Here is a 72089-nt window from a genome sequence, read left to right on the forward strand (position 1 = left end):
ATTACATTTCAGGAAACAAGACTAAGTAACTAAAAATCAAGAAAAAAGGCAATAGAGACATAGCTATCAATGATGTAGTTATTTGGAGTTATCTAACATGGACTTAAAAAAATAGATATGACTTATATGTTCAAGAATATAGATGAAAAAGTGAAGAAATTGACTTGGAATGTATAAAAAAATCATTGAATAAACATTTGAGAGCTGAAAAATACAGCCACTGAAATTAACTCAATGCATGGTTTTGCAACATATTAACTATTAACTAGAAGCAAAAAAGAGGGATTGTAAATTAGAAGTCAAATCTGTAGAATATGTAGAATGAATCACACACTGAAAAAAGAGATGAAAATGGAAATGAATGACACGGTGTAAGAGATATATGGGCAGTTTGGAAAAGTTCTAGTATAAAGGAATTTATAGTTTCAGAAGGAGAGGAAATAGAATTTGAAAAAAAGCAATATTTGAGTAATACTAGATGAGAATTTTCCAGAACTAAAGAAAGCTATAACCCACAGATTCAAGAGGCTCTATGACTCACAATTAAGACACATTTAACCACCACCCCACTCCCACACACACACCCTCTAAGGCACTCGGAGTAAACATGCACACTGACTTCTCATCAGAAGCAAAGCACACTAGAAAACAGAGAAACAACACCTTCAAGGTGCTAAAAGGAAAAGCTGGCAACCTAGAATTCTATATCTAGACAAAATATCTTTCAAAAAATAAGCACGGAATGAAAACATTCTCCAATAAGCAAAATCTTAGAGAATTCATCACCAGCAGACCTGCACTACAAGGAATGTTAAAGAAAGTTCTTGAGAATGAAGAAAAATGACACCAGATGGAAAATCATATCTACATAAAGTAATGAGGAGTGCTGGAAATAGTAGATACATAGGCAAATATAAGACTTTTTTCATTTAATTCCTTTAAGAGATAATTGACTGTTCAAAGCAAAACATTATATATTGTGGAATAATAATGTAGAAATAAAATGTATGACAACAACAGGACAAAAGGTGGGGGTAAGCTGAAGAATACTCTTGTAGGTTAGTTTTCTGTATATGAAGTGATATATTTACTCATGGTAGGAAACATATTATAATCTCTAGTGCTACTGCTACAGAATTATAATAAAACAAAGAGTTATAGCTATAAAAACAGAATAGATAAGCTGGATTTTTTTCTTTTATTGACTCTAGAAAGAGAGGAAGAGAAAGAGAAAGAGACAGAGAGAAACATTGATTTAAAAGAGAAACATTAATTAGTTGCCTCTTGCACACTCCCTCACGGGGGACCAAACCTGCAACCTAAGCATGTGTCCTGACCCGGAATTGAACCCATGACCTTTCAGTTTGCAGGACAACACCCCACCAAATGAGCCACACCAGCCAGGGCTAAGTAGTGAAAAAAAATTTTTTAATCTTCAATTAGTACAAAAAGTATGACAAAATAAAAGAGAAAAGTTGGTCAAAAACAAATGTAATAAATAGAAAAATAAAATCAGATGATAGATATAAATGCAAAATGACATTAATGGCCCAATTAAAAGGCAGAGATTGGCAGATTGGATATAAAATCAATATAATCAATATGCACATTTTAAAATATAAAAACAGATACCTTAGAAGCAAAAAATTGAAAATGATGTATCATGCAAACATTAATCACAAGAAGGTGAAGTGGCTATATTAATATCAAAGATGACATTAAGACAAGTTATTATCAGAGATAAAAAGGAATATTTCATAATGATAAAACTGCCAATCCACCAAGAAATCATAATAATCCTGGGTGAGCATGCATGTAATAATAGGTACAAAATTCATAAAACACAATCTAGTAGAACTTAAAGGAGAAATTTAAAATTCCATAAGACAGTTGGAAATTTTAACTTTCCTCCAACAGTGACTAATTGAATAAGTAGACAAAAAATAGTAAGAATATACATTTTAAAAAACACTACCAATAAAACTATTTAAATTAATATTTATATAATACCATACTCAACAGCTGTAGAAGACTTTTTTTTCAAGTGTACATAGTATAGTCACGAAGGTATGTTATGTACCGGACCATGAATAAAATCTAATATATATATATATATATTTAAAACAGGAAAATATTCTCTCTGGAATGATGAAAATACTTTATATATTGATAGGGATATATGCTAAACATGTATATTAGTTTGTTAAAACTCATTGTAGTGCTTTGTACCTTATATCATTTATACTTCAAAAAGGAAGAGAGAATAAAAGCTATAGCTACTGTAATATCAAACAAGGACATTTTTAAGGCAAATATACTTGAAAAACATATATAATTCATAAGGACAAATGCCAAATTCCCTCATGAAGATATAAACTTTCTAAGTCTATATGTACCTAATATTAAAGCTTCAAAATTTATGAAAGAAAACAATATTGATCTAATTCTTTTAATCAGATAAAAAGTACCTGTGAAAAAATATGCAACAATTAGCCTGAGAAAGATTTCAGAAAAATACAATTTATGAAAAGGGATCAAATTGAAATTATAAAATCAAGAACAATATAGTAACTAAAATTAAGAATTCAGTCGAGTTTAACAGTAGGATTAGCTAGTCATCATTGAGTTGGAGAAATAAGATTAGAAACTTAGATAACATTTAGTAGAGTTAGAAAACAACATGTAATGTACCTTTAAAATTATGCCAGGGAAAATATAGTGAAAGAGAAGGTGATCTAAAGGAAATAGCAAGGAAGGACCAAATATATTAAACAGAACAAGAATAAATGATCAGACCAATTATAATAGGAAATACTAATAATTTAAACTATCCAGTTAAAAACAGATGTTTTCCTCAGTAATATTTATAATGCAAAAATACTAAAAAATACATGCCCAACCATAAGAAAATGTTATATGGTGATATCTGAACCCCTCAATGGAATATGATGCCATAATTTAAATTTATGTTAACAAAAACTCTTTAAAACATGGAAAATGTATATGTTAAACTATTAAGCAAAAAGTATTTCCAATTCTTATACAGTATTATGACAGTAATTTGATAAATACAAAGTAAAATAAAAATACCAAACATAGATATATAGATGACAGTAGTAATCTATAGGTAAGGGAGTTATATTCTGTTCTGCTTGTTGTTTATCCTTCCTATAAATATACAAGATTGCTCCAATGGTAATGTGTTGCTTTTATTTATTTATTGTTTTTATTACAAAGCTATACATGAACAAAAATGATGTAAAAGATATAGATATTGATAAAAGTCCCACTATATATTCTGACCCGCTCTCTTCCTATTCCCACCTTAGGCCCTCTATAGTAGTAACCACAGTTATTTTTCCTACTTTCTTTCAGATCATTAATATGTATTACTTTGATAATCAGAAGTGGTGAATAATAAACATGGAAACAAAATCTTTCCAGTGCTGTAAAATGAGGTTCAGTGACTACTTATGTGGGATGCCATAATGGGAATAGCTGCACCACGGAAAGTTTGAGTTAGGTAGAGAGCAGTTCAACTTCAGAAAAAGGTATAAACTAGGAAGAGGGGAGGCTACATGAAGACATCAAAATCATATTCAAAAGGCCTTGAATATATCTGGTTTGAATGGTTAGAATTCATCCCGGTGCTTCTTTAGAAATTCTCTGCTCTTATCAAATCAATCACAATGAGTCCTGTCTGAGGTTTACTCTACCAGTTTATAAAATGGTAATATGAGTTCCACGAGAATTAAATTAGATAAAGTACGTGAGAACACTTGGCTGTGTGAGTTTTCAACGGCAATGGAAGGCTGAACAGAAGACATAGCGTTGAGCCTGGGCTTGAGCCCCAGGAAGTTGCCTCGACAGCTTTCCTGTTGATATTTCTAGAAATCATGAAAAGTTCAAGCCAACTGCCTGGGGCCTGAAAAGTCCTAGCCCATATTGGCACCCACAGCTTTGGGGAGCAAGAAATTTAATTTTCAGATGCCCTAGAGCAGACACTGTCCCTACATCCCTAGAGAACTGCACAAATGGTTTGGTGTAGTTTCTTTGGAAACAATTGCTGTACACATAATCATTTCTTTTTCGAGGGAAACATAACATTAGCTACTGTACATGGATATGTAACTCATCTCTTCTAATTAGATGCTAATTAATGACTCACTAGCTTTAATCATATCAATCTGGTAATACTATTTATGCCCCACAGAATAATGAACTACTTTATAAGAAATGAGCGTGGCACATGTTGACATAGGAATGGATCCAGCCATAATTCGCGCTGGGTAAATATCCCACCCAGACTTGGATTCTGAACAATTTACAAGGCAGTGCTCATGGGGGAGAGGCTGAGACTTCCATATGGAGAATGAGACCGAAAAGAGTGGGAGGCAAAGAAAGAGCACAGGGACTTTCTCCCTGTGAAAGGGCCACCGTCCTGGTAAGTTTTGTCCTAGAGGTAAATTAGAGACAGCATCTGTATGAGGCAGTCCAAGGAAGAGTTTTGCCACTGAAGTAGCAACTGAAGAAATTGCTTTCTGAACAAAGAAGAATGTGGCATGATTCTTCTAAGATGTGGCTCTCCAAGTCCTACTGGGTCCTGTCGTGCTTGCAGGGTAGAAATGAAGATTAGACAGATGGAACCAATATGGGCATAAATAAGAACATTCTGAGGCTGTTCCCTAGTGAGGAGGAGTGGCCAACAGCCAAATATTCCATGTTTAAATATACATGGTCATATTGGGCATGTCTCAGACAGATTTTAAGAGCCTATAGGATCCAAGTCAACTCTTGGAAAGGAATGGAACAAAGGAGATAAGGGACAGCCAAAAACCAGGTGAATGAGGACATTGGAAGTCCAAGTATACATAGCTTCATGGCTCTGAGAGAACAGTCCCCAGTCAGTGCTTGGAGGGATAAAGAACTGTGTTCCAAACTCAGGTGGAAAGGATTTGCAAGAATTGTCCAGTATAGTCGTCGTCGGCAGCCGTCCGTCTCGAGAGACGATGGTGTAGCTTCTTAAGAGTCTATCTGCACCACCGAGAATGGCTGTGCAGTCCGACTCGGGAGTGACACGGTATCTGTCTCCTCCCGTGTTGAATCGACATCTTGCGATGACGCTGGAGTGTCCTCTCCAGTGAAGCTGAAGCTACAGAGCCTGGGCAGGGTGATATGGAGGGTCTGCTGTTGCCCATGCAGCAGATCCCCCCTCTCTTCGCAGCTGAAGGGCCCAAGGGAAAGACGGAGTCAATACAGCTTGGCTTCAGGTGCGCCGCAGGAGTTGCCGGTGTTGACTACAAAGTCAAACCGCCTTAGGGACTCCGGCTCCGGATTTTCTGTCGGGGTTTACTCCCTTAGCCTTTCCCCTGAAGAGGTATGCCGCAAGGCAGCGGAGGTTTTTTGGAGTCAGAGTTTTCCTTCTCTGATGTGCCCTGACTGGAAGATCGAACCAGCGACACTTAGCTCGCAGGCCGACGCTCAATCCACTGAGCCAAACCAGCCAGGGTTTCCAGTATAGTAATAGTGATTAATTAATGAGGGCATATTCTACATTATGCAATTTACATACACTATCATGGGGTGCATACTGAAACAGGTATTCTGGCTCCCATTTAACAGATAAGGAAAATGAGGCTCAGAGCAAAAAAATAAATAAATAACTACTCAGTGTCACATTAATAGTAAGTGGCAGAGCTGTGGTTCAAACCTATCACTCTGGCTCATGAACCCCATTCCTGAGCATGAAACTCCATCCAGCCCTCCAGCCCTCTTCTACCTCTTCATCCCTGTACCACCACCACCTGGGAACTCTAAGCTACGCCAATGTCATCAGGGTCTCAGCACAGCTAGCTGGCTAACAAAAATTGTTATTATTATGGGGCAGATGTCCACTCCCAGAGCCTGGGATAAATCAATGAGAGGAAGGTGGTAATTTGGCGAGAATCTAGGATTCCTTCATCAAGTCTAATCCTAGACCCATTTCCTCCACAGGATGATAATGCATTTTTTTAATCTGGATCAGGACTGCTTCAAGATGTGGATGGTGGATTGAAATATAAAATCCTTATGGTGGCCTCCTAGGCCTTCCATGGTCTGGCCTCAATATCTTCCTGATGTCACCTCCTCCTACACTGTCTCTCAGCCACAATAAACATTTTGCTGATCTGTTGATATGTCAGACAAGCACCTACTCTTGGGCCTTCGCATTGGCTCTTTCTCAGCCTGGAACTCCCTCCTCTAGATCCTCTCCACAAAGATAGGTATTTCTGCATGTATTTTTCCCACTAATTTATCCCAGGCATCTAGATATTATCTGGTACCCAATAGATATTCAATACATATGCAGAGTGGTCTCAAAGTGCTAGTGTCCTGGAAGAACCCATTATTCTGCCACCTTTTTCTGCTAATTTCAGCTATTTCCCTGCCAGCCCTTCCACTGCCCCCTTCCCTGACTCCATCCCATGTTTCTTTTCCAGCATGCCATGAAGTCTTCATGTAAGAGCTCTGTGTTCCAACTCCTTAGTGGAAACAAGCATGGGCAGTGTTCTGTACTTAGCATGTGGTCAATAAATATTTGTTGGAGTGATGGGATGATATGACAGATTCTGTAAGAGAAGTATGTTTCAGTGCTGAAAGTAACGAGGCTAGACAGGGCTCGGGGAGAGCTCAGTAAAGAGAAGTTATTTAACCTTGATCTTGAAGGACAGGCAAGGGTTCACCACACTGAGAAAAAGTTGGCATTTCAGGTAGCAGAAGCTGCATAAACACATTACAGCAGATGTGTCTCCCCACCCCCTGTCCAGTGCGTATTTACCCTTTTTTTAATAACAGGGGCATGTATTTTCTTGAAGCAACTAGCCCTCTCCCACTCCCCCACTCTCATCCATATGCCAAGGGTTGAGCCTACTTTCCCTTCAACTCCAAGGGTGGATGTGACTCCAGCCTAGAAAACCAAACATCATATGCCTCTGCCTGCAGTGAGGGTTTCAGGGATGAGTACTGACCTAATTTGGGTCAAGGAGAGCCAGGCCCCAGAGCATCATTCAAAAACATATTCATGGCTTAGGGGACTGCTGGATTTGGAGTAGGAAAAATATGAACAAGGAGTGTGGCAATCTTGCCACCAGGAGAAGAGATCACCAAGAGAGTTTGCAAATGGACTCAACACCAAGGGAAAAGCAAAGTGCCAGAGAGGAACCCAGTTCTGGTGAAAATGCCTATCACTAGATTTGCTCCTGAATTTTTATTTTTATTTATTTATTTTTTGGGGGGGTGGGGGGAGATGGTGGAAGAGCGATGGATTCTCATTTTTCCTAAGCCATTTTGTGTTGAATTTTCTGTTTGTGACCCAAAAGATCCTGACTGATATAGGGATGGAAGCAAAAAAAAGAGTATAATGTGTCTCAATAGTACCAAACATTAACTTGGAAGGACACAGATACCATCTGCCTTGCTTTGCCGAAGACAAGCCTGAAGCCCAGAGAGAAGTGGCTCCCTCGAGTTCAGGAGGAAGGAGGAGCAGAAGAGAAAAGGGGCATGGGCCTTACTGGGGAGGAGGCAAGAAGTGACAGGCATTTTTACTGTCCTCATGCGGCAAAAGGATTTGAAACTGAGTAGTATGTCTCTGACATCACCTGCTTCCTTGTAAGAAGGTTCCATGACCACACGGTCAGGGCACAGCCAGTAATGGCCTGGTGACCAATACTAGCCTGACACTCATACTACAACTCCCCGGGTCTCCCAAAGCTTTCGGGCTTGCTTTGTGTAACCAGGACATAAAATTACAGATCTTTGCTTTATGAAACTGTTTTTTAAATTAGAAAGGCCCTCCCATAAATCCTACACCAGTGCTTTCAATAATATACATTTTTAAAACAGTAAATGGAGAACCAGGATAGCTCCCAGAACTCGATGCTTTCTTTTCGATAGATGGATAGAGAAGTGACTTATGCAGATGCAGTATATACATTCTGCACAATTTGACCATGGTTAAAGGGTATTTATATTCTGATGCAGATAAAATTGAATGTGTCAACACTAATGCATTTTTCGAGGAGAATCACTACTTTCACCATAATTTCCATGGAAAATTTGTGTGCACACGCAGTAATAGACACATTTATAACATCAAAAGGATTCAATTTTCTTTTCAATCATACCACAGTATGAATCGCTTTTCCTATTGAATTTAACAATGAAGCACATTACCAGAGTCTAAAGCATGGGACACTTCGTCTTGCTCTTATGAAAGTACGTCAAACAATGGGTAATACATCACACAATGTCCTGGGTTAACTGAGCCTTTACACAGGCTGGCTGCTAATTTGCTTGGGCCAGCAGAATGTCACTTTTATTTAATTTTGCCAATAAGATCAGCAGGGATCCAAACTCTGTTTAACTCCCAGTTATTAAAAGAGGTTTTTCTTGTTACATGAAGAATTCATTAATTCACATCTCTCCTAATTCAGACTTTGAGTTCTTTGGAATAGGAGGTGGGAGGTGCTTGAGCTCTGCTATGAAGAAAACAATTTCACCCTGGACACAACAAGCTTCTGTGCAGACTGCTTAAGCTGCAGCAGAGACAAAGTCTGTCAAGGTCGTAAGAAGAATTTGATGTGTTAATTACAAATTGTTATCAGAGCAGATCATCTGACAGAACTCTAGCAGGGAAAACTGTTATCCTACCATCATTCATTCAGCCATTTGGTTATTCATTCAGTCATTTAATTATCCATCCATTCACCATCCCTACATCCATTTATTTCCTCAAAATTTATTAAGTCTTTTCTATTTGTCAGAGGTTGAGCGTGAAGGTTGGGCTACAAAATATAAAACACATTCCCATCGAAAAAGCTCTCCTAGTTTAGTGAGGAAAGCCAGCAGTTAGTGCTGGGTGTTCCGTTCACTGGTGCTCACCCCCACATCCCTGAGATTCTCTGTCTGTGTTCTTGACCCTGCTCTGTGCTCTGGAAGGATGCTGAACTTCATTGAGCTCCCTTGCCTCCTGACTTCTGGCTCGGTTTGATTGGCAGGAGACACTGGGAGATAAGAGGGTCTAAGGGCAATAAGAGTAGGGTATCTATTCCCGGCTGTCTCCCAGCAAAGACACTACAGGTTGACTGAGTCTCCCAGAGATCAAACTCCTGTCAGGTAGCCAGTCCCTTCTCTTGCCCATTCAGACCTGGGGTGGTACTAGCTCTCCACCATTGTCAGCTCTGGGGTACTGCGCTAGTCCCTGTTGGTTTTCCCCTAAGCCATGCTCACCTCTCTATAGATGCTTGCTTGTTAGACCCTTCTCCCACCCACCCTGAGTGTGTGATCTTTTTCCTGATACACAGGTGAACCAAAAATCATACACAAAAAAAGTATGAACTGTGATAAAGATGAGCCAGGGGCAGGAAGAGCCCAAGGGAGAAAGGATCAGAGTTACAGAATTAGTTTTCTAGTGGTTATTCCTATTCTGATCTGCATTTCAAATAATCAAATTGCATTTGTTTAATAAGATAAATCAATCATTTTGAGTTTCCACAAATTTCAACTGCTCTTTTTATAGCCAGTCCAAGAAGTTGAAGTCCTTTTTTTTTTTTTTTTTTTTGTATACAGGTTATCTGTTTCTAAAGCTAAAAATAATAACACTCAAATGGGTGTTGAGATTTGGAACTATGGCTGAGGAGTGAAAATAGATCAGGCTTTGTTCTATCTAAGGTGTCTTCTAAAATTCATGGTTTGTGTAAAAATCCTGATTTTTGCTGCTGGAAGGGAGAGAGTTGCCTAGGGATTCGGAGCTTGAGGAGATGACCAGGGTCTGTGTAGGCTGATGTTCTATCTTCTTCCACAACCCTATCATCTCTTCATCATTTACATGAAGAAGGTCAATTAGCCTAACTCTGTCACATTCAAAGAGCCATGAATTTTTGTCAAGCAGCCAATTCCTGAAAATGTGTTTCAACTTCTTCAGGCTTATTTTCCATCATTTTTGTCATACAAATAATGCAAATTTGAAGCATTACTTTTCATGTGGACAAGTAGTTAAGACCTTTATTGACAAATGTTTTTAGTTTGTTGATTGTTGGAAAATAGATCAGGTTAAACATTTCTATGCAGATTAGGTCAGCTTGACCAGAGATAAAAGTACTTAAGAGGCATTGCAGTTGTACTGATATAACCACGATTAAACACAACCTGGGAAATAAAAGGTTTGGCGTCTAGGTGCCCCTGCCCTATGGTGGAATTTCTGAGACCAGTGTAAGCCATTTAAGAGGATCATTTCAGCATCTAGATGGGGAAGTTGGTACATGGCATGTTGATGTTACCCTTTTGACACAGGGAAAAAAAATTGTAGTATTCGTTTAAAAACAGCCATTTAGAGGGGAAAATAACTTTACGCAAGCCTAACAGCCAACACAAATATTTGTCTTTTTATCTGTAGCGGGGGGGGACCTTGTGTCCAAGTGGCTGTCCTTTGCTCTGTGCATGTCTGGGTCTCACTTCTCCAGAAGATGTGGCTGAAGCACCAGGAAGGGTCGGGATAAACTAGGAAAGTCTCTGAGTGCTTTGCAAGGGCTTTCACAATCAGCTCCTGCCACTGTCCCAGCTTCTTCTCATGCAGTTCTGCCCTGGTCATTATGGTACAACCACCTTGGCTTCCATCCCCTCCATGGCTGAGCCAGAGACCTAGGGAATCAGGGCCTTTGCATATACCATTTCCTCTTTCTGGAATGTTCTCCTCCCTTCTGCCTCTGGCCAACTTTATGTCACCCCTTCAGGGAAGTTTCCTTAAGTAACTCCCTCCCACCCAATTGCAACCCTCACTAGGCCAAGACTTTCTATTTTACATTCCCAAAGACCACACTTCTGTCCTTAACATTTATCACAGTTGTACTTGAAAAATTATTAGTGTGTTAGTGTTATGTTTGATGCCCATACCCCTCATATGATTATAAGCAGTCTCTGGAGTTGCATCTGTCTTGTTTGCCCAACTCAATACCTAGTGTGATGTCTGCTACTCAATAAATATTCGGTATGATACTGAATAGAGTTAGCCCTGGCTGGTTTAGCTCAGTGGATTGAGCGTCGGCCTGCGAGCTAAGTGTCGCTGGTTCGATCTTCCAGTCAGGGTACATCAGAGAAGGAAAACTCTGACTCCAAAAAACCTCCGCTGCCTTGCGGCATACCTCTTCAGGGGAAAGGCTAAGGGAGTAAACCCCGACAGAAAATCCGGAGCCGGAGTCCCTAAGGCGGTTTGACGTTGTAGTCAACACCGGCAACTCCTGCGGCGCACCTGAACCCAAGCTGTATCGACTCCGTCTTTCCCTTGGACCCTTCAGCTGCGAAGAGAGGGGGGGTCTGCTGCATGGGCAACAGCAGACCCTCCATATTACCCTGCCCAGGCTCTGTAGCTTCAGCGTCATCACAAGATGTCGATTCAACACGGGAGGAGACAGATACCGTGTCACTCCCGAGTCGGACTGCACAGCCATTCTCGGCGGTGCAGATAGACTCTTAAGAAGCTACACCATCGTCTCTCGAGACGGACGGCTGCCGACGACGAGACTGAATAGAGTAAGGCATCTTTCTTATCCCCTGATTCCTAGAAGCTAACCTCTATTCTATAGTTTAGAACTGGAACCTTACTTCAGAGGCTTGATAGGCTGATTGTAAGGATTCCATTCTACCTCAAATGGGAAAATGTTAGTCTTACACAGGGCAACTCTATACAGTTTAGAGAACACCCAGGGGATCTTTTCCAAAGTTAAGCCTAATTCACATTTAGGAAGATCCTGAACACCTCTTTTCAGAGGGAACCAGTCCTCTATTTCCCCCACCAAACTCCTAGTCCTATTTCACTTGGTCAATCACCATTAAATATCTGGAAGCAGTAGTCAAATAATGAGGATTTCAGGTTCATTTTGGTGGAAATAAAAACGTAATGAGAAACAAAATAAAATATATCATTGAATCAGCAAAGTTCAACTTGCTCTTTCACAGGAAGTCTGTCTTTGAGCACACAAATTTGAAGTAATGGGCAAAAGGGCAGCAGAAAGAAAGATCAATGAAATAGGAAAGTACACAAGAGCATGCAGTACAGTGTCTCTGAATGCAAAGACATGCATTTCTGTCCACGCGTGTATGCCCACTCAGGGGGAAGGTCTGAGGGGAATTCATTCTGCAAGTTTCACAGTGGAGAAGGGGCGATAGCTTTCCCACCTTCAGGTACAAATATTCTAGAGATGCCCAGATGTTTTCTGTGGATAAAGGGAAAGGTTGGTGGCCATGACAGAGTTGACCAGGAACAACAATTAAGCTGACAAATTCCTCAGAGCACAGAGGTAGATCCTGAGGTTCACTGAAGGGACAGAGCGAGCCATCCCAGAGTCAGCCCAGAGGCAAAACTTGGAAAATAGGAGTGAAAATTCCTACTGTGAGTAAACTTAGAACCCTAGAGGTTTAGTTACAAAGAAAATCTTCCATGGAATGTCTGCCTGCAGGGGAGGACAGGGGTGGAGATGTAACAAAGAAAGTGAGTAACTATGGGGATTAAATGAAATAAAGACATAAAACGAGAGAGAAAAACACCAAAGAAACCAAAAGAATCTTAAAGTGACTTGTCCTGATGTTCTTCATATTGTATTTGGAACCTGGAGGAGGGAGTGAAGAAAGCCTCAAAGTGTGCATGCATGTAAATATGTGTGTGCATCTGTGAGAATGGTTAAACTTATCTTGCAGGTTCACAGGCATATATACATATATATTTTTAAGTGTATTTTTTTACTATGTTGTTACAGTAGTCCCAATTTTTTCCCTTTGTTCCCCTCCGCTCATACACCCCTTCCCTCCAGTAATCCCTCCCCCTTTAGTTCATGTCCATGGGTCATGCATATAAGTTATTTGGTTTCACCCTTTCCTATATTATTCTTAACTTCCCCCTGTCTATTTTGTACCAACCAATTATGCTTCTTAATCCCTGCACCATTTCCCCATTCTCCCCCTTCCCCCTCCCAGTTGATAACCCTCCAAATAAACCCCATATCTATGATTCTGTTCCTATTCTGATTTGCTTAGTTGGATTTTGTTTTTATTTTTTAAATTCAGTTGTTGATAGTTGTGAGTTTGTTGTCATTTTAATATTCATAATTTTTACCTTTTTCTTAAATAAGTCCCTTTTACATTTCATATAACAATAGCTTGGTGATGATGAACTCCCTCTGCTCTACCCTGTCTGGGAAGCACTTCATCTGCCCTTCCATTCCAAATGATAGCTTTGCTGGGTAGAGTAACCTTGGCTGTAAGTCCCTGCTTTTCATCACCTTGAATACTTCTTGCCAGTCCCCTCTTGCCTGCAAAGTTTCTTTTGAGAAATCAGCTGATAGTCTTATAGGCATCCCTTTGTAGGAAACTCTCTGCTTTTCTCTTGCTGCTTTTAAGATTCTCTCTTTATCTCTATCTTTTGGCATCTCAATTATGATGTGTCTTGGTGTGGTCCTTTTTGGGTCTAGATTTTTTGGGACTCTCTGTGCTTCCTGAACTTGTATGCCTATTTCCTTCACCAAATTTGGAGAGTTTTCCTTCATTGTTTTCTCACATAAGTTTTCAATTTCTTGCTCTTCCTCTTCTCCTTCTGGCACCCCTATGATTCAAATGTTGGCACGTTTAAAGTTGTCCCAGAGGTTCCCAAGCCTCTCCTCATTTTTTTCAGTTCTTGTTTCCTCATTCTACACTGGCTGACTGTATTTTTCTTCTTTATGTTCCAAATCATTGTCTTGAACCCTGGTTTCCTTCCCTTCATCATTGGTTGTGTGGATTTTCCTTCATTTCATTTAGAAGTGAAGGCTACTTCACTTATGTGTTTGCCATACTTAAGCATATCTGTCAAGCTTGTGAGCATCTCTATCACTGGTGTTTTGAACTCTGCATCTGTAAGGTTGGCTCTCTCCTTGTCGCTTAGTTCTCCCACTGGAGCTTTGATCTGTTCCCTCTTTTGGGCCATACTTCTCTGTCTCCTCATCTTGACAGGCTCCTGTATTTGTTTCCCTCTGTGTTTTAGGTAGAGCTGCCACCACCACAACACATCCTCTCTGCCCTGGCTCTGCCCCTACTCCCTGTCTGGATGAGTATTTCTTCTTTATATCTTTGTTTGTTGGACATCCATGCAGCTTGATTTTCTGGAACTTCTGGTTGTCTCTAGTTATGAGGTAGTTGTGTTCTTTCTTAGTTGTGGAGGGAGACGCAGCATGTCTGTCTAGGTCTCCATCTTGCTGGAAGTCTGAATTACACAGGCATATATATTGATGTGTAGTAAAGATAGATGCAAGTGTTGACACACAAATACATATGATTTTTTCTTCTATATATGCACGTGTGCATGTGTGTCACAGGGAGTGACACCAAAGCTCCGAATATTTCAGAACTTCTTATATTTCAGCAGAAATGGCTGATACCATTATTGGCTTTCACATGCTGTTTTCTGTGTTGTGACAAGCATTTTATGTATATTTTCTCATTTAATCCATTAAGTCCTATGAGATTCAAATTAGCGTCTCTGTTTTGTAGATGAATCCTCTGAGACGTATTGAGGTTATGTCACTTGCCCAAGCTACATAGCTATTAAGTGACAGGGTTAGGATTTGATCCTAGATCTTTCTGGCATTGCAAGTAAGGCTTATGAGGGCCAGGCACCAAACCAATTAATTCATGGTTTGCTCCACTGTCTCCTGTAGTCTGGCTGAGCATGGACACTGGCCTTCCTTTAATGGGTTTTCTGAGATGTTGTCAGCTCTGCTTCTGAACCTGTAGCAGGCTGAAAGCTATCTCTGTCCCAGAAGAACAGTTTCCCCTACAGAACAGAAGTTCCTGAGGGCAGAGGCCTCCTCTGTTAACATTCCCTATTGTCCCCCCAGTGTCTTGTACCATCCCTGTCACAGAATAAGAGCTCAGTAAATATTTATTGAATAAACAGATGAATGAGTAAATAGATGTTAACACTTGCCTAAATGATAACATATTTTTAAAGAAACCCATCCAATATCTTTCAAATTCTAGCAACTAGCTAACATATAAATTCCTGAGGGGACCCGCTTTAATACAAAAGATAAGCATAATTTGTAATTAGCATATCAAGCACATTAGAAGCAGTAGGATTCCCCTCCAGTTCTTATTTATATTTCTTGTTAGCTTCGTAAACACTTCCTTCACAGTCAGAACAAATAGATTTTCATTCAGTCCCTATTGAAATGATCACAATCTCTCATTTACCAAGGCCCTGGCAGAGGGAGTTTTTCACAGGGCACCAGAGGATGCCCTCTCCAGCTCCCCAAGGTCAAGGTCAAGCAATACTCTGTCATCAGTTGTCCTTCCCTAGAGTCAGACAAATGGGAATGAGAATGAGGAATTCAAGGGAGGGCCTTCTATGATTTTTCACAGGATAAAAGATCTCAATTTCTTGTCATCAGGATTTCCCCATGATTCCCTGAATCTGGAGAAAATAAGCTGATGGCCCAGCAGGGACTCAGGCTGGCAGAGGCTGGCAGCATGCTTGGAGTCCAGAGCCTGGTTGGTGGCCCATGCCATCAGTTAACGGTGTACTTGATACCAGCTGGGGTCAGGGGCCACCTGAACATCACTCTCCAAATAATCAGAGGGATCAGGCACCAGGGGAAAGCAGGGAGGGGAAGGAGAGGACAGGGAGGATGAGGCCCTCATGACCCAAACTGTGTAGCCATGGAAAAGAATTTCAAGTGCTCTGAGCATTTAATTGCCCTCCTACAAAATGAGGCTGACAATAGTAATATTTAATTCACATCCAGGGTGAAATAGGATTGCCTGACCATTAACATCATATCTGGACATTTCTGGTTTCAACATCCAGCACAGCATGTAAGGATGTTTTCTAAGCACTTACTTCTAGTTCTTCATACTTGCCTCATGGAGATTTGTCAGCTTCTCCTTCTCATTAATTTCAGCCTGATGCACTCCCATACCCTGTTACCCCACTCATCGCCCTAGGTAAGAGAGGTGTAGAGAGGACCTGGCTGCTTTGAGGTTGGGCAGGCTGGGCTCTGATCCTGGCTCAGGCACTCACTGGCTAGATGACTGCAGATTATAAGATTTTTCTGAGCCTCAGCTTGCTCATTGGTAAAATGACAAAAATAATCCCCGTTTTTTAAATTCTTCCATTCATTCATTCTTTAACCATCAGTTATTGAGTGTTTGCTATAGGACAAATGTTGTTCTAAGTGCCAGGTACATAATACCTGGTCTGCCTTAATATGCACTGTGTGTGTGTGTGTGTGTGTGTGTGTGTGTGTGTGTGTGTGTGAATACAGCCATAACTATCATAAAGAAAAAAAGAAAAACACAAAAGAAGATAAGAGCATATTGCCAATTGCAGTTTGAACCTCTTTGAGAAGATGGCATATGAATGAGTACAGACCTGAAGGAAGAAGAAGAAAGGCCATGGGAACATCTAGAGTAAAAATATTCCAGGTAGAGGAAATACCAAATGCAAAGGCCCTGAGGTGGGAGTGAGATTGAAGCATTTGAAGTGCAGGATGGAGGCCAGTGTGGTGGAGTGGCTTGAGGGAGGGGCAGAGCAGAGAAGAGTATAGGGGATGAGGGTAGAGCCACATTAAGTGGGGACTATTTCATAATATTTTTATTGAGAGTGAAATGAAATAACATGTATATGAATGTGCCTTCTACTTCCCTCACAGCAGAACTAAGCTTGAGCTCTAGAAAACTCAGATCAGTAAATGAAGTATCGATTGAGTGCCGCCTCTGTGCTCAGAGCTAGGTCAGTGACACAGAGAATTTAAAAGGAAAGTGTCTCCTCCATGGGTGCTTATACTTAACTAATTAAAAAAGCCTTCACCACAGGTGCAGAGCCAAGAAGAGGAGGGTAAAGGGAAGGCTGAGGTTCAGGGAGGCGCTGCAGGGAAGGCTTCCTCTGGAGGAGCTCACACAGGAGCAGGTCTTTGATGGAAGACAAATGAGCAGGTTGGAGCTGGGCTGAGGCACAAATGCTGTGCTGGGGCCGCGCGGCAGGGGGCGGAGCATTTGTGCCTGGAACAGAGTCTGGGTGCTGGCGCACATGAGAGATGGTGATCCCACAGGACTCAGCAGGTGTCCCAGGCATGGGGTTCTGAGAAAACTTTGCAGCTGACCAAGATGCTGCCATAGCCCCTCATTCCATTTAATCATCGCCTCAGTCCAGAGAAGTGGCCCCAGTTACCCCTGTTTATGGCAAGGCAGCGAAGGTTCTCAGTCGTGAAGTGACTGGCTCGAGGTCTCACTCATTCTAACCTGCAATCTCTGAGGCCAGCTCAGGGGTCCTGACTTCACACCGCACAGCACTGCGGGACAGGACCAGGGAGTTTGAGGAAGATGGGGACGGTGAGGCAGAGGAGAAGGGGGAGGGGTTTGATTTCCTATTATAACGTGTGAGACACCACGGAACAATATGAATCAGGATCGAAAAGGCTGTCTTGCTGGGGATTGCAAGGGGGAAAAGAGAGAGAGCATGTTTAAAACGAGGACAATAAATAAATAAAGGGCAAAGAAAGAAAAAAGAGGAAGGAAGATAGAAGCGCTTTAAGGAAACCCTCTGACTGGCCCTTGAAGAGCACAGTGAAACAGCACACTTGCCACCAGGTGGTTCCAGCGAGCCTCTCCTCTTCCGCAGCATGCTCTAAAACAGAGTGGATTCCAGTTCACCTGATGGCAGAGCAAAGCTTCGTGGGCACAAGCAATTGGACAAGGTATTCCCTTGCTAGATGAGAGCCTGGTTCTTGAAATCTCCCTGTCCTGCATGCTCATGATCCCACAAGACTTAAAGGGAGAGAAAGCAGGCTGCTAGAAAGGCAGAGAGTTCTGGCTTCCCCCTAATTCTACAGAGCGGCCCCCAAATTCCCCAGAGCTTGTGGTTTGGGAAGGGAGAAAGGGGGCAGCTTTCAAGATGTCTTTGCATATCTATGGCTGCTAGCTAGTGTCTTAGTTATGCAAATAGCTTTGGTTCTTCCAAGGCCCCAAGGATGTGGGAGGGGTTTTGACCATAGAATGGTGAGGAAAGAGCATAAGGGGCCTATGCAAGGTTCTGTGAATGGTCAGAACTGGTTACCACACCTACTGCATCACAGACCATGGTCAGGGATTTAAAAATAAGGCAGCATCCATTTGCAAGAGAGAACCATATGGTTTTAAAAGGGAAAGGGAGAACCATGCGATTTTGAAAGGGTGCAGAGCCATGCCATCTGAAAGAAGGAAAGGGAGGCAATGAGGCCTAAGCTACTAAGAAAGTCAGCCTGCGGCTGCCTTAACTGGGCCTGCTCTAGCTGACCCAGAAGCCGCCAAGGACTCTTTTAAAACTTGTGTGCCTTTCCAGGACTTCACCATGCTTTTCTGGACTATTATATGGAGACTGATGACATCGTACCCCAGATCCTGAAGGACAGAGCTGACAGATAAGGAATGGGGAACTTCTGGGCATGTTTTTGACTAATAGCCTTTTGGGGAGCAAGGGAAGTTCTGGGTCCCGTGGGAGAACAGGGCTCTGAGCTGAAGTGCTCACTGCCCTCCCCAGGTTGGAATATTATAAGTAAACACCTGTTTTCCTCAGCACTAGTTGTTGGGCTTTGCACCAAGGTGCCACGTGAAAGGACCCTCTTTCACTCAGTAACACTAACAACCACATGACCTTGAGCAAATTACCCAATCCCTCATCGATAAGCCTGTTTGATATGTGAAAAAGCCTAGCTGTAATACATTTAAAAAGTGTGTTCAAAGTACTGGACACAGACTTCCAGGAGACTGTTGGGGAAATGACACCAAAATAAGACCAAAGAGATAGATAGACAGGGGACATGAAAAAAACACGCTATTTTTAAGGAATCTGTTCATTAAAGGAAGATGGGGCGATATTGAAGGGTTTTAACAGGAGATGAAGGAAGACAGTATGGAACAGTCTTGGGGCCTTGAAGGAAGAGAAGGAAACAAGACTCGGGGTGGGAAAGTATCAGGAATACAGACACACACACACACACACACACACACACACACACGACTATTTGAATAACACTGAGGGGGTAGGAAGAAAGGGTTTAAGGAAAGAAGACTGCTCAAGAGGCTAGGACTGCAAGGGAAGGCATGAAAGCACTGACTAGACTTTGTCCCTTCCTAAGACGATTGTCACAATAGCTTGTATCTCAAAGTAAAATAAGACTTGGTCCCAATAGTGTGCTGGACATGAAGTCAGATTTCATCCATTCCCCTCCACGTCATTGAAATAAGAATCCCTTCTTGGGTGGAAATAACACTTAAACCTTTCTATTTGCTGGAACCTACCCATTACTTCAACACGACAAAAACAGAAGAAGCCCCGTCCCCTACTTCCTCTCCCATATCTGATATCTGTGAGCTGCAGTCTGACTGCAAGTTAAATCAATGGACTAAAATAGAAATAAGTAAACATTTTTTTGCACTTTTAGAAATACAAATCCTTTTTTTAGCTCCTAAAAGCTTTCACTCACTATTTTAAAATATATAATATATATTTAGATCTACATACTTAAATAGCTACCTCAATAAAAGATGCTTTTTACTGAGAAAAAGAATAATCCTATCCTCAGATAAAGTCTTTGTTCAGTTGAAGGTTGGCCTCTGCTGACTCGAAGCTACTTTACTTTGGGGTCCTGTGAGATCCTGTTAGCCCTTTCCTGAGCTTCATGTGTTTTCCAGGGACCCCAATAAGACTGGAAACTGAATCCTGAGTTCAAGGGATGGGTGGCTTCCTTCTGAGGTGGCCAGCTTCTGGCCTGAAGTGAGAATGAGGAAGGCTGAGGAGACCCAAGGGCAAGGAAGCTCAAAACAGCATCCTGTACAGCTAGCAGTCGTATGGGGACCGCAACAAGTGGCTGGGCATACTTTGCGTGGGAAAGTTGTCCTGTCTCCTAAAGCTCAGGCCTGCCCTATTATAACTGGTACTATCTCTCTTGCCCAGAAGCCTCCAGGATATAATGTGATGGAAAGTGCATGAAACCAGGATCCAGAACCCTCCTTCCTTGTCTCAGAGCAGCTGTGTTGATTTTGTGAAAAAAAATCTGCTTCTCAGAAGACTAATCCCTTCATGTTTAAAATGAGGGATTAAGGCCAATTTCAATTATTTTTTTATCACCGAGGAATTCCTATTCTCACCAGTCCCTAATAAATCTCATACAAATAAGGTACACCAATTATATAATAAGTTATTAGTAGTTTTATAAGTCAAAGGCAGCTAAAACTTGGTTTGTTTAATTTGGATATTGAGATGATATCATTCTCACATGACTCCACATGAGAGGTCTACAATGACCCAGCTGTCAATCAGAACTTTCAATCAGTATGAGGCAACCAGGGTGGCCACATTCACCTGATGTTTTTCCAGTTCAAAGTCAAGACTCTCAAGAATGACTATTGACCAGATGGATGAGGGGATAAGTGAATGAATAAATGAGAAAAGAAACAAATGAATTTATAGTTTGTGTGATTTGAAACCAGAACATGAGCTGGAGGTCCCATCTCTATTTCTGTGTTCTTTTTGGGGGGGTGGGGGGGGCTGTTCTGGGAATCAAGAGCCTATGACGGTGTGACCCCATGAGGTAGCTCTTTTGCTTCTGGAAGGTTTCCCCATATCCCAAACCAGTCTGTTCCTTGACTTCTTCCTAGCCCCAGAATCATGATTCTTTAAATTCTATGCCTTTCCATTTCTTCCCAAATATCTCGGGAGAAAGGCTACTACAGCATTCTCCTCCTGACTCTATATCTCTCCACCCCCATCTCTTGCTCAATGTTGCCCCTCATCCCTCTTGTGACTGTCCATCTTAAAAGTCCAAATACAGTGGGCTTCTCTGAAGAATGAGCATGTGGCTGCACTTGTGTCCCGGGTGATGCCAGCTCATTATTCTTTCTCATGTTATTAGTGCTTGGGCTCGGGTTGCTATGTTTCTGATTAATGAGGCGTTTGTTCTGCACCACAAAACAATTGAAGAATACCCTTTCCATCCCAATGAATTGTGTCACAAGGTTAATTATGAGGTGACCTTCCCTGTTTCCAGGCAGAAAAGATCAGGTGTCCAAGCCTCATCCAACAACTGTTTTCCTGAAATCTTGGCAGGAGGAAACAAAGACTCAGAGGCCTCTGCAAGGGGCCTGAGTCTGAGCTTCAAAGCCTCAGATCTCACGCTGCCAAATGCTCTCTGCTCTGGGATCAGAATCCAGCGTCTCTCTCTCCTACCTGTCCCTTCACCTCCCTGTCATCCCTTCCCAGCAAGGTAAAGGAGAGAGGCTGAGCTTTGCTGTCTGATAGATCTAGACCTTGACCACAGCACCTAAGGTCTCTGAGTTTCCACCTCAGTAAAAAGGGGAGACTATACCTACCACACAAGCCTTGCTGTTAGGATTTTGGGGGATAACATAGGCAGTGAGGAGTGCAGACGAACCAGGCACAAAACAGTTTCATTTCCTGCCTTTCCTTCTTCCTTTTGGACCTGGCTGAGAACTCTCATGACCAAGGAACCTCCTCAGTTTCTTGGTTCTGAGCCTTCCACCCATCCTGAGCCACGAAGCCAGGAGACACCAGTGTGTGCAGATCACAAAACTAGGCCAAGGTCAGGACTGGCAGATGCCTCTGAGGGCCTCACCTGGGAGCTGCTGCTCTAAGGGAACACCCAGCAGAGTCTTCCTTCTGAGGGTCACAGGGCTGTAGCTCTGCAGTGCTCACAGAAAGAAGGCTTCCCTCTCTACTTTAGAATGTTCCTTGAACATGGTTTTTGCCAAAGATCAGTAATCTTGTGCTCTTGGCACATAAGAGGCTCGGTGAAGGATGAGAGGGCACTTTTGGGGTTCGGTTCTGGAGCAGCAGGATCAGTTTAGTAGAGAAGACCCAACCCATGCTCATTGGGACTGCTCCCTGGAGAGGAGCTCTCCAGAAACCACGCTTTCATAAGCTGTGTTCAAGGGAACCGATGTTAGTGAACCCTCTAAGCACCAGGCAATGCACCATGAACCCCACACCCTTCATCCTTACAGGAACCCTATGCTCCGTCTTGTAGGAACAATTTTCCTGATTCTGGAGAGACATTAAGCAATTAGTCCCAGTCAAGACAGGATTTCAACTCTGCAACTGTTTCTTAAAACTGTCCCTTGAGCAGCACACTCCTCAGAGATCCCATCACCGCCCTCCCAATAATGCTGTAACTCCCCGACCCCTGCATCCTGATTCACCAATATCACAGGGTTCTCTGCACCCCCTTTCTTTTTTCCATTATGCAGCAATTCCAGAATGAAAAATTGTCACTATTAAACAATGTGGCCAGAAGCCTAAGCGAGCTGATGGCCGGTGAGGTAAATCATAGATGGAGACAAGTACTAAGTGCTGGGCTTGGGCAGAATCGCAGAACTAAGACTCCAAACTAACCAGTAAGAGTCGTTTGAGTGCCCACGTGCAGATAAGGGAGACTGGGAATTGGGAAGGAGCTGAAAGGCCAATCCAGAAGGACTGGGGTGGGGATGGGTGTTGCCATAATTGTGCTAGTTCAGAGAATGACAATTTGTGGTGAGAGGGACTCGGTCACTAGGGAATACAGACCCTCCGCTCCCCTTCTTACCAGCTGTGTAGTCTGGGTAAGTTATTTAACTTCTTTAAGCAACAGCTTGTCCATTTGTGAAATATAGGTGATTCTGATACCTATCTAATCATGAGGTTTCAAAGAACTTATGTCCTAAAGTGCTTAACACAGAAACTGGTGCACAGGAAGTGCCCAATGTGTCAGTTGAGATTATGATTTCTGAGAAGCTGGTTGTGGCTGAACGGCACCAGCTAGGCAAGGGAAAATTTGCATGCTTGATTTAGGGTAAAATGAACTCAGATACCCATCAACACAACTTCTGATCCTAAGGAGTTAGGGGTGGGAATAAGGTCTTTGCCAGTACAACTCAGTCCTCTGGAATACTGATTCCTTTAGCAACCTGGTGGTCATCAGGGGAGTGGTTTGGTAACCTGCCCTCTACCCTCCCTCTACCCCAGTTACATCTTCCCCGTAACACTTGGGTTCACCCTGACACTAGTGCAATGAAAGAATGCTCTGCTCAAGCAGAATGTCTGAGCATGAGATCTAGAGACAGACTGTGGTCAGTGGGCCTTGGTGGAGTGGCTGGCAAGGGGGACAGAGGTTGTTGATGTTGCTGATGGATGGATGCAGCCTGCTGCCTTCCCTACCTCCAGGCCCATTCACTTGAGATCCATAGCACATCACAAATAGATTTCTCATGTCCTCTCTTCAAACTCCCTCCCACTCCCCAGCTTCAGAGGAAGCAGAGATTTGTTGAGGCACATCCATCAAACCAGTGGAATCACTTCTGTTCATTTCTGATTGGATACATAAATTTGTTTTGCTACAGTCGTCTCGTATAGAGTTGACAAGCTCTTCCTGAATTCATGAATTTGGGAGGAAATGAACCAAAGGGACTGAGGGGCCCAATTTTGAACTGAACTGTGGTATGTTTGTCTCCAATTTTCATTAACAATTTCAGGAGAAGGATTACAGAGCTGTGAAAAGGACCAGCACTCATTGTTGAATTGGAACAGCTGCACTAGACATTAACTATTTCTAAAACTTTACATAGAAATGAGCAAACCTAGAACTAGAGACTTATACCTATTTTTCTAACCTATTGACATATTCAACTATCTATTAAGTAAGTCAGTAAATTTTATTCATCCATTTAGCAAGTATTTATGGTGATCTGATATGTATCAGACACTGTCCTAGGCCCTTGGAGTGCATGAGTAAAAAATACAGACAAAAGTCCCTTCCCTTCAATTGAATTGGAATGTAAGTAGAGCTTACATTTGGGGGGGGGGGAGTGTGTGTGTGTGCATGCACATGCATGTATATGTTTGTCTGTCTAACTGTCTGATTTTTCAGATGTCCTCACTAATTTCTTACCCTTTCCAGAAGGTATCACTACTCTTGATCCTTTCTCATGTGCCATACTAGACTCCGCAGTGTTGAGTGGTGCTAAACCTGACTGCCCTTTGCAATGTCCTGGGATGTTTGCTTAGCATAGAGATTTGAAGGATTAAGCCCAGTACGACAAAATTAGAATGTTCAACAGTGGATCCCAGGAAACTTGATTTTTACCCTGTCCCCAGCACGTTCTAAGGCAGATAGGCAAAAATCAGTCCAAAAGGCAGGCATTTGTGAAATCACGGTGTGGTGAAAAGTTCAGAGATTTGGGAAACATAGTCAAGGGTGTGAATCCCAATTCTACCATTTACTGATAGCCTGACTAGAAGCAAGTCATGTGTTTCTAAGTCTCAATATCTTCATTTGTACAATGGGGGTGATAATGCTTACCTAATGGTAGAGTTGTAGAAATTAAATGTTGCAATATATTGCATGCAGCCAACCCACTACTGATGCATGGCAGAAACTTAGTAAGTTTCCTAACCTTAGCTAGAAAAAAAATTTTTTTCTGTTATTTCTTAATTGGGTAATAATAGTTTATCTTTCAGGTGTCTGTGTATATGAGAGCAGGAGGGATGGATGCAGGGAGGGGAGGGAAGAAAGAGAGAGAGAATGAGTGATTTGTGCTCATATAGTCACCTGGCTGATAAGGAAAAAGAACAAAAGAGGCAAATCCTGATTTTATATTTCTTGAGTATCTACTTAGTTGCTTCTTATTCAATATCAGCCAGAATTCTCAAAATATTTTCATGAAGTTAAAATTTCACGACCAACTAATGATAACATCTGACTAACAATTAAAATAGTTCATTTCTCTGTATCATTTTAGGTCTTGGCTAATTACCTTGATTAGCATTAAATGTAACAATATGAACATCATGCACCTCTATGTTACTTACAATTTTTTTAAATGTATTCACATATCTTTGGATATTCACAAGTAACCTGGGAATTAATCAAGGTAGATTTAAGTATTCTAGTACTACAAATGAAAACAGTGAAATAATCCATAGAAGTGAAATAATATGCCCAAATCCCATGGAGTTAGATACCAAGCTTAGTCTAGAACCTAGACTAGGCTAGGGCTATTGTTAATTCCAGATGCTGACCACTAGAGATCTAGACCCTGCAGGGCAGAGAGGCTCTGTCTGCTGTGTGGGCTCTGAGTTTCGCTGAGAATGCTGAGAGTCTTTGGCCATCAGAGCCCATATGTTTTCTTCCTGAGAAGGAAAAATATGATTGTGTGTGCTCACCATAGCAATACATAAAGCTATACATAGAGAATTAAAAGACATAAAAAGTAGAAAAAATGTAAGCACACACAAGCAAGTAGCATTAACTCTTGGGAAAGCTATCTAAGCTAACAGTTTTTCTTATCATGGGGTCACCAGTAGTGAAACATCAAGCCAGGCTGGAAACTAGGCTGTGATGGGGCAGGCTCCTCTTGTCTACAACTGCTGAGAATGGAGCCAGTGAGCAGCATCGCAGCCTCCAAAGTGGAGTTCTGATGGCCTGAATAAAGGCAATTCGTGATCCACGGGATTATCCTGAGTCAATATATTAGCCAACTAGATATTTCTAATACTGGTCACTAAATCGAAAGGTATCAGTCAAAAACTGGAAACAAAACTTTAAGCCAAAAAAGTGTGAGTAACTTAGGAAATCAATAAATGAGAAACACATCTAAGCAAATAACAGGTCACTCCCATGAGCAGAATGTTTGCATTTTAAAGGGCTAAAAGAGGCAGACATCAGTAGAACAGACATGATTCCTTTGCATGTTGTCTTCAAAAGAATTGTTTCAAAAGCCAATGAAACAACAGTCATAAAATCATAACTATGATGCAAAGTATATTAGTATATAATATATTCTAATATATATTAGCATACCAGAAGCATATTAGTTATGAGAGGGATTCAAGAAACACTAATAGGGAAAAACAAGATGGCGGAGGATTAAGTGGAAGCTACACTAACCTCCTCCCAGAACTAGTCTGGATTTACAACTTAATTTTGGAGAAATCATCTGGAATACCCAACCAAACACTAGCTGGAGAGAAGTCTTATAACCATGGAGAGACAGAAAAGGCCACTACATCACAACGTGACCGGTAGGGAGAGCGGAGACGCGGAAAGGCTGGCTGGGCTCACACAGGTGACAGCTGAAGGGACTGATAAACAGCTCAGCAGCTGGGGATTCCCCCTGAGAAGGGCAGGGTCTAAACCCCCAGCTAAGCTTCCCAGCCTACAGCAACAGAGTGGAAAGTAAAATAGTATCCAGCTGAGAAAAGCGAAAAGCCACAGGGTTTCTTGCTAGCCGGAGAGAAACAGCTGGAGAAAAAGAGCTCTTAGGTGGATCACATACGAAAATATTTTGCCCCCACTTACCCTGGGCTCAAGCGGAGGGAAGGCAGAGAGGACTAGGACTTGTGGAGAGTTTGGTGTGGTGGCTTTGAGGGGAGAGCTGGGGAAGCAGCCGGCCGGGTCCCAGTGCTGACTCATCCCCACACTGCAGGCAGACCATTCCCGGCCAAGTGGCATCAGCCTGAGGGGAAGCAAAAGCCCTGCCTACAGGAATTAAGCTGCCACACCCACAGTCCTTAAACCTGACGGCTAATCACAGATTGAATAGATTAACAACTAAAGAAGACAGAGAAAGGGAGTAGATCCCTGGAAGTCTCCAAAAGGCTGCCTAGGCCCAGACTGGTACAGGATCTGACACCACCAGGGGCAGATCCAGGAAGTGCAGATCACTCTAAGAAGCACCAACAAACAATAGGAGTCACAAAAATGGGGAGACAGAGAAAAAAAAAACCATCAAAAGGAAAGGTAGAATCCCCAGAAAGAGTGCTAAATGAAATAGAGGGGAGCAAACTATCAGACATGGAATTGAAAGCATGGATTATGGAGAAGCTCAATGAGCTCAGCGGAAACTACAAAGAACTCCAGAAAAACTACAGTGAACTCCAGAAGAACTATAAGGAACTTACTGAGAATTATACCAGCATCAAAAAGGACATGGAAGCTATCAATAAGAGCCAGGAGGAAATGAAGAATACGATCTCTGAATTGAAGAACACAGTAGAAGGAATTAAAAGCAGGCTAGAGGAAGCAGAAGATCGGATCAGCAAGCTGGAGGACAACTTAGACAAAAACTCACAGACAGTGCAACAAAATGAAAAAAGACTGAACAAGACTGAAGAGGTTCTAAGACAGCTGCAGGATAACTTGAAATGTAATAATATCCATATCATAGGAATTCCAGAAGGAGAAGAAGAAGAGCAAGGGATAGAAAACCTCTTTGAAAAACTAATGACAGAAAACTTCCCTAACATGAAGAAAGAAAGAGTCACGCAAGTCCAGGAAGCACAAAGGGTCCCAATGAAGATGAACCCCAACAGGCCCACTTCAAGACACATCATAATTAAAATGCCAACATTCAAAGACAAAGAGAGAATCCTAAAAGCAGCAAGAGAGAAACAACTAATAACATACAAGGGAGCTCCAATAAGGCTATCATCAGATTTCTCAGCAGAAACACTACAAGCCAGAGGGAATGGCAAACAATATTCCAAGCAATGAAAAATGAAGGCCTTCAACAAAGAATACTCTACCCAGCAAGACTCTCATTCAAAATGGAAGGTGAAATAAGGAGTTTCCAAGACAAAAGAAGGCTAAAAGAATACATCTCCACCAAACCAGCATTGCAAGAGATGCTAAAGGGTCTGCTTCAAGAAGATGAAGAAACGGAGAGAGATAGAGAGGAACACGAGTACAACGGGGGAAAATGACAATGAATAAGTACTGAAAGAAAGAAGGAACTTCTACCATTTGCAACAACATGGTTGGAACTAGAGAGAATTGTGTTTAGCGAAATAAGCCAGGCAATGAAAGAAAAATACCTTATGCTATCACCTATTACGGGAAACTAATGAACAACACAAACAAATGAGCAAAATTGAACCAGAGGTATGTAAACAAGGAATAAACTAACAGTAACAAAGGGGGAGATGGGAGGGAGAGAAAGGGTTAAGAAGAGGAAGGGTCTAGTCAAAGAACATGTATAAATGACCCATGGACATGGACAACTGGGTGGGGACTGAATGTGGGAGAAGTGGAGGCAGGGTGCAGGGAAGCAAGAGGGGAGAAAAACTGGGACAACTGTAATGGGAAAACAAACAAACAAAAAATTTTAGTGGGGGAAAAATGAAAATATAAAGAATGGAAATGCAAGTTCAGTGAATATTAGAAGGACAAGGATTTTCCTTCACACTGTATATTTTTCTCCTTATCTGATCCCTCCAGAGTTTGGCATTCTAAACAAGTAAGTAATGACATAAGTTTCTTTGCATAAAACTAATAAGACCAGTTGTTAATAGTTTTGTTTGTTTGTTTGTTTGTTTGTTTTTTAACTAAGACTTTGACTGGAATGTCATGCCTAAAGGAGACATGCTTGGGCTTTGGTTGTTACCAAAAAGCCCTGAGGAACTGGGATTGACTTTCAAAGGTAATAAAAGTCCACGAGATAAAAGGCCTGGTACCTTGGTTGGATGCGCGGTCCATGGTAATCTTTCCAGAGAAGGAATGAAGGTTGTTTTCCTGAAAGATGGCTAGATGGGACCTTAAGGCACAATGAAAAACCAGAAGTACTTGGAAAAGACAGGTGTTTACAGGCAAGACTGAATGCCAGGTATGTGGTTCTGCTTCTGTTCCTTGAAGGACAGATTGAAGGTCACACTAAATATTCCTTGCATAAGTTCCAGCAAAGTGGAACTAAAGATCATAAGTGATCAATTTCTGCTCTTGTGTTTATGCAAATGAACAGGATAAATTAAAAATGGATTTAATGCAGTCCCTTTAATGACAAGGAGGATAATCTTAGGGAGAAAAATCACGATACAAGGAAAATCACAATGCTCAGTGGTAGACTATAAAGTAGTGCAGCTAACTGTCTTTAAAGTTTCTTTTCATTTAAAATTTATTTTCATTTGAAAGTTAAACTGTGTCTGTGGCATTATCAAAGATGTTTAATTTACAGGCAAGAAGAATGTCAAATGCCTTGCAATTGGATGTCTTTCCGATAACACAGTCCTACAGATTTAGAGACTTGTATATGGGTTATGTTACATAAATTAACATGTGTTTTCTGTTTTCAAAGGGCATAAGCATACGCCGTGATCTCATTACCTGAGTGATTGTCTGTATGTATAGGCCTCACTTAATCCTGTCTGCATCGCTGCCTCCCGAGATTCAATGGTTTGGCTGAACTAAGTGGCTGGGTTGGTGAAGTATGGAGTGGTCTGTGGGCTTCACTTTAAAACTGGTTTCTCTTTTCTATCCTAATGGCTTGGACAGAAAGAGCCCAGAGGCCTGAGAGGGGGGAAACCTAAAATATTTCCCTCAGCCCTAACTAAGTATAATGGGTAAAAGGGTTTTGGACAGGTGAGAGGTACCTGGCACACCTTCCTCCAAAGAAGCCCTTCTTTTCTTTTCCTTAATGTGGGACATTGAAAAATTAATACCTGTCTTTTGTCATCTAGTGGTTATGGATTGAATGATGTCCTTTAACCCTGTTGCCAAATCTGTTGCCTCCAGAATACAATAAGGATGCCAGCCTGTTAAATCAAGCATGCCATTGTCCGGGGACAGCCAACCAACCTGGAGTCTGCACAATCCTTCCCCATGTGGGAAGGCCACCCTCCCTTCCACACCTCCACTCTTATTAGGGATTTCTGGACCCAAGGGTAGGTAGGACAACAACCATATCCAGCTTGAAGCAGCTAGAGGAGCTCGAGACCTTTTCCCATTGTCCTTTATAAGATTATAAAGGGTCTTAGGTCTGAGAGGGAGGGATTGTTATTTTGTATTGTTAAAATAATTAATTAATTAATTAATTAATTAATTAAAAAAGAAGAAGAAGAAGAGGCAGGAGAGCTTGTACGTATGACCCATGGGCATGGACTTGGCGGGGGGATTGTTGGGGGAGGGGCAGTGCTGGGCAGAGGGGAGCAAAGGGGAAAAAATTGAAACTATTGTAACAATATAATCAATAAAATATACTTAAAAAAAAAAAAAAAGAAACACTAATAGGATGTTCTCTAGTGCCATAATGGATGGAAGAGAGATAGATGATACAAACTCAGGTAAAAGCAAGAGACCATTTATTGAACAGGTTTTTCATACATTATCTTATTCAAGCCTCAATATGACCCTATTATAGATCTTGTTTTTATTCCTATTTTACAGATACTGAAATTTGGAGAGACTACATCAAATAGCTACAAAGAAGTAAAGCAGGCTTCTACCCAAGTGTTCTTCTCTGGGATTTTGAAGGTTTATGGTCCTCTTCCCCTGTGATTGAGCTTAGTCCATCTTAATAGAGAGGTCTGTGAGCTAAAAATGAATATATGTCAAAGGATCGGATTCCCCTGAAGGTTCATTGGGAAGAGCAAGCAGAGGGCTGGAGACTGAGGCAATACTATGGTCCATTTCCTAAAACTGGGACAGAAGCTGAGCATCCTGAATGAACACGGGCATGGGAATGAATTCCAAGAGTGAAGGTCAGTGGCTCCAAAAGCAGCGCACAGATGGAGGTCAGCTCAACTACTGGGAATCACATAACTAGACCACCAAGGCAGCCTTCAGCTCATGCTACTGTTTCCTTACTATATGCCATTAGTTCTTCCAGCCCCACTTCTCACCTTGGGCTTTAAGGGCTCTCTGTGTGGCTCCCGAGAGGAATCTGGGCAACACCTGAGGATGGCTACATTATGGGGCTGCAGAATGAGCCTGACCTCCCGCATCTGTTTGGGAGGAGCAAAGTTGTCTGCCAGTTCACAGCTGGGTGAGCAAGGACAGTGACCTGAAGGCCTGTGCCAATCAGAGATCTTACTGAGAGGTTATTGAGGAGCTCAGAAAACTGTTGGAGGTCTGGAGAAGCAGGCTTAGCAAATTCTCCATGGCTCCTGCTTCTTTGCCTTCCGCACTCCAAATTCAAAGTCTAGGACTGTCAGTTTGACTGGCTCAGCCATGGTCATGGCCAACCTTCAGCTAGAATTTTGTCATGTGACTGGGCTGAACCAATAAGATTCAAAAAGGCCTCTAGAATCAAGTAAAAAGCTGAATGCAGAGAATACATGTGAAGAAAATAGAGTCCAGGATTCCTCTTGGGAACTTCTTTTGGGTCATAGAGAGATGGTACAGCCAACTTCACTGGTATTCAAACTCTTCTCTTTGTTCAAGCATAATTCTTTGTTGGACACCCTATCCAGGCCTCAGGAGAACCACTTTGTGTTAGAAATGGGTGTCAGGTTGAAGGGCACAGTGACCAGAGTAGATGGAGACTGAGCACAGAGCTAAAAAGAACCGATGGTAGATTAAGTTCATTTTTTAAAGGGTGATATCAGGATAGGAGGTTCAGGACCCCAGTGTTCTTGAACAAGGTTTACCATCAGCCCACCCTGTGACATTTAACAGGTCATTCTTCACCCCGTCACCCTTCCCTGACCGCTTGGGTAAAGTGGTGCTAATACCTATCTCATGGGCTTGGGCAAATTAAATGAGAACCTATAATAAATACAGTGCCTAAAAGACAGATATTTTATAAATGAAATCCCCATTTTGGCACTTGATCTCAATTTCCCAATCTGTAAAATAAATCCTGAGTTCTCTAGCAGTCAAAAATAAAGATGGCAGGATGAGAAGCAAGGATGAAAACAAAGATGAACAAAACACAGTCTTTCCCCTCAGAGAACTCAATTTCAAATAGAGAAGAAACACCCAAATGCTACGGTGTGTTGAGTTCCACTGTGGGAGCATGGAGAAGGGAACTTTTGCTGCCACCTGAAGAAGTCATGGGAGTTCCCAGAAAAAGTGACATTTGAACTGAGATGTGGACAGAAAGAAATTTTCCAAAAGCAGAAAGAAAGAGATGATGTGAGCAAAGCAGAGATGGGAACAATCAATGAGAAGGAAGTCAGATGTAAGGAGGGTGATGGTAGGAGTATCAGCGGGAATCAGATCTTAAAGGAACTGTGTGCAAGATCATGAAGTTGTGTTGTATTTGTGAAACCATCAGAATCCATTAATAATTTTAAATAAAAGGGTGATACACTTGGATATAGAAATGATCCTGGAGCTCTGTGGATGAGAAGTTGAGCCTGGATGCCGAGAGTGTGGCTACTCTATTCATCCAGAAGAGACCTGCTAAGAATCTGGGGGAAAGCAATCACACTTGCAATGGGACTGGAGAAAATAGGAAAGACCTGTGTGAGGAAAAATGATCAGGTCCATTCACAAACTCCCCATGGAGGGAAACTGGATGACCTTCAGGACTCCCTCAGGAGCTTATGAATGGTGGGTGGTCATCTGTCCCAACCTTTTTATCAGCACTAGTCCCTCCAGATGATTCTTCTGTTCTTGAGATAAGACTAAAAATGAGTCATTTATTTATCAACATTTGGTTAGTACTGTATTTATTAAACCATTTAAAGAAGTCACTGTATATCTTAGTTGTTTGTTTTTAGGTATGCTGCATAATTCATTAGTAGCAAATGCTTGCAGGGTGAAGCCGTTACAGGCTCAAGAGAAATGTGTTAGAAAAAAGAAGCAGACACCTCTTGCAACTAGAAGTTTCTATTAGACTACCTAGACTGGACCTCTCAAGCCAGACATGTCTATATAATATACCTTCACGGCCGTCCCCACCCGTCTATTTCCATTTTACATATACAGTTTTCTGGCTGTTTTCTGGTGACACCTAATACATTTGGTATTATGCAATGTGCTCATTCAATTATCATTAGGAATACTCATGAAACAAGAGGAACCAAAGGAACACGATTTTTGTCTGATAATGTCCCTTGCATGGAAGAACAGAAGCACAAGCTTGTTTTATGTGATCCCCCAAAACAGAACAACCGACAGCAGGTAGAAGTCCCCTGGGAGCAGATTTCAGCTCAACCTCACTGAATGGGGAACAGCGAATCTGCAAACAGGGAATGAACAGTGCAGTCCTGAAAATAGGCTGCACTTACATTGAGCACCTACTGCCTTCCAGGTACTATGCTAGGACTCTCATAGCCATTATTGCTTTGAAACACCCGACCTCCTCTATGGGTTAAGGATGCTATTCCACTTCACAGACGAGCCATCCAGTGCTCAAAGGGGTTAAAATGACTGGCCCACAGCAGGTAAATGACAGATCTAGGATTCAAGTCCAACCCCAGATCTCAAACAGGCTGTCTGCTTGTCAGCCTGCTGTTTCCCTGGCAGGTGTGTGGGTAGCCTGTCCCTGGAACTATACAAAGGCAGAATGACCAGATGCCTGGGAAGCTGTACCAGGGATTTGGCTTTGAAAAGGGCATCAGCCCAGATGGACCCAAACCTTCCTCCTATGAGTATCTCTGATTCTCAAACAGCAAACTGTAACTGAAATGAATACACTGTGGAGTCCCCAAAGGCAAGGAATGGCAACAATGACTTGTGTAAAGAGAAGTCATCTAAAACATAAATTATTTTTTTTCTTTAAAAAAGTGAGGGAAAGCAGAAACTACAAAGGGAAGCAAACACATATTTTATAAAACATTTTAGTTCTGTTTTAGGTATTCTTGCATGTTTGCCTGCTGAAACTGATCTGTGAATTATTTTCTCACATTTTTTTCACATGAAATGTACCCTCGATTATATGACAAGAAATTATATGGTGCTAATAATTTATTTAAAACCAGATCCATGTCTCACATTCATTCTGTGTTGTGAAATCAAGTAGATGCAGAAGGGGATTTTTTTTTCCTGAACTTTCTGACCATCTCTATTGTGGAAGAGAGAGTAATAGCAGGTATCGAGGGTGCCAATTATGTGGTGATGTACAAACCCACTAGAGAAAAATCTATATGATATTTTAATACTAGTCAAACAGAATGATGAAGTTTAAATTAGCTTGAAGCTGCTAAAAATTCTTAACTATGGCTCTGCCTTCATTGTATGAGAGGGTGAAAAATAGCTTTACAGAAAAACATATGTCTATCTTGCCTGTGAATGGGCTGCCTGGTGCTTCTTTCTTTTGCTGATGTGCAAGGGTTTTTTTGTTGTTGTTTGTTTATTGGCTTGTTCATTGCCCCATTTCCCCTTCCATTCCTTCTTTCACTGATTGTTTTCTCCTGCTCATTTTTCTTGCTGACCTCCTTTCCTCCCATTTTTTTTTTCAATCATCTTACCCTCTACTTTCTTTCACATTAATTCATCTATTCGTTTCATAAGATCATAGAACCAGAGAATGTTAGAACTCAGCTCTGGTTAAAAAAAAATAGAGGCTTTGGAAAAAAATCAAATCCAACCACTGCATGGTACAAGTGTGGGTGGGAGGGAGGGAGGGAAGGTTGAGGTCTAGAGAGAGGATACGGCTTGTTCAAGGCCACCCAGCAACATTTTAAGGGAGTTGTCTGGCCAGGAGTGAGTCACAGAGAATGGGAGTTTGGGTTAAACTAGAAAAACAGAATTCTTACCTCCCCAGACTCTGTTCATTAGCAAGAAAATCCAGGTGTAACAGTCGCATTTCCAAAAGACTTCTTTTAATGTATGGGGTGGACAAAAGTAGGTTTACAGTTGTAAGTATGCAAAACACAGAGTTATTCTTGAATTATTATTTATTTATTATTGTATTATTTATTATTACCATTAACCTGCTTTGGCCCACCCCTGTATTAGGATATATACACACCTCATGCAAGCCCAGTCAGAAGGTGAGGCCGGTAGAAACATTTCTCTGATACGGGTGAGAAAACAGGGTAGGGCAGGAAATGATGTTTAAAAAATACTTCCTGTGGGTCATGTTATTTAATCCTTAGTCCCAGCATTAAGTATTTATAATACTCTTCTATGACAGGAACCTGAGGTTCACAAAAATGTACTGGTCCCACAGCTGGAGAGTGACTGAGCTGAAATCAAGCCTTGTCAAAAGCTCGTGTTCTCCACAAGAAGTAGTCAGGAGCCTCGGGTGTTGCAACATGCCCATGGAGGAGTTCAGGCAGGAGATTCTGTCTTCCAGCCCAGAAAACTTTCAAGAGCTTCTCAGAAAATAAGCACAGGCAGTTGGCATGACCTCACCAAAGGCCAACAGAGTTTGCATTGATATTGATGCTCACGACCAGCAGGATAGAGCTAAGGGGCAGAGGAACAAAAGAGTGAAGTTGAACTTGGGGAATTCTGTTATAGTTCACATTGAAAAATTGGCTGTGTGAAGAGAAATCACAAGGATTAGGATTAAAAAGTAAGTTTTGTTCCTTTGTTCTGGATGGTACGTAGGGTTGTACATGTTTTTTTCATAGAAAATAGCTGTATTGTTAATTGAAAAATCAAGCAATATAGAAAAGTTTAAATAAAATGGTGAAAATCATCCAGGATGCCACAACGAAGTCGTAATCATTAATAATGGTCAAGTGTCTATCTTTCCAGACTTTTCTTGGCCAGGAAACATACTCATGTTTTCTTTTTTATATTCTAGAAGATTTATGTATGTCCTATGTATTCATTTTATTGTATATTAAAAATTTTGAATTAGAAAAGTCATTTGGGCCCTGGCTGCTATGGCTCAGTGGACTGAGCATCGGCCTGCAAGCCAGGTGTTGCTGGTTCGATTCCCAGTCAGGGCACATGACTAGGTTGCACGTCAGGTCCCCAGTTGGGGGCACGAGTGAGAGGCAACCACACAGTGATGTTTCTCTCCCTCTCTTTCTCCTTTCCCCTCTCTCTAAAAATAAATAAATAAGTAAACAAACAAATAACTAAAAAAAAAAAAAGAAAAGAAAAGTCATTAGGGTTAGACGATGAAAAACTTTGGAATGGCAGGACTCAGGATTGGGGTCTCTATCTGGCATGTCTGTCTGTCTATTCCTAAATTCTGCTTCCTTCCAAAAATAATTGAAGATGAAAAGATGAGACATGTAGACTGGGATACACTGAAGAAATTTTGAGCAGTCCTCCAGAACTTTGAAACACGATCACATTAACAATCAGAAAGTTTCCTCTGTCACAGTGTGCTCAAAACTTAACCCATAGGACCACTAGGACCAGAGACTGGTTTGAAATGAAAATTCTCTAGCCCCACCCCATACTTAATGCAAGAGTCTGGAAGTGGGGAACCCATAAATCTTAATTTTCACAAGCCCTCCAGTGGCTCCAATGCATGTTAGCTTGAAAATCTCTATATTCTCACAGTACTTGGAGAACATATTTGGTGAGGAAGAGGTGGCAGTAAGAGTAAAAGCCCCATCAATCATCAAAGTGAGCTATGAGGAAGGGCCAAACTTAGATGGGAATCATGGCTCCTTGAAAGGTATAACTGGCAGAAGCCCAGTCCTGCCATGCCCAGTGTCCAGGTTTGGTTAAGCTCATGGCCCTGAGCCTCTAAATTATCACCCACAAATCTGCATTTATGTATTACCATAGCAAGACTTACGAATCAATTATTTTTTGCATCAGTGTAAATCTTTCTTGGAACAAGGCAGAGTAAGTTAAAATGAATAAATTCATTTTAAAAATTGGGTTTGCCTATTAATTCCTAAATCAAAGCACTTGCCTTCTTGTGCACATTAATAAAAAAAAAATGAAAACCTTCTCAGCTTGTCATTCAACATCCACGTGTTCTAGAAAGAGGCAAGTTGTCTATGTGGGCATGCACCTTATTATTTTTTTCAATCCTCTAAAAAATGGAAGTATCTGCCAATCAATTCTGAGTCCTTCATCAGCTCTGATACAGTAGCCCTGATTTTTTATTGGAGTTCACTTCCACAGACCCCCTCCCCCAAGTTGAAAGATGACATTGTTCCCCACAACGATTCCCTCAGGATTTTCCCACGTCATGCCTGCCAAGTCCCAATGACAAGATATAGGGGACAGTTAGACTGTTACATACTCTCCCTGCCACTTTCAATCAAGCCTAATGCAATCAGAAACACATGACTACATCAACACATCTCCTTTAATCAAATGTGATTAAGTCAGTCATTAGTTTTTCAAGACAAATAAAGAATACAAGTGCTTGTATTATAAATGTAACCGCCCCCCTTCTTAAGTGATTTGTTAGAAAGGAAGCCCCCCACCCCCGCCAGCACAGAACTTAGAGCCTTCAGAGGTCTTTGTACTTTTTGTGCTGGTGTTTATTATAATAAAGCATCCTGGATTTGTACGCTCTATTCCTTCTTCCTTGTCCCCCTCACAAAGCCCCCATGTTGTCAAGCAGAATTTGGCTTCAGCTTGATCAGAATGATTTCATTATCCCATTGTTACCATTATGACTTGGGCAATTAGTAGTTTATAAGTATAAATTTATGGCAATCTGTGATCCAGGCACATTGACAGTAGTCAGGGCATAATAAAAACCCAATCAATTTCTTTCATTTAATATGTAGGCTATGACCCTAGTTTTGATTAGAACTCTTAGCTATTTCATCTTTAAATAAAAAAGAATGTCTGCAAGCAATTATATGGTGTGTTAATTGGATATTCCTTTTTATCTCTCACGCTACTGAATGCATTGCATTGCTAACGAAATCCTTGTTTTCTCTTTCTGTCTCTTTTCAATGTCTCTCTGCCTCTCTCCTGTTTTTGTCACCCGGCTTCTTTGTCTACCTAATTTTTTCCTCTACCTCTACACTGTGAATGTTCCCTGGCCATACATATGTTGGCTAAAATTAGCAGGAGGTTCCAAATGCCCACCTTTCCTCTTTCCTCCCCCACTTGGGAAGCCACCATCCTCACGGTGTACTTTGTACCCCACTTTCCATCAAGACATTCAGGAATTATGGAGCTGAAGTCACCAGACTATCTAGAAGGTCTAGCACACAGCAGATGCTCAATAATTAGCAGATGAATGCACGAGGCCACAACATTCCCTGTGTATCACATTGTCACTCTCTGTCCCAGGGCACTTTGCTGAGACCTGCTCTATTTTTCCAGAGTAATATTGCCCTGAAGCACCTACACTCTTGGGTCTACACTCTGAAAGGTGGGAGCATCGGGGACTAAAGATGACTACAATTCCCAAATGGGGAGCCCAGGTGGGGCAGAATCTCCATCTGCCAGGTAGGTGCGGAGCTTCTCATCTCTATCACATTCCCAAGCTGGGGTGAGCCAGTGCCTGGCAAGTAAGCCCAATAGTTTTTGGGTTTTTTTTAATGCATTAACGAATACTTCTGTAGCATTTAAGGTCCCTCATTCATCCAGAGACTGACTGAATTGTAAACCTCTGTCCAATATAGACACATCAGAGAAGGTATTGTTTTTGTTCTCTTGGAGGCATCCCTCCTGAAGCCTTCCAGCTTCCTTTCCAAGCTGTCCCTACTGCTCCCCAAGTCCTTATGAGTCCCTTTGCTTCTGCAAAGAACATTCTGCTATAGCATCAGGAGAAAAGGCACAGGGGACACAATATTTTTTGAGACCTGGTTTGTCTGAAAATACTCTTGTGATATCCTCACATACAATGACCATTAGGCTTGATCAGAATTCAGTCATTTTCCCTCAGGATTTTCAGGACATCACTGCATGTTTTTCAGCTCTTCACGCTGCTATTGAGATGCCTAATGCCCTTATTTCCAGTCCTCAGAGTGCGAACTTCCTCCCTGTCTTCCATAAGCCCCATAGCTTCTAGAATCTTTTTTATGCCTACATCCTGAGATTTCACAATGATGTGCCCTCAGACAGAACTTTTTGTTCATTCTGTTTCTCAACCCTAGTGAATGCTTGCAATCTGGAAACATATTCTCCAATTGTGAAAAAATTCTCCTGTGCTATTTTTCTGATAACTCCCTCCCCTCTCTTTTCTCTATTTTCTTTATTTGGAAGTCATATTAACCAAGTGCTAGACTCCTATTTTTGATCTCTAATTTTATTATCATTTTTCTACTAATTTCCCTCTCTTTGTTTTGTCTTTTCCTCTTATTTTTTCACTTGTATCTTCCAACACTTCTAACAATATTTTATTATTGTTACTATCCTCTTAATTCCTGTTTCCTTCATTTATGACTACTCTTATTCATAGCATCCTGTTCCTGTTCCAGATGCAATAACTTCTTTTTCTAGCCAGGAGGATTGTTACAGATCTGCCTGACCCCAAAGATAATGTTCTGATGATGACATTCTGCCTAAACCACCACCTTTACTTGGTGTTCCTAGTCTGTTCCTTTGGGGACCTGGAATTGATTAAAACTGCTTCTTCGTGTAGATTATAAATTCAAGTGTGTGCTCCATGAGGGCGGGGGCCGCATCTCTTCAACTTGCCGGCATACACCCTGCAGTCACAATTCCTTGCATGACAAGGTGTTCTATAAATATTTGGCGAGTGAATGAGTGAATGGTGTAAGAACTGAGTTCCCTGATTTTAATGAAACATCCAGATAAGAAGAAAACAGATGCATTCTAGTCCTTAGGTTGTCACAGCCATTCAGCGGCTCTTGACGTGATAAAACAATTTCTGAGTGAGTGTGGCCCTGTCCTCCCAGCTGCCTAATGGAAATGGAATTCTCTAAGAAATTGCAGAAGCAGGAGGTGTGAGGTGTTTAACAAGGCTGTGCAATGAGTTCATTTATAATGTTAACAAACCAAATTCCAAAACAAGCTCAGAGGTCCCAGTTGGATCTGTCAGCCAGGAGAGACAGCTGTCGGTCAGGATTCATGGGGCACCCCCTGCCCTGACGCCCAGCCTGGCAAGGGGGGCTGGCTGGGAGGGAGCAGAAAGATAACAGAGATAAATCTAAATTCATTCGGGAAGCAGTCATACTCAATGACATATTCACTGACTTCTTCAACAGCTCATTTGATAATGTTCTCTCTGCACTATTCATTTTTCTGAAAGATGAAAGCTGGCTGAGGATCTCATCTGCTCGCTGATGCAGGGAAAGGATTTAAAATTAGCACACACACACACACACACACACATACACAGATGAAAGGGGAAAGCTGCGGGGGAAGGACACATCCTGATGACCAGTTTTATGGTTGGTCTGACACAGGAGACCCAGCAGCCTGGTGTGAGGTCACCTTTAATTAGTTATGCATTATAATTCAACAATATGCCAATGGGCAGATATAAGGCTCAGAGGGGATGAGGGTATCTATCATGATAATTAATAGATTGAAGAATGTGATTGGCCTGGTGAGGGGCAGGTCATGACTTGCAATAAGAAGGGAGAGAGGTCAGAACCTCACCTCAGGGCCAAGGGCTACTTTCTCAGTGTGTGCAGCCTCATTGCATCTGTCAGTGGGTGTTTACTGAGTGCCAGTCACTACGCAGAGTTGGGGGATACCAGAGAAAATGAGACGGAGGTCAGGTACCACTTTCCAGGGAGGAAGACAACATGTGAGCACTGAACTTTAATGCTGACATATGTTGTTCTGTGGTGCAGACTCTCCTTTGACAGCACCCTATAAAAGGGAGGACCAACTCTTTGCTGTTAATTTTATGCTCTCACCTGCCTTCTTAAACAAATGAATATTTTGCGCTACAGTAAGAAGAATACAGGCTTCGGAATCAGGCAAATCTGGGCTTAAATCTTGACTCTTGTTTTGTAGCAATGTGACCATAAGCAATTGACTTTGTATGTCTAGGTCACATTTTTGTCCTAGGTAACATTTCAGAATTAAATGTTATGAGGATTGAACTCTATAAGGTTCAGATGTCACGGTGCCCATCCCCTTATCCTCATATCAGAGGCCTTGCTGGGGGTGAGGGGTGGCCCAAAGGTTGGTGCAGGATATGGAAGGCGAGCCCTTCTTCTTCATTCATGATGGCAGTGCTTGGCAGTATAGGGTTTTGCATATATTACAGTAACTTGTTCATGTTTACTCAATGAATGGAATATGTTTTTCAGCAAAATCTCGGTAAATACTCTTATAAAGGGGCTTCAATTCATGTAAAGCCAGAGAGAGAGAGAGAGAAACAAAAAGAGACAAAGAGAGACACACAGCCTGAGACAGACAGAGACTGAGACAGAGATATAAAAGCAAACAAGACAGGCATAATAGAGACAAGACAAAATCTAAGAGGCTTCAAGCCAACAGGGGGGAAGTAATCCTTTAGCAATCCTTTAGCCAAAGTGTAGATGGCTGCAGCAACTTCTTATCAGGTTCCTAAAACCACTCACACAAAGTAGTTAGAAGTGTTCAAAAGACCTAACAAGGAACCTACATGAGTAGGCACTCTGTACAATGTTACTTTCTTTCCCAAGTTCACCTGGCAACCCATGAGCTGTCAGAATATTCTTCAAGAGCACATGGAAAAGCCATCACTGTATTTCCAAGATAAAATACATCAACAAACATTCAGCTTTTCCTGTCTTGCTCTTTACAATGATCTTCTTCGTCTTATACCAAGATTCTGGTTAGTAGAAACCACAAATACATTACGGGGCAGGAAGAAGGAAGCATGTCAGGAAAATGTTTATTATATTTCAAAATATGAGCATGAGAACTTAATGATAACAATAAAGCACCAAAGAGTAGTAGGAATGTAGAGAGACGACTGGAAGCGGTAGGTTCCAGGTGTCTCAGAGGGCAGGACTCAATTAATTCCAAAAGTCATTTCCTCGCTTACCTTACAATCAGATGGCTCTTCACCTCACAGGAGAGTGAGCGGGGAAACCTGAGAACTGTTACTTATACTGTCATTTTATTAGGAACTTTTAACCCATTTATATCTAATATCAGGACTACTAAGTTTTATACCACCAACATTTTAACAGCTGCTTTTGGGTTTCCTTGCTTTTTCTTCTGCTAAGGGTGATATTTTTGACTTAAGAATCATTGGTAAGGAACAGAGATGTTTATGTTTTCTCTGAGTTGAAATAGTTTTATTTTACGGGTGTAGAATGATGCCACTTGTGACCCTGTAGGGACTCACCTCCTACTTCTGCATGCCTGCTCTGTGCTGACACCTGTCCTGCTGACACATAGCCTTCTGACCTCTTAATTACCAGCCTACTGGAGGCTTAGACAACCCACAGAGCTACTCCAGCATAAGTGCTGCGCAGTCTTCACTTTATTGGTCAAATCCCCAAACAGAAGGCCAGTGGCTCAGGCCAGTCTCTGAGCTGCACCCCTTGAGTTCCTTATTCATCCCAGTGTCGGGGTCAAGTGGTACATTCTGGCTGCTGTGGCTTGGGGCAGGAGGCCCAGTCTCACAGAGGGAATATGTACAGGGATGCCATGATTGATGATCACTGTTTCTAGTAATGTCTTTGTTTAAAATTCATTTGAATAGAATATATTACTTTTTATTATAAAGAAGCTATATATTACTTAAATCTTTCATTAGGGAGCAGGATGAACAAATCATATCAGGAAAATACTTATTGTGTCTCAGCTTTGAGAATGAATCAGTGCTCACAGTTCCTGCCCATGTTAAATGAAGAACTGAGTGCATTTCTTATGTCTAAAGTGCAAATTATATTCCTTCTCAGATTAAAACTTTCTGTGACTTCCTTTTACCCTCAGGATAAGTCCAAACTCTGGGTGGTCTGCTGGACCCTGATTGCTGTGGCTCCTCAGTCACTTCAATCTCTCTCTGCTCCCCTGTCTCTTCCTTTTACTCACAGATGGCCACCATTTCTCACCCTTGCCTCCAGGCCTTGTCATAACCAGTTTCCTCTGAAGAAAACATTCCCTCACTCATCTTCCTTAATTTTTTAAAAGTCTCACCTGAGTATATGTTTATTAATTTTTTAGGAAGTGGGGGAGAAAGAGAGAGAGAAACCTTGATGTGACAGAAACATCGATCCGTTGCCTTCTGTACGCACCCCCACCGGGGATTGAACCCACAGCCTTTTGGTATAGGGGATGATACTCTAAGCAACTGAGCCACCCAGCCAGGGCTCCCTCGCCCACCTTTCTGAATGCAACCATAGCTCTTCATTAACTGTTAGCTTTTTGTAAAATATACCTCTTGGCTCATCTTCATCCCATAGGTAACTCTCCTAAAGAACTTCCACAAGGGGAACCAAAGGCATAATGGATTGTAGTGGGTTGAACAGTGACCCCCTAAAAAGATACATCTATATCTGACCCCCAGTACCGATGAATGTTACCTTCTTTGGGGAAAAGGTCTCTGCAAATATGATTACATTAGGGTCTTGAGATAATCCTGGATGATCTGGGTAAGCCCTAAATCCAATGACAATATCCTTGTAAAACAGAAGAGAAGTCACAAACAGAGGCGATGGCAGAGACCAAGACTGGTGGGATGCAGCCACAGGCGGAGGAAGCTGGCAACCACCAAAAGCTAGGAGAGAAACAGATCCTTTCCTAAAGCCTCTGGAGATACCTTGTTTTTTAGATTTTTCTGGCCTCCAAGTCTAAGAGAGAATAAATTTCTGTTGTTTTAAGTCACAATAATTGGAGCAATGGGTTCCAATAGTCCTCAGGAACTAATGCATTGGGTGTTTGGGTCACAGGGATACATGGACTTGCCTTATCTGTGATAGACATTCTTTCTGAACTTCATTTAATGCTAGTCTTCACAGGGAAGGAGCTGACGTCCCATGTCCCACATTTTCTCCTCTCCTCATCCCTTTTTAAAGGCAATCTGGGCCTTCTCTGGTGGCGTTTACCTTGGTCACTTAGGTAATTTTATTGGGCTAACAAGATCCTTTCAGCTATTACCTTCCCTGTTTAAACCAATGGTTCATTTTAGTCCATTGGCTGGTATCTTATGTCGTAAATTTTTTTCTCTCTTAATCTCTCTCTCTCCCCACTTCTCTCTCGCTTTCTCTCTGCCTTATCTTCACTCCTCTCACACTTCAGCAGTTTTCTTGAAATTAAAGTACATAGCCACTGTGCCCCGTCTCAAGCGGAGAGCCAAATTTCATTACCACTTGGAGTACTTTAAATCAATATTTGGGCATTTAATGATTTTGCTCATTTTATTTGAATACATTAGAGAAGTCTGATAGGCCTATTAGGGTCCCTATGATTAACATCTTTGAATCAGCAAAAGGTGCCAATTTTAAAAAATTGGCTTGTTTCAAGCCCACCATAAAAATCTGCATAATTTAGCAATTATTTTATAATTTTGAATATATATTAAAAAGTAGTTTTTCGTGTTTAATTAGAAGATATAGTCAACATATTTTCAAGTGAACTACCTCCTCTAAATACTTAGAGTTGAAAGGAAGAAATATTTGGAGCCAGCTCTAAGCTGTAAACCTGCTTCACATCATATTTCTGCCCAGGCCACACACGACCCTCAGTCATCCTGCATTCCCCTCGGTAGAATCAAATTTACAGCTAATCTCCTCGAATCTCCCCTAACATCTCTGGATAGTAATACCACAATTAATGAAGAGGCTGTGTTCTCAAAATTCAGTAACTTTTTAAAACCTTAACCTCAGAGGCAGAAATCCTAGAGGCTTTCTGGAACATATTCTAGGAAGCACAGGCTCAGACATAGTTCTCCTGACTTCATGCAATAATTAGAGTTGGGGAAGATAGACATGTACCTGTTTCACACTTCCTAGCCTCCCTCACCCAGGGCCCATGATGTAGTCATATCTGTCGAGTTCAAACTCATAACTGTGGGTGTATTTATACTTAATTACTATATATGTATATATAAGTGAATCGTTGTCACTAGTAGCTGTCTGCATTTTGTTCAAAGAGACTTGGCTAGGTCCAGATAGGGCATCAACAAAGCTAGCTGATCAACTGACAGTGGAGAGGTTTGGATCCAGATTTAAACCTAGAACAAGGCACAGTCCTGATGTTACACAGATGTCGAGAACCAGGAAATATCATAAAAAATACAAAGGGGGTACCTAATTATTGAATGTTGGGGAGAAAGATATAGGACTGGAAATATAGAAAACAGACACTGGGCAGAACTTGAGCTGAACATCAACAAGGCTGGGAGGAGAGATTGCAGAGTCTGAGCCATGCCACCTCATGAGCAATGAGCACATGATGTGTGGGTTGGTTGTGCTCACATTATAATCTGGGCAGATAACAGCAGGCAAATCTCATTTAGCTGATCTCACCTCTGACCTCGTCCTCCATCATCCTTCTTTTCCCCAGACTCTGGCCTCTCTCTCATAATTCTCCCACAACACCTTGCCCTCCTTTCTTTGCCTACGATGCTGGCTTATTTCAACAGCAGCTTCCCTTTCCCAGCTTGGACCCTATTTCTTCTGTTATTTGATTTCTGCTCCTGAGCCTCAGCCTCTTCTTCTGAGATTCAACACTCATCAGCCATGACAGAAGAGAAGAGAGATGCTTTCATATAACCACTCAGGGCAACGGGGAAACTGAAGTGGAAGCTGCATGAGACCATTCTAAGAGGATGAGGGAAGAACCAGTAGACACACCCAGTAGGTAGATGTGCTTCAAGTAAGCAGGTGAGACAATGTCCAGAAGGTTTCGTGTCTGGCTCAGTTATTGGTTTCAATGTGCTAGTAACAGATGGAGCTACACAGGCAAGTAGCCAAGGAGTCCTCTGGGAGAGAAAGGGAGATGAAAGAAAAAGCTGAGAAGGAGAAGTCAGAGGACTCCAACAGTTGAGAGAAGACCTGCTAGAGTTGTGATATCTCCAACCTCCTTTGACCTGTGATTCCCTCACTAGTTAACTGCCTTTTACCTATCTCTGGGCTGAGGACACTTCAGCCAGTACTTCTGCACATACATCAGGAAGCCGAGTTCAAAGGAACAAGACAGACCATTGCAAGCTTGCATAGCACCACAGTCTCTGGCCACTGTGCAGACCAACCCATCTCTTTGAAAATCTCTTCTATCAAACACTGTTGCCTAACCTTAAGTACATTGTCCAAGAGTCTCAATATGAATAACAGACACCAACTTATAAAACATAAAACTCAGGTCTGGTTCCCCTTGTGTCCACTGATCCAATTCAAACTTCCAGATATTGAATGCTAGGCACATACTTGTACCACACCTCTACCTCCATCATCTACCTCAAGCACAGGCAGAGGAAACACCTCACCTGTGTTTACCTTACATTTCTGAAGCAAAGAATCTTCAGAATCTGAGTGTCTTGTGAGCACTAGGCCACAATCGGGGCACTGGTACCAACACATAAACAAGGACTAGTCCTTCTCTTTCAAAGTGAACAATCTCATCATAACATCATTACAGGTACCATAATTGTTTCTGTTTTTATCACTAGAATCTGGCCACCTCAAAGTTAGAGACACTGTCATTCTCCACACATAGTACAGGTCTTAGGTGTGATCTAAGACAGAATTGGGTTCAAACTGCAGTGCTGCTAACCACGTGATCATGGAGAAGTCACTTGTGGCCACTAGTTTGGACCGTTACTCCCCACTCATTACTCAGTCATTCTCAAACATCCTTCAATATGCAGACCAGGGAGACTTGTACATTCTTTAGTGAAAAATTGATTACTATGAGATTTGTGCTCTCACTATATATAGAAGAAAACTAGAAAAATACATGCAATAGTGGTTTTCAGACATTAGACAACAGGTGATATAAGGTTGTAATTTATAAGAGAAGAAAAACAAAGATTAGCTCTATGATGACACTGTCTTAGCACTTGGAACTGTTTCCATGCCATAATGCAAAGAGAGGAATCCAACTCAAAGCTCATCAGTCTCTCTGAATTGAGGAGACAGAGATCAGAATTTGAGAAAGGCCAAAATGTCTAGAATTTTCAGGACAGAATACTGAAAAGAGGTAGCTCCACAGAGAAAGTTCTAAAGAACTTCAATGGATTCCCCACAATCTTCAGCTTAGTGCTGACTAATCAATAAAAGCATGGACAAGAACTACCCAAGGTGGGAAGGAAGTGGTTCAAAAAAATTCTCACCTTATACAGATCCAGGAAGAGTTTCATCTCCTAGCCAGTTAGAGAACAGTGTTTTCCTGGAGTTAAAAGACTGCATGGTGTCTGACAGAACAAATTTCACCATCCTTTAAAAAAATATATAAAAATCTATTGCCAAAAATATAAAATCATAATGTCTGATTGCAATCAAAAACTACCAGGCATGAAAAAAAACATAAAAATATAACTCACAGACCAAGAAATAAGAGAGATTATGGAAATAGTAAACAATTATCTTAAAGCAATTATAAATCTTATTCATATGCTTAAATATGTAAAGTAAAACATGAATATAATGAGGAGGAAAATTAAAAATACAAAAAAGGGCCAAGTGAAACTTTTGGTGATTAAAAAAATGAGGAGGATGAAATATATACCAAATGAGATTAATAACAGATTAGCTACTGCAAAAGAAAAGATCAGTGAATTTGAAGTCATAGCAATGGAAACTATTCAACATGGAGCACAGAAAATGAATCATTCTTATTTTTTAAAAATCATTCTACTTTTGGGTTTCTAATACTTGCACTCAGAAGCATCCTAACTGATGAAACTGTGTATCTTTAGGTAAGTTAATTGCTCTGTGCTTCAGTTTCTTTGTCTCTGAATTAGAGATAATGATGATGATGATGATGATACATACCTAATAGAGTATTTAGGCAGATTAAATGAGATTATGCAAATTAAGCATATAATACAATATCTAGTAAGCATTCAATGCTATTATTCTTAAGTAATATCTTGACTCTCTCCCCTGAAAACAAGGAAAATTCATGGCTGAAACAGAGATTTGATTCAATCAACAAAGACCTATTGGCTGCCTGCTGTATGTCAAGGCCTGTGACGATATCTGTGAATGAGTCCATCTCCAAAAGCTCACAGACTAGAGGGGAATAGAGTCAAGAAAAGAGTCAATTATGGTATAGTACTTCAGCAATTTATAATTTTTTGACTTGTTAAGTATAGGATGTCAAAGTACACAGAGAAAGGGCCTTTAACTATGACTTGGTAGAGTGTCAAGTCAGCAAAAGTTACTGGAGAAGGTAACATATAAATTGGGGACTTCATAACATGAATGAATTATCCAGATGATGGGGATCCAGTAGAGTATTTGGAAGGTGGGTCAGGAAGAGGAAGAAAGAAAGAAAGAAAAAAGAAAAAAGAAAAAAAAAACGTAAACAAAGGCAAGGAGACAACGAAGAACATGAGGTACATAGGGAACTCCAAACAGTTCAGTGTGGCTAAACTGTAGATTGTCAGGCTATGAGCTAGATAGGCATGTTGAGGGTACTCATGTAGAGTTTCTCTAAGTCATGAAAAGAAGGAATCTGCAGGCTCCTTGGAATAGCTTCTCATTTAGAATCCAGCATAAAGTAGGTCTTAGTAATGAAAACTGTGCTGCTCCTGGTTCATGTTTCTAAATATGAATTTGACCTGTTATTTATTTAAGATGCGAAGTTCTTGCCTATACATCAAAGACCTCAGCTTTAAAAAAAAATCATAAAATCTGGCTCAAGTTAAGATTGGAACTTTTAAAGTGGGACAAGTTATAAATTAACAAGTTTCCCACTGTATGCATGAACTGGAGGCTTATACTGAACTAGGTCACAGACCTGGATTAGACTAATTGGCCTTGATTTTGGGGGTCCCACGCTGTGATATTCTGGGAAAGGCAGAGGTAGAAATTGGGGAAACTGGACAAGTAGTAATGTCCAGAATTATAAGAGTAATCAAATTTAGAGACAGTTCAGAGAGGTTCTTAGAGACTCTCTGGTCAAAGTTCTCAAATTTTCAAAATCTGACACCCTTTCTTCAAATGGTCAAGTTAATCTTCGTAGGTTGCAAAAATGACCCAAATTTTTTCCAATCAATCCCTGTCTGCATTCTTTTTGTGTTGTGACTTCACAACTTTTCCTATCAAGTTACAAAGTCTGTGTCTCCACTCTTTAAATCTCAGTTTGGCCCTATTACTTGTTTTGGCCAATGGGATGTTGGCAAATATGATATGAACAGATGCTTGGAATTCACTTGCTCAAAAGCATGTGTTCATTTCAGCCTGTCCTATTTTTCTGCTTTTGGAACCCTAAGATCACCATGTAAATGAGCCCATGCTAACCTATCAGAGGAAAATAGACCTTGTAAAGAGAGGTCTAATTCCCTAGCCATCCACTGACAGCTATCATAAACTGACCAACCAGCTGTCCTCAGCCTCATGAGTGAGCCTTGCTAAGATAAGCAGAAGTACCACTAAGCTGAGTCCAGCCCAAGCAGCTGATCCTCTGATACATGATCTAAACAAATTGTTACTGTTCTAAGCCACTATGCTTTGGCATCTTTTGTTTTATAGCAAAAACTAATGGATACATTCACTGAAAATTTCAACACACACAGAAAAGCTGGATAACCTAAACAGTAGAAGGAAAGAGAGCCTTGGACATGCTCTTCCTAAAAGCCAGGATCATATCCCTCTGCTCCTGGTAGTTCCTAAGGGGGCTCTGCAAAATCACTAGATCCCTGAATAAGAGTTTGACATACCTGCCCAAGTCCAGTGCCTATTTTATAGCTTAGGACACCAAGGCCCAGAGGTGACCCTGACTGGCCTACATCAATCAGTACACTCTGAATGTCTGCCCATGGTTCATAAATGGGTACATAAAAATGAATTAGACCCAACGAGACATGCCGAGAGGATATAAGGTGAGGAGCAATTTTAACCATCCATGAGAGACAAGTATTCCTGAGAATGAAGTCATCACAGCAAATGATAGAGAGAAGTCAAATTCCAATGACATTATATGGACCCAACTAAAGCCAAGCTAGATCTACCTGTAGACTTTCCAGTTTTGTGATGAAAAATTTTCCCTTTGTTTCTTAAGCAAGTATGAGCAGTATTTTCTGTCACTTATAATCATATTCCTAACTAATTCATTTATGCTCATATACTTTACTCACTGAAATGGGCAGTGCCCAAGCTGAGATTCTACCCACTTGATTCCAACAGGACAGGGTAAAATGTAACACTTTCATCTCTTGTGTGTCTTCCTGAAGAGAACAGGGATCTAAAAACTTTTTCATATAAAGAAGGTAGAAGTGGAAATCAAGCCAGAAGAATCTCATATGGTGCACCTGGAACCAGAAATTGTGGAAATCCACAAGGATGGACCGGCAGTATAAGGAGAGATGTCAGTAGGTAGAAAGAATAAGTTGGAGCAGAGTTCAAGCAGTTAGCCTGAGCCTTTTAATTATGGTTCTTTAAATACCTCTCATCTGGGATCAGAAATGGCCTCAGGATGTGTGCAGAAGAAAAAAGGGAAGTTTTGCTCCTAGTGGAGTTGAGGTGATCTTAGGAATGCTGCATGGGTCAGGAAGCCAGATTGACTAATACCACAAAGAAAACACGAACCCTGGCATGCAGAACAATGTCATCAGCCTGAGATGTCAAGACTCAGGGCAGCACCCTGTCTCCCAGATGTGAACTCACACCACAACTGAACAAATGTATGCTCTATTTAATCATCAGAAAGTAAAAATAAGCCTTTCCTTCTTCTACTTGTTTGCAAATTGAAAATCTAACAACTTTACCACTCAACTGCATGATGATTAGTAGGCGGTAATTTAAACTATACACATTATGCTAAATATCCTTATATTAATTCAGTCTGAGTGAGTTTTTATAAAATGCTTTGTTCTGCTCAATAAAGTTAATTATATGTTCTATGTTTCATAACTGAATGTCTTGATTTTTTTAAAAAACATAATGGCAGCTTCAATTGCATTTCCTTATAAACTCGGGGGTGTTACAAAAAGCAATCTGTGTCAGGAAGCAGAGCTGTCCACTCCCCACCACCCTGCCCCTCACAGAGGTGGGGAATGTCCTGTATGTTTATAAGGGGGCACCCAAAAGATCCAGTAACCAAACACCTGAATAAACAGGTCCCTGGGAAACCTCTCTAATGCAGAAGGGGAAGGTGAGATCTGGTCTAAGAGCTATGCGCATAATCACCCACGGTCTGCTCTAGTGGGCTTTGAAAACAAGAGGTTAACCGCTGGCACTTAACCAATATATGAGCAATTACACAACACATAAGCTGCAGAGAGTAGTTCGTGGATCCTGTGCAGATTCTCTATCAGATAAGCAGGGGTGTGTGTTGCACTCAGCCTTGGTCTTAAGTCTAAGAATCCAGGAAGGCATGAAGGAGAGATATCTGCATATAAAGTTAAAATAGAAATATGAATGACTAGCATTTATTGAGCACTTATTCTGAGCACTTTACATTGTATCAACTCATTAATCCTCCTTAGAATCCTGTGAGGTAGGTATTATTACCCCCAATGTAGAGATGAGGAAAACAGAGGTTTAGAGAGGTTAGGTAACTTGGGCACAGAGCCAGGTAATAACCATCATTCATAGAGTCAAGAGGGATGATCAGGAGTCAGCATCCTGAGGAGGTAATGGAATCAAGGCCAGGCCATTATTCTGAAGGGACTAGGTGAAACAGAACAGCTAAACAGCTACCAGGGGGAACACGGAAGTGGAAGGGTTAGGCACAGAGGTGGGGGGAGCAGAACCTAAATGGGTTTCCAGAAGGAATCATCTCTCTTTGCATTGAGCACCGGTGGCTTCAAGCACATGCAGGAAGGAAGCCATTAAGGAGCCAAGAGATGTTGCTAAAAAACAAAAAAACATGAGACCCAGGAAATAAAAGAGGAAAACTAGTTGTTATTTATCTCATTTTTACAATAATAACATAATCTTTTTATTTAATCAACAGAATTTGCATATTTAGTGTATTAGCTTATTTAATGATTCTATCACACTCCACCCAGCATAGTATTTGGAACATGATAGGAACTAAATAAATATTAAATAAATAACTTTATTGATGGTTATTACTAAAAGTAATGTACAAGTACATTGCTAGAAGCAGTTTCATTTAATGGAAAGATGATAGAATTGACAGAACAGTATTCAATCCAGATCCCAACGTTTTTGTCCATGTGCTCTTGGAGAAGTCATTTCACCACTCTGAGTCTCATTTTTCACAAGAGTGAATAGGAATATTAACAGTAAACTTATCCTCAGGACTATTTCTAAGATCAAGTGAGATAATGCATGTGAAAGCATTTTAGAAACTATAATATACCATCTCCACGTTAGATTCCTTTAACCTAGCTAACCTTTCTGTTTATGAAGACATTGCATTCAACAGTTAGCAATTCACTTGATTTCTCCACTGGCAATGACATTCAGAGCAGAGCTACAGTTCATCAGCCAGGAGTGGCTACACACAAGCTTTGATCCATTTACGGTGAATATTCCCCTGGAGATATATGCAAGAACTCGCATTTTAGCTTCTAACTCTTCCCTTCAATTGCTCCATGACTATATATAAGTTAATAAAATTTCTGAATCTCAAGTTTCACCCTTGCAAAATAAGAGTGAGGATGATAACTGCCCTACTCACCTTATGGGGTTTTGGTGGGGAAACTAGGACTAGAAAAACCAAGTGTTGAAAGATAGCTTTAACCTCTCTGATTCAGCCAGTACCTGCTGTACATGACCAACCAGTAGTGAACAAGTCATAATATATCTAAGGCCAGCTGTGGACACTAGAAGAAGCAGGGACAATAACCCAGTGGACTCAAACAATCAATAAATGTTCTGAGTACCTGTGAGTTCCCAAAATCCAATTGGGAAAATTAAGATGCATTTTATAGTGGGGAGAGGTACCATAAGTAATCCAAAATGTTAGCTAATTCCTCTCACCACCACCAAAAACAAAACAAAACAAAACAAAACAAAAAACGCACACTTTATCTAGATTCAACACACACCTCCTGTCAACCTAATCAAGGGCTGGTGTCAGATTTTTCCTGGCACATTCCCATTCGTGTTTTCAGTAATCCTCCCAATAACCCAGGGAGATCAATGTTCTAGACCTATTTACAGAGAAGGAAAGAGCTTCATAAAATATAAGTGGTACATGTCAGGTTCACAGTCCCCAACGTGATGGAGCAAGTGCTGGGCAGTGCCAAGATTCAGAGCCTGGGGATGAGAGAGCCACACAGGGTAGCTGGCCCTTCCTCTCTGAGACTCAGTCTACCCACCCACCACACTGGGAGTGAGGGAGCTTTTGCTCATGGCTGGGGTGGACCACGGTGCTGAGAAAGTGGCAGCTCTTATGAAGAGTCCTATGAATGATTATGGCCAAAGCCTTTTCTTCACTCTATCCCTCTTTGAACTTATTTTTAGATATTTGTCAGTCCAGTTATGGGTTGTATTGAAACTTATGGGTCAATCATACCTTGAAAACCCAGGGAGAAAAGATGCAGACTGAATGTTCCACTCAGTTCTCTCCTCCAAGGAGAAACTTCTTTTCCTTCATCTTCCAAGGGAAAAAAAGTAGTTTTGACCACTAATCACAACCAATGAAAGATGCACTCTGTTATTCTTGACTACAATGACTTGAGGCAGACCCCAGGGAAGTAAATATTAGATCAATTTAAGGATAGAGGCTGAGGAAGGTGTAAAAAGCTCCCACCGTGGGAACATTGTAGAGCCCTCTGAGGGCTACACTTGACTGGGAAACATTTAAATCTATTTTCTTTCGACCTCTGAGGACTCTTAAGTGAAAGGGTAAAAGAGTCCTTTGCAATAGGTCTGGTGTTTTGACTTTCATTTCCCAGAGCATGGGGCTTTTCTGGAGGAGAGGGCAAACACTTACAGTTAATGGAAGTCATGCTGGGCAATTACTGTCAGCAGAATTCCAGACTGAGCTCAGAGGCAGGGCCAGAAAATTTGAGGGGGCACCAAGGAGCAGTTTAAGGTTGCGGCCCATGGTAAGCCAGGGGAGGAAACTGAGAGGTATGGACTTCCTCAACCAAAGACAATGCTCAGAGAGTGGAAAGAGGCTCAATGGCAGATGAGGACATGTGGCTTCTAATTGCAGCTAGCATTTGATAAGCACTTATTATGTGCCTGGAACTAAGGGAGAGACCATGTGCTTTACCTCACTCAGTCTCTCCAACAACCCCCTGTGGTAGATAATGCTATTCCCTTTTTAAAGATAAGGAAACTGACACCTAGAAAACTGAGGTATCTTGCTAATTTACATAGCCAGGAAATAGCAGAATTAGGACTCAAATACAGATGCAAACTTAATACCCATGCTCTTAATCATTATGTTATACTGCTTTTCTGCTTTTTCACTAACTCGTTGTACACATGGAGCAAGAGTTAGCTTCTTTGAGCTTCATTTTCCTAGGTTTTAGGTAACCTACAGGTCTGTGAAAATTAATTTTACGTATCAACCTGACTGGGGCCATGGAACGTCAAAATTTAACATTATTTCTGGGCATGTCTATAAGGATATGTCCAGATAAAATCAGCTTGAATTGGTAGACTCAGTAAATTGCCCTCCCTAATGTGGATGAGCATCACTCAACCTCTGGAGAGAAGGGCCTGAGTAGAACAAAAAGAGGAGGAAGGGGGAATTTGTTCCCTTCCTGCCCGTCTATGAGAGCTAGGACATCAGTCTTTTGCTTTTGCACTGAGATTTATACCATCGGCTCCTCTGGTTCTCAAGTCCATAGACTCAGACTAAAATTACACATCCAGCTTTCCTGGGTCTCTAGCTTGCACAGGGCAGATAGTGTGACTTCTCATGATTTAATTCTTCATAATAGATCTCTCTATATATCTATACCTATATTCTATATATTGTATACCTATCTATATAGGTACATAAATGAGATAGAGATAGATAGAGGCAAAGGCAGAGACAGGGACAGGGACAGGGACAGAGACAGAGATAGAGAAACATATTTCTGTTTCTCTGACTTGCCTCAGCCATCTGCCTGTAGGCTGAATGCTGGAATCCTATCCAGGACCCACTGGGCTGGGGCTTCTCTACTGCTAGAAGATGGGAATATTGGGGTGTGAATGAGGATAGACACTGGGGACCTCTTTTTTAGCTACTCTAAGGACTACCTCTGGTCATCTGTTTCTCCCTCATTTGGTTGTCTATAAATTAAGGTTTCCAAAGGCACAGTCTAGTTCTAGCTCAAGAGTAAAATACTTGGCTGAACATCCTTGAATCCTGGTGAGAACACAATATCAGAACCCAATAGAAAAGGATGAGATAGTTGTGAATCTAATTTCTTAGCTTCCTTGAAGGACTGAGAAAGGGAAACTAGGATCCAGAATATCTTGAAGACAGTTGCTTTTGTGGACAGAAACAAGGAGAAACAACAATAGTGTATTATGGTTAAGCAGTCAGCACTGTGGACTCAGCCAGACCTGGGTTCAAATCCTTGTTCCATCCCTTACTAAATAATGACTATGGGAAAATTATTAAATCTAGCTAAGCCTCAATTCTTCATTTTTAAAATGGGCATCTATAAATAAGATTTAACCTCTTAGAGATTTGTAAAGATTAGGAGATAAGGCATAAATATGCTCAGCCTGGTACACAACAAATGTTATGCATTGTTACCTCCATAAAAGAGAGGGTACAGTGATTTTGGAGTAGGAAGCAGTTTGAAGGTGTGAGTGCATTGGCAACAAAGTTGTGACAAACTTGGTAGAGCTCAACTGGAGCATTTCAGATAGTTTGGTGTCTGCAGAGCCATCCTGCAAGGAGGAAAGGCTGGGCAACTCGGCCATGATCGTCTTACTTTCAACAGGCACTTTCTGGCACTTGAACAGGGCGGTCTAGAATAACACAAGACCCAGAGAAGAAAAGAACACCCTGGGAGAGGATGGGAGGGAAAGGGGTAGGAGTACAACTTGCTAGGGGATAAACTGAACCCCAGCTAGGATGGTAGTGAGAGAACTTGGGAGCACAGTTCATTGTATGGTGGTGGGGAAAGGCAGCATGAAGTGGACTTGAAGGATGGTCTGTCAATGCAAACCTCAGAACAGGAATTACTCTTCTAATGGGCCGAAGAGTGTCTTTGCTATATCCATTCTCACTGTTCTCTAGAAGCTTTAAGGTTTAGATAGGATTAACTCTAGCCCAGCCCCAGAAGTGGGACCTGATTAATATAAGCCGGGGATCAGCAAACTTTTTTGTGAAGTGCCAGATAGTAATTATTTTAGGTTTTGTGAGACAGATGGTTGCAACTACTCAAATCTGCTGCTGTGCCATGAGTGCAGCCATAGGCATTAAGTAAACAAAAGGGTCTGGCTGTGTTCCAATAAAACTTTATTTACAAAAACAGGGAGCAAGATGAATTTAGCCTGTGACCATAGTCTACTAGCCCATGATCATAGTTTGTTAGCCTAAGCCAAACAAGGTAACCCCATTCACACTTTTCCAAAATGATGCCTAAAACAAATGGTGCATGACATTCCAGTGGCTATAGCGTCTGGCTCTGGGATGGTATAATCAGAGTTAATATCAGGAATTCTGTTTGATGGTTGGTATGGGGGCAGGGTGATAGGTAGAGGGGCAATGCATTATTTCTCCCTGTATGTAAGAAAATGATCATAAGGAGAGGCAGGCTGAGAAAGAAGCCAGTGAAATGGAGAAGCAAAAAGCTAAGAATGTATTAGAGAAATCAAACATGAGGCCTGATTGAACAATGCCTGGTGCCTGCCTCACATCCTGGCTTCATAATTATGAAAAGCAATTTCCATCTTATAAGCCATTTTTAGTTAGATATCCCAGTACTATCAATCTAAAGCATCCTAACAGATAGAAATTGGAGATTATGTTAACTAATGGAAGGGAAAGAATGCTGCACTTTTCCACAATTAAAACAAAACACGTATGATGGTTAATTTTATGTTGTCAATTTAAATAGGCCATGGAGTGCCCAGATAGTTGGTTAAACATTATTTAACCAGTGTCTGTGAGGCTGTTTTTGGATGATATTAATATTTTAATTCATAAACTGAATAAAGCAGATTGACCACCAATGTGGGTGGGCTTTATTCACTATGTTGAAGGCCTGAATAGAATAAAAGGCTGAGAGATAAAAAAAATTCACTCTCTCTGTAAGACTGGTATAAGTTGAAATATTTTTTTCTCCTGCCTTAAGACTTGGACTCAGACTGGAACTTAAACCATTGGCTCTCCTGGGTCTCAGGTGTTCAGAGTTGGACAAAAATTTACACCATCAGCTTTCCTGCTGCTCAGGACTTAGGACTCAGACTGGGTCCATATCATTGGCTCTCCTGGGTCTAGACTTCTCAGCTTCCATAATCATGTGAACCAATTCCATATAATAACTCATATACATATGCTTAGTGGACCAAGGGAGGAGGACAATGGCATGGATATATATATATATTCATATCCTATTGGTTTTGTTTCTCTGAAGAACCCTGACTAATACAAAATGGAATTGCTTTTGATACAGCTTAGGGTAGGGCATTAAAGGGGACCAGGCTCCACCTACTCCCTACCCACCCCAACAGTTCCTGAGGATTTTCCCCTGTCACCTCAAATTCTAAAAGCACACTTTGAAAACCATAATCTGAAATTATCTCTAGAAAACATCTCTGAGAGAAGGAAAGTGTGTTAGATCACAGAAGCTCTGAAATGCATTTCTTCCATATGTTCTGACTTGCTCTGGGAGCCCCTCTGTGGGACTCTATCTTCTCATTTGTAAAATACGCTTTTTGGATAAAATGAGCATCAGAAACACTCTCCTCCCACCCAATATCAGAGGAAAAACAGGCTGATCATCTCTGGCAAATGAGACTATGGGTAGCTACAAGTATTTTTATTCCTTATACAAAAGTGTTACAAATTCCCTGGAAATATTTAGAAATAAATTTAAGGAAAGAAGTAGAAAATACAAATGATTCATAATATCTCTCTTGAAAATAATCACTGTGAACATTTTGAGATGAATACTTTCAAGCTTACTTTCTCTCTCTCTCTCTCTACCCCTCCCTTTCTGTCTCTGTCCCTCACACACACAAATATCATAATGTGTATGCTAGTTATAACCTGTTGAATTAACTTAATATTATAATAATCTTTCCATACCAATAAATATTCTTCCATACTATAATGTTTTAATAGCTGTAAAGAATTTCAGTTGCATAGATATGCCAAAATTTATTCAACTAATCTCTTTCTGTTGGAAATTTAGGTTTATCCAATTTTCTGCTATTTTAATAGTATGATGAACATTATTGTAGCTAAATCTCTACACATTTGCATTATTATATCCTTAGGATTTATTTTTAGAAATGGAATTACTAATTCAAAGAGTATAAACATTTTAAAATTGTTTGATGCATTTTACCAAATTATCCAGAAAGTTTATGCAAATTTAAACATCCTTTCCTTGTATATGGGAAAGCCTGTTCACTCACACTCTCACCACTATTGGGCTGTTATGTCTTAAATATTAATAAGTCAGAGGAAGCGATAAAAATGAAAATGGAACTCTGAATTCCTTATTAGAAGATACCTTGGACTTTAATGTGTGTGTGGGGGGGGGTGTGGGTGTGTGTGGTGGGGAGGGAAATCTCCCCTCCCAGGTTTGATTTGTAATTGGATCCAGAGCTATGTTAGGACCTAACTCTTAGTGGCCTGGCTACAACAAAGAATGGTGGTGCATGAGGACAATTTGATTCCTCTTTCCAAATCTAAAAATAGAGCAGAAATAGCCTCATGGTCCACGGAGGAAAGGAGGCTTGATGGGCCAGTGGAGGACAGTGGCTAATGGATATTAAGGGCAATTCCAAGTTGTCTGGATCCTTCCACATATTGCCCTCTAACTCTTAAGCCTCAATCTTGACTGGTCAGTGTCTTCACCATGACATAAGAGCTGATCCATATTCAACTGATAAAGCCATCTTTAATTTGCCTATTTGCCTATTTGCCCTGAGACTCTTCCAGATAATTTTTTTAAGTACAGTCATACAATTGTCCCAGATAAATCTGGAAACACAGTATTATGTGCTTTTAAAAGACAAGCAAAAGAGATCTGAGTCAAAACAATTAAAATTTGGCATGTCATATTCTTTCATTAAGCAATCCAGTCCTTTCAGAAGTTGCCGTTCCACTCCAATATCATGAATTCCATTTGTACTGCTGTGTGACAGTGGCAAGATGGCCTTCTGCATTGGCCACATCGCTGCAGATGACTACAGGTGAAAACCTCTTTGCCCATGAGGTGAGCCTCCAGGTTTTCCACCTTTGAATGTGAGCAGTTTTTAATGCTTCTGATCCTACCAGGCCTGATGATCAAAAGCAGCTTCAGTACCATGGCAGACAAATCCTAATGTGATGTCCCAATGATCACGCATTTTTATGTAACCTTGGGTGTGGGCAAGAGCTGTGACTGACTCCTAACATTTACCAACAGACTGTGGCAAAGGTGACAAGATGCCACTCCCATGATAAGGTTACCTTATATGGCAAAGATGAGGGGCTGTCACCTTGTAATTATGTTACAATATGTATGCATATAGCTCATAGCAGTCTCTCTACCCACCCCCAGCCTCTCTCTCTGGCCTTAAAGAAGCCATGAGTTCCACCACTACAAGAAAATAAATTTTATCAACAACCTTAATATGAGTTTGGAAGCAGATTCTTTTCCAGTTGCACCTCTGTAGAGACCACAGCCCTGACCAATGACTGAATTACCACCTATTGAGACCTTGAAGCAAAATAACCCAGATAAGCCATACTCAGACTTCTGACTTACAGAAACTATGATATAATAAATATGTGTTATTTGAAGTTGCTATATTTGTAGGAATTTGTTGTAGAGCAACGGAAAACAAGTATACCCACATATTCCTCTTTCTGTTACCAATTTCTGTAGCAAGGTTCTCAAATACAAACCAATTCGATCTGATTTAGACATACAGCAATTCATTGACAGATAAACCAGATAGGCCACAGAATCAAAAGAAAGGCTACAGAACTGATCTTGCTCAGTAGGCAGAAAGTAAAGGAGACTAGCAGCCGAAACCATAGCTAAGGTGCTTCAGCATCAGTGTTGTTAAGGTGCCACCACTGGCAAAGCTGCCAGTTACCACCCATGTTAGAAAACACTACCCTGTTGCTCCTGCTAGATGCTGGGTACCAATGCTGCGACCACTGGGTGTAGTTCATACAATTCCACCAACGCATTCTTGCATCCTTTCATCGGTTTGTTGAGATTCAAAGTATTAGATGAGAGCATATTATTAGCTGAGATTAAAGTGCACATCCATTCCCGGGTGTGGTGTCTGTTTGGGGCCACAGAATTGCTCAAATCTAGAGTACATGTTCATGTTTTATGCAGAAGGTGCCTTAGTCTGTTTGGGCAGCTATAACAAAAATACCATAGATTAGGTGGCTTATAACAAAATTTTTTTTTTCTTCTCGGAGTTCTGTAGTCTGGGAAGCCCATGATTAAGGCACCAGCAGATTTGGTCCCTAGTGAGAGCATACTTGCTCATTCATAAATGGCCATATTCTTGATGATTCTTTCATGGTGGAAGGGGCAAGGGAGCTCTCTGGAGTCTTTTTTATAAGGGAACTAATCCCATTCGTGGGGGCTCTACTCTCATGACCTAGTCACCTCCCAAAGTCCTCTCCTCCAAATGCTATAAATGGGGATTGGATTTCAACATATGAATGCAGGGGGTGGGGGGCAAAAAAATTCAGCCTTTAGCCAATGGCATGCCCTGGGGTTTTTAAGAACTCAGCTGTTCATAGACCACAGTGTAACTGGTGCTCTCTAGAAATATGCAGTACGCAGCTATTCATGGATACTAGCCTGAGAATGAGAACCCCTTAGACTTGCACAGTGCAGAACTCTGTAATGCTCTCATCCAGCTTCTGTGGTGGAAGCAGAAATTTCCATCTTATCAAGACTTTGACTATGGGATGTCCCCCATAGCAAAGGTGCAGGGAAATAATGAAAAAAAAATGACTCTTATATGAGTAAATAGATGGTAGCTGAAGCTACATGTGTGGATAAGACTGCTTAGTCTAGAAATAAAGAATGAAGATAGAAGAGAAGCATGAAAAAAGCCTCAGGGAACTCCAACCCTGCATGGTCAGAGAGAGAACAGGTGTGCAGAGAAGGGCAGTGATACACGCACCTCGCAGGTGTGATCCTGGGCAAAAATTTCTCAAATAGGCTTCAATTTCATATAACAATTAATTATTTTGATGAAGATCAATGAGTGTTTAATTAAACATAAATTTATTTTTAATGAAAATAACTGTAAAAAAAAACATGAGCAACAATATCTTTTCATTTAGACTTCATGTCCTGATTTGGGATTCAGAAACTATGGTTACTTCAGAAGCAATGTTCAAACTCCTACTTGGAGTCTGGAATTGGGATCGGCATCCAGGATTTGTGGCCCAACGTCTTTGTGGAGCAAAAATACTGTCAATCATGTTGCAGTCTACTCCACCCCCCAATTTCTAACATATTGAAAAATGCAATATATTTATAAAGTTAAATGAAATCGTTCCTAAAATAACCAAAATTAACGTTCTTTAATCATCAAGAACATGATGCGGTTGTGATATAAAACTAAAAAGTTAATCAAGAAAAGTTGCAGATTTTAACAAATTGGGTAGGACAGGCACTCACATTTCTCTACAGAAAAGCAAGGGTAATATCAATTTTTAATCAACCATGTTTGACTTTTCTGGCACATAGAGAGAGAGGGGAAAATCTTCCTGTAAAAGTTCATGATGAAGAAAAACACAGAAATGAAGTAGATATTTATGCATGTGAAGGGAGATCATTCTTCCTAGAGGGTAGACTAAAAAAATAGTGAAGAAATTCAACAGAAGGTAAGGGAAGGTGGCAGAGGAAAAAAGCTTCTTGACTAGGCATGATGGGATCCAAGGAGATAAACCAGCATACAGAATGAGGGAAATGAAGCAAGTGCTCTTGCCAGCTACCTGGCTTTGGTAGGTAAGCTTCAGGGATAGGCTATTCTTAGAAGATAAATTATTTTAGAGCATCTCTGTATTGGAAACTCCCATGGATATTCAAGGCCAGCATATTCCCATTGTCTAGGAGTGAATCTAAACACCCTTGTTTGACCTCCAAAACTCTCTAGACAGATTGTCTCCATTTCTCTCCACTCTGACCACACTGGAGCCAAATATGTTATTTTCCTTCCAGACCACCACTCACACCAGGACCCTGTCTTGATTTACTTTTCCAAACCTCCATGGAGCAACTCCCTCACTTTGGAAATTCTGTTCCTGTCCAACTTTCTTCCACAGGTGGCCATCACCCAGCCTTCTATGTCATTGCCATGGCAGTTGGCACAGATCTTTCTGTAATTATTTGTCCTACACCATATAGTCTTTGTTATGAAGAGGGAAAGGATCTTGACAACAGGAATAAGTAGGTAAGGGCTGAGTACAGAACCAGGTAGGGTCATTTGAGGAGAACTATGCCAACTATGAGGCTGGTCCTCAGCCGGGTTATCCAAAAGACCTAATAAGATGTCCAAGGAGGCACAGTGAATTCAGATTGATTAAGATTAGTATTAACCATCAGGCAGAAGCTGGGCTGACGTCCTGATCATTCTATTTAGAAGACGTCAAATTTTGTCCGAAGAAGATATATCTAGCCATAAAGATAAAAAGCTGGGGAAACCATAGGCCTAGTAATAGACATTATTTACTAGAGCAGGAATTCATTCCTTGCAGAATAAGAACTATGACAACTGTTAAGGCAGCTACTACCAATACAACTACCACCACCATCACCATCAGTACTAACATACCATCAGTTGAATCTCTTCACTGTTTTAGTCTCTGCAGCCAATTCTTTGTTAATTCTTCTCAACATCCTTGAAGTGTCATATTATCATCACCTTTTTGCAGTAAAGGGTTATATATCTGGATCAGCACATCTAGAAAGTGGCAGGGGCAGGATTCAAACCAGGACCACCAGATCCCAAAGCCTACACATTGTCCTGTAAGTCACACTGACTCTGCAGAAACTATCAGGCTGAAATGGAAGCTGAGGCTAAGCTGTGCTCTGAGGAGGGGTTGGGAATAGTCTTCCATTAAAAGGCAAATAATGTTGGCAGCAAAACTAATTCCTTTCCCTGCATGCTGGAGGGATTTAGCCTTTACTCATATTGCCTGTCCAGTGTGGAACTGCGTCAGGAAACTGAGTGAGCATGGTTGAGTCTGCTGTTAATAGTGGCTGAAGAAAACAAAGGATGGCATATTCTTCTCATCTTTCCAGCTGGAGAATTAGCCCATTGATAAAAACTACCATGGCTTAGATATCTTTTATACTAGTCCTAAGGCTGGCCCACAGGAGGTCTTCAGTATGTACTTGCTGATGGGTTGATTGATAGGCCAACTAACTGAATAAAAAGGCACTAGAGAAAGCAACAATGGGTTTAGCTCTTTCATTATCCATCACCCCTCTATGCTTCCTAAGACCTGCCTGGGAGAGACATGACTTACTGTTTCCTTCTTCTCAGAGAACATGACATGGCCTTTCTAGTTCCATAGAATACATTTACTTTCCCCCTGTGTACTTTCAATTTGCAATAAGTGAAACAATGCTTACTTTGCTTTTTCCTCTGTCCTTAATAAGTGGGAGCCCTGACCATCTTCAAATGTCCCAGACAAATAAATTGTCAAAATCACATGAGATCTGAGCAGGCCAGTTGGCCCAGGGTGTGGCAATGGGTGTGCACACATCCCATCCCCCATCTCTCATCCCTCCAACCCCATCCTCTCATGCAATCCTCTAGCTAACTTGTCTAAGACATGAAGGATGGTGCGTTAAGCAGAGAGCCTAATGTATAACATGCAAAATCCCCTATACTGGCCAGAGGAACTGGTCAGGCACTAGTGTGCAGGAGGTCAGAGGTCTAATGAGGCAGACTTGCATCATAAGGATTTGTCACTAGTAGTTACTGGGCAGCAACTGCCTCAACTTATATCAGAGGAGGTCAAGTCCTTGTTGGTTCAATGTCACACAAACCCTGACCACTGAGCTATCTCACTTACTAAGATGCTGCAAGTCCTCTCCTAGATTTCCTGAGGTTCCCCAAAGAGAAGCATGATTTCTTGTCCCAAACCCTGGGAACATTTCATGTTATTATTCTTCAGAATATTCATTTATGAGTACCTTCTTACTAATATTAGGTAACTTATTTTTTTAATCAAGAAAGTTTTTAAAGTGAGAGGAAACCATTAATAAGTATACAGGGATAAGAGGCATTGGGACTGTCGTAGGCAAACCAGGGTGGATGGATGGATGGTCACCCTACTTAAGGGCTTCACAAACTACAGAGTTCCCTATGAACAGGGTTAGTGGTCCTTCCCCTATGCTACTCCCTCTCCCCTTAACCTCCAGTCCTTATTCAGGGTGGGATTCCAGAGCTCTCTGGACACCATTTCTAATGGTCCTTGATCCACAGGTTTGGTATATAGAAGTATTACCAAGCTCAGGACCACTTACTCCTCACCAAAGTATGGGCATGAATGTTTCAAAGAATATCAAACACAGTTGTTTCTCTTTTTCCTACGCTCTTGGCCAGACTCTTGGATGAGTTTCTTTTTCCTACTTTATAAGCAGTTCTGACTGTGGCCAGGGAAGACTGACAGCCCATGAGTCCCACAGTAGGTACAAGAACTGGGACAGCTGGTAGCTGGGAAGCCAAAGCACCAAACTGGAACTTTCTAAGGTATTGATCTTGAGCAGCAAACACCAAAGTCAGACTAGGTCCAGAGCCTGCCGGGTAAATGCCCCAGACTCCTGCCCCTACCAGAACTGGGTGTGGGTATTCCCTGGGGTGGTGGGGGCATTGTACAATTTCTGGCCCTCCTCTCACAGCTTGAAAGACCAGTTCTTTTCTGTGTGTTGTCACACCACAGCCTGCTTCTATTTCACACTCAGAGCCAAAGCCTTTGCACCCAGTTCCTGGGGCCCTTGCACAGCAGTGGGAGGGTAAGGGATCCTGTGTTGCTCACACTTAGCTTCCCGGCCTAGCAAAGCCGGCTCAGGCTATCTTGTTCCAAATCCTCATTGGTGGCCTCAGTGCTGGAGTGGGTGGTCCCTCACATCCATCTTTCGAGACTCCACTCTACTCCTCTTTCATTCCATCTTCAAAACAAAAGCAGCTGTTGGTAGATAGACAGATCCATTATCTCTTCATCCCCTAAATTCCTCAGAGACCTTGGTACCCTGGGGTTTCCTGAGCTGCTGAGGAAACCATTAGCAGACAGTCTTCTCTTAGTGGTCCATCTGGGCATGGTTGTAGACGCAATACCCACATCATCTTACTGATTCCTCCTGCCAGTTCTGTGTTATTACCTCCTTTGTTTACACATGGGGAAACAAAGGCTAAGGGAGTTTAAGTAGTTTGCCCAGAGGCACAGGGCTTTCCACTGCCCTGCGGGTAAAGAGGAGTATTTGCTGCAAAGGAACCAAACATTCTTGCTGAGGCACAAACATACAAAGTAAAACACTAGATAGGTTACTCAAGAAATCCAGGGAAGAGGCCTGAACAGGAGTCACAGTTTGGGAATCCTTGTCAGAGGGACTCATGACAGTATTATTTCACTGTCGGGGCATTATTCTGTATCTTGTAGTTATTATTAAGCAAACAACTCCCCAGGTTCTGCTAGGATTTGGGAGTCAGAGGTCTCCAGGTACAGTTTCCTTAATTACTGTCCTGCACTCAACAAATGGAGGCAAAACTGTCATTCTGAGAATTCTGGCAAAGCTATGTCTAAGAAAGTATATCTTTAGGGACTTGCCTCAAATTGTACAATTACAAAATTGTATCCAAAAATATGCACATGAAAAAAGGACAGCAAGAAAACATATCAGAAAGCTAAAATGGCAAGGGTAGGATTACTGCCAACTAATTTAAAATAAAAAGCTAAGGTTTAACAAATTATTCTAGCCTCATTTTTAAAGTGTGGTGTAGAGAAAAGAACATGAGACTTAAAAGCTCTACTGTTTACTGGGTTTGTGGTTTTTACTTCTCTGAGCCCCAGTTTCCTCATTTTCACAAATAGAATGCATAATGACAGCCAAAAAGTCCATATGATTTTTTTTCTATAAAAGAGTACTCATTTTTCATTTTCACAATTAACTTAATTGATTTGAATATATTGAGTATGTTGACTATCTCCCACATGGTATAATGTTGATTGTTTTCAATTAACGTCTCAATTTGATCACTATCAACTTCAACTGGTCTACCAGTGGAGTATCGTCCAGTAAGAAATCTCCAGCATGAAACTTCACAAACCACTTTTGACATGTTTGATCATTCACACATCTCCTCCATACACTGCACAAATCTTTTTTGTGTGTTTCAGTTGCATTTTTACCTTTCTTGAAATAATAAAGCATAATATGCTGAAAATGTTGCATATTTTCTTCCATCCTCAATATTAAAATAGCTACACAAGAACTTAGCAATTTTGATAAGTTTTTTTAATGTATGCTGATATGACAGCTGTCACAATGCAATCTAAAAAAATTGTTTCAAATGAAGTTAAAGACAACTAAGTGCTACCAGAACCATCTTACCAAAAAAAAAAAAAAAAAAAAAACATTTTGGCCAGAGCACTAAATGGTCTAACTCATTGTCTGATGTTCAATGTTACTCTCCTTCCCCTCCTAATACTAAGTGAAAATGCTCCACCAAGGTCTATCAGGTCAATCATTTCCTAGTCTTTTCCTAAGAAAAGTTCCCCCAAAGTCAGGAGGCTGGCGTTAGGACCCAGCTCAGTGCCAATAGATCCATCTTCTTTCACCACATGCAAAGCATCAAAAGAACAGCTCTGTCCATGAAAAATCACAGCACCAAGGGGAGGGAAATCAAACCTAAAATTAATCAAACAGGATGTAATTCCCAGAGCAAGCGTGCATCAATTAGGGGAAATGTTACCGTCAGGTACCAGGTTTGCAATTTCACAGGGGACTCATAAGGTGAATAAACTAAGCTCTGGCATTGATTATGGAAAGCAGTGGCTGTATGATGTCAGGACTGCTGTGATCAGTTCAGCCAGAAATTCACTTTTCAGTGTCTTGATTTCTGGGATTACCTTTGTGCTGACTGACAGCCAAAGAAAGAAAAACTGCACTGCTTAATGGGAAACTTTCTCTGATCTGTTCATCTAACAGCCAACTGATACATCGACACTGATTTTCTTTGCTTGTTTTCAAGCAAAGTCAAAGCAAGAAATTCTTCATTGCCTCTTCTATGTACAAGACACCATATTGACACAGTGAAGGGTACAGAGATGAGGGAAAAAAGATATCTCCTCTCTGAGAGGAAAGGGAAGAAAAGTTCATTGCTACTGGGACCTGGTTCTGTGCAAGGTACCAAGTCCTAGGCTTTAGGTCTATTATTCTTTCTCCCAACAGTCATATGAGGTAGGTGCATTGTTCCACTTTCTGGGTGAGAAAACTGAGGCTGACAGAGGCCATTGATTTGAGTCCTAACTTGTTGAACTCTGAAGTCTCTATATCACATGATCTCATAATCTGTCCTTCGATCAATGTCCCAAAATCATCTTTTCTTGGCACAGACCACAACATGGAGCACAAAATAAAGAACATTGGAATGTTACAGCAAATTCATTTGCACGTCTGGGTATCCCAGGCATCTACCTCTACAGAGGCTGAACTGAGAGTCAGAGAATTTTCTGACTCTCTCTATTCATCTGTCCAGGTCTGAGCAACATGGCCCACTCCCTGAGAAAGTGTTCCCTTATCTCCAGTGAGAATCAATCACTCTTTCCCACTGCATCATGCTTGAAGTTCTCTTAGGAAAGTTATTCTTTGATTTACTATGTTGATTACATGTCTATTCTTTCCTCAACCATTCTGCTATTTTGAATCCAACTCTAAGAGTTGACAAATGATGGATTTAGCAATTAATTGTTCTCTACCCTGAGTACACACACACCTTCATTCCTATGTCTTAAATCAGATGTGAACGTCAATCCATCAAATTAGCTGTGCAATGTGACTTTCCCCCCTGTAATTCGACCATCCTTTGAGATCTCCTCATCTCATTTGGTCCACATTAATCTCTCCCTACCGGTCACTCCAAGCTGCCCCCATTTCCATCTGCAAGGACTCTTCCATTGTTGAGTCCCTCCCATATTTCTTGGTCATGTTGGGGTTCAGGAGCCTTCTCTGATACTCTCCTCATGTATATCTCTGTAGATCCACCAAGCAGCCATTTCGTCTCTGCTTCCCTATAGTTCTGCCATATGTGGGGACCCTCTGCTCTCAGGTCCCACAAACCTGAGCTCTTCAGAGTTCCTTCTGCCTGGAAGTCAGAGTCTAGAAATTCCTTCTCCAGGACCTATCGTCACCTTTTTCACATAGCTTTTCCCTCTGATTTTCAACACTTCCAAGGCCAGGAGAATCCTTTCTAGTTGGGAGCCAGGGAGTGAGAGAGAATCTTTTCCCTCAAACCATCGCACATTTTGGCCTTACTTGCAGTCTCTCCTTTCCCCTAACAGCACCAGCATTTGGAAAATAAGGACAGTCACATCTTTTTCTTAAGGAAATAAATGATAAGGAATGGATGGACAATATGATTAAATAGAGAGGGAGATATTTGAGGGGAGGAAGTGAGAGAACTGGCAGCAAAAAAGAAAATGCCATTGCTTGATATCTCAGAATAACCTGCTATGCTCTTTTATTGGCAGTTAGCTCAGGGGACTACGGCTGTTCCCCCATGAGGAGCAAGTCTTACTCACTGTTGAAGTTCAGGGACACAGCCTGGGAAAGTGAACAGAGCTACGGATCTTGGGTGCTGGAAGATGTGGGTTGCATTTCCTGTTCTCATCCTAATAATCTGTGTGACTTCAAGAGGGTGATTTCTTCTTTCTCTATTCTTCCTGTTCATGAGACATAAAATCACAGGACTGTACCAGATTAACGTTCCTAACCCTTAATTGTACTGCTTTCATAATTATGGCATATCTAATGGTTATTCATGTTATTCTTATTTAATTGTTAAATTGACTCCTTTTTTCCTTAGATTGACTCACTTTTTTTACTTAATTAAATTTACTGCCAAAGGAAACCTTATATTACTGGCATATCATTTAATGAACCTAAAAGGTAACCAAAATAAAACAATTAATGAAAACAAAATGAGGTCATTAAATTTTAGGTGAGCATCTTGCCTGCCAAATGCTCTTTTGTTAAAAAGTGAAAAGCACTCCTGTCAGAGAGGTGTTAAAGACGCAGTAGCAGAAGCCTACAGGTTTCTTCTTGGTAGGTGAATTGAAAAAGATCTGAAAAGGAAGTAACTTTCTCGTTAGTGATTCAATATTATGTAAAGTTAAATCCTGTGCTAGACAAAAGCTTCTTGCAGCACCAGAGATAGAAGTCCTGGGTTGAAAGCGCTAGACTGGAGGATACTTTAGTGTCTCTACAGCTCTAACATTCTGCCTAATCCTGTTCTCTGTATTCTTGGGTTATTTGCACAAAATCTGTTTCTTGTCCAGATCTTCTCATTTCACTTCTGTCCTCAGCCCAGCTGTCTTGCTTCACTTTCCTCCAGTTTTATTGCCCCCTTGAGAGTTTAGAGCACTAGGGAGATCCCACTTCTACCTTCTAGGTCTACTACTGTCCTCATTTCAGCTCTGCAGGGTTTGTGCCACTCCACTCCATTCCCAGCAGGAGGAGGCAGCCCCCTGAGGCTCGGTGGCCAAATGAGCTCCTGACGCACCTGGCCATGCTGCTGAAGCCTGTACTTCTTGTATCTCACCCTTGTCTGCCTGCATCACTGACACCTATGGTCAGCACTGTCTTGAAAACACACCAACTCCAGAGTTAAAACTACAGAGAAGGCATGTCAAGTATGGCGAGTGCCCCACCAGGCTGTGGGGCACAGCTTGCAGGAATCTTGAGTGAATTGGTTTTGATACTTTCCTCCCCAAGGCCAGCCTGAACTCAGCCACCTGCAGAAGCAGGGAATGGCTCAGCTCTTTCCTAGTGGCAGATATGAGAACAGAAACTCACCCTTTAAATCCTTATCTAGAATGGAATCAAAACTATATTTCACCATCTCTTAAAGTTCCTCTTTGGCCACTATAGTTCTCATCCTTTCCAGTTTCAAAAAAGAACAAAAAGTGTAACTTCTGCTCCTGAGGGTAAGGTAATCAGATACTCAGAAGTGCTCTCCCGCTGTACATCAACTATGTGCTGCATAAAAAATCCTGCTGAATGCATAGCTGCACTCTCAGAAAGAACAAGTCTCCAAGCACTGATCTTCCCATTCCAAAGAAAAAAGATTAAAAAAATGAGTGTGACCTGTAAGCAAACATGGAAGACAGGTTTTTTTCCTGAAGTAAATCCTGATATTAATCCTGTATTCTGGAAAAATATACCTTGGGCCAGCTAAACAGTGGAGCTGCTTACCCTTAGCCATTCACACTAAGCTGGAAATTCAGGAAGTTTAAAGAAGTCCCAGGTAGGTAGCAACCCTTGGGTCCTGGCAGGGGTGAATAAAAATTGTCTTTGGAAGGAAGCATCCTTGACTTAGGTCACATAAGATTCCTCAAATTCAAAATCAAAGAACCAAGAACTTATAATAAAATATCATGGAATCCATAAGAAAATAAATTGTCATGGGTAAAGGAAAAAGGAGCCAATGAATGAATTCTTCCTCATACCTCCCTCTGGATAGCTGATCCTGGGAAGTAGTTTGTATGGCTGCTTAAGAGGGTATTGCACAGCATAGTCCTACACTATGGAATAATCAGTTGCATTTAGTGGAAGCCAGCTAATAACACATCCTCATTTAGACTCTCTGTCCTTCCCTGCCTCACTCCCATTGATCTCACTCCTGCTCCCAAGGATTGTACTCCCTAAAAAAACAGTCACGAATAACCTCTGATTTCTGGACAGCCTAGGCTAAGTAACTTAGAAATTTAGCTATTGCAGCTATCAGATAAAATATGTAACAACTATATGTAATTATTTTTAAATCAAACAGCTAAAAATTACAAAATAGCCAGGCAGATTAGAAAAGGTAAAACAAAAAAATAAAAGAAGTGAAAAATATAGTTGTTGAAATAAGTGTTAAAATAACTCATGGAATATGATAAATAGTAAATATGAAGAAGCTGAAGGGTGAATTAGTGAAGTGAGAATGAATAAAAAGAGAATTTGTGAGATATATCTGAAATAATTACCCAAAATATAGCACCAAGAACAAGATAATTAAAAATATGGAAAGTTAAAAGTTATGGTGCACAGAATGAAAGGTCTAGCATATATTTAATCAGAGTACCATAAAGAGAGACTAGAGAAAATAGTGGAAAATAAACATTTAAAAAGTGGGTGAGAATTAGGCATAACTAATGAAAGACATAAATCCATAGATACAGGAAGCACCACATTTACTAACTGAGACAAATAAAAAGAAATCTACACTAGGTAAAAGAGAGTGCCTTAGGGAAAAAACAAAGCTTATCCAAATCAGTGCAGGAGGGGTGGGGTGGGGCGGTCACTCACACAAAAAATGACAATTAGATTAACTTTATTCATCAGGATTCTCCAGAGAATCATAGACAGACAGATAGATAGATAGATGGAAGGAAGATAATTATAAGAAATTGGCTCACATGGTTACAGAAGCTGACAAGTCCTAAAATCAGTAAGGCGAGTCAGCAAGCTGGAGACCCAGGAGAGTCAATGATGTAAGCTTCAGTCGATGGGCTTGAAACCCAGAAAGAGTCACTGTTTCAGAGTCTGAAAGCAGGGACAAAAAAAAAACAATGTCCCAATTCTAAGGCAGGCAGGCAGGAAAAATCCTCTCTTACTCAAGGAAGGGTCGGACTTTTCATTCTGTTCAGGCCTTCAACTCATTGGATGAGGTCCACCCAGACAAGGGAGGGCAATCGGCTTTACTCAGGCGACCATAAAAATGTTTATCTCATCCAAAAACACCCTTGCAGAAACACTCAGAATACTGTTTACCAAATATCTGGGTACCACCCAGCCTAGTAAAGTTGACACAAAATTCACCATCACTCTCACTACAGCTTCTTGACCAAAATGATAAATGCTCCAAGACAAGGAATATCTTCAATGTTAAATAAAAATAACTCTGAAATTAGGTTTGTGTAAGCAACAGAAATTCCTTTAGGAAATGTGGATAAAATAAAGATTCCTATATTAAAATTTGTCACCAAGAGATAGTCACTTTTTAAAAAACCTCTAAAATACATTCATAGCATCTAAATAAGAAAAAAAAATTATTCCAGAAGGACATTCTGAAAAGCAAGAAGATA

This window comes from Furipterus horrens, unplaced genomic scaffold, assembly GCF_987537825.1.
Source record: "Furipterus horrens unplaced genomic scaffold, mFurHor1.1.pri manual_scaffold_2, whole genome shotgun sequence".
Classification (NCBI taxonomy): domain Eukaryota; kingdom Metazoa; phylum Chordata; class Mammalia; order Chiroptera; family Furipteridae; genus Furipterus; species Furipterus horrens.